At 36.6% G+C, this 72,089-nt stretch overlaps 1 non-coding gene and 1 pseudogene across 1 annotated transcript, besides 2 other annotated features; one reads left to right on the forward strand and one right to left on the reverse strand.

Moving 5' to 3' along the window:
- The first annotated feature begins 1,378 nt into the window (after positions 1-1,378).
- Positions 1,379-1,462, forward strand: MIR4719 (microRNA 4719). The gene has a single exon (NR_039870.1). It is a non-coding gene; the product is annotated as a microRNA 4719 (primary transcript).
- An 8,787-nt stretch (positions 1,463-10,249) lies between these two features.
- LOC100128497 (mitotic spindle assembly checkpoint protein MAD2A-like) lies at positions 10,250-60,528 on the reverse strand (annotated as a pseudogene).
- Positions 13,473-13,642: an enhancer, noted in NCBI's record as "experimental_44798 CRE fragment used in MPRA reporter constructs". NCBI's record gives its function as "activates a minimal promoter by MPRAs in K562 erythroleukemia cells, with activity observed for both the introgressed and non-introgressed 16:76915012 variant alleles {active_cell/tissue: K562}" and the evidence as "EXISTENCE:reporter gene assay evidence [ECO:0000049][PMID:34662402]".
- Positions 33,302-33,471: an enhancer, noted in NCBI's record as "experimental_44811 CRE fragment used in MPRA reporter constructs". NCBI's record gives its function as "activates a minimal promoter by MPRAs in K562 erythroleukemia cells, with activity observed for both the introgressed and non-introgressed 16:76934841 variant alleles {active_cell/tissue: K562}" and the evidence as "EXISTENCE:reporter gene assay evidence [ECO:0000049][PMID:34662402]".
- Positions 60,529-72,089: the final 11,561 nt, after the last annotated feature.

A 72,089-nucleotide genomic window follows, 5' to 3' on the forward strand; every position in this document is an offset into this window, starting at 1 on the left:
TTTTAAAATTTAAAAAAATCACTTGACGTGTTGGCAAAACAATGAAACTTAAAGGACATGGGCTCTGGTGCCAGATGATCTAAAGTTTGAGTTTGCCCTGGCCCTGAGTTAGCTGTATAAACAGGATATGCTACTTAACTTTGATAGCTTTAGTTTTCATCGTGTGGAAAATGGAGAGGATGCCCATCTCACTGTGTTTTTATGAAGGTTAAATGTGGTTATAGATTTAAAATATGTTGCATGCCTTGCACGATACTGGCTTCCCATCAAGAGTTTTGAGTATATTACAGGTATTTTCCCCTCTTCTTCCCTGCTATCATTCTCAGTTGTCTTTTGGTGGAAGGTAGCAGATTGGATTAAAAGATTGCTTTTTTTTCTTTTCTAGAGTTCAACTAGGCCCTTTAATGTTGGAGGAACCAGGGATATTCTGTGGACATAATTCTGGACAGCAGAACCTAGTTTTCTCCATGCAGAGGAGAATCATGCTGTCCTCAGAGGGTTTATTCTTAAGCAGTTCTCACTGACATGAGAGACAGTGACCCAGTGTGTTGGCATGGAGGGATGGGCAGGAGTGCACCTTGCAGTAGGCAAGTTCTCCTCTAGTACATGGAGCTGCCTCCACGTCACACACTCTGGCAGCAGAAGTTTTGGTGCTGTGAAATCTGTGTTCTCTAGGGATGACTGAAGTTGTCATCCCAAAGAGATTTGAAGGGAATATACTCTCTCTAGATACAAATAACACATATCCTATGTGACAGTCTGTCTTCTTGTTGCTTGATTTTATCCTGATGTTCAGTTGACATTACTGCTTTATATAGAAATGGTTAAGTGACTTTTTTTCTTGTTTACTTTTTTATTTTTTATCACCTGAGCAGACATACATACAAACACACTTACATGTTTATATTATATTATATATTTACAACCCAAGGTTAAAAATGATAGAGCTGCGGTGCTTATAAACAATTTAGTAAACCTGAAATTGTTACTAATACAATTTAAGCAGTTTAGTTAACTTTTTAAAAATTACCAGCACTTGTAAACAAATGTTTCTTAAAAATGTGTAAGAACTAATACTCCTGCATACAAATTTTAGTTGATTTCTCTCCTTAGTTTTAATGGAATAATAATGTTTTATTGTCATTATCTGATGGACATGATTACTGCAGATATTTTATCATGTTGGCATTATGATTTAGTAGAATTTTACCGTTTAATTCTTAAATATACACAGAAACACTGCTCAGAGTCCTCTGGGCAATAATATCTGGTACAGATGCATGAGGGAAAAAGAGCAAAGCTATTACTGTTAGGAGTGTCTGGTCACTTAAATCTTTCACACATCAGTGGAAGAATAGATTTCTTAGTGCTGAAAAGCACAATGATGACTTGTATGTTATAGATTTGTGATTACATTAAAACTTAAAATTTCACAAATCTATAATATGCAGGTCATCACTGTGAAAACTATACGTTTGCAAAAGCCTTAAATTATATAAATCTTTATGCATTTAGTAAAACGTTATTTCCTTTTATGTTGAACTTTGTCATGACCTGTTCTAGAATATTACATGGTATTGACTTTTGAAATGGCAGCAAAGGAACAAGTTTCTTAAATATCTATTTGATTGATTTACATTCATGCAGATGCATTAAGTCTTTCACTGGTTGATGTTCTTCTTTCCAAGTGGATTACAATCAGATTGAAGACCAACTTTCCAGATTCTGCCAAATCCCACTTCTCACTCACATTTCCAAGATTGTCTCAGGAACATTCTTCAACAAACATGACAACATCAAGTCTTTCAAGTAGTGATTTTTCTTTTTATGAATGTAGGCATTACTCTGTGAAAATGAATTACATTAATGATAAAATGCAAGAAACTAACAGCAAAACATCTGATATAAGACAAGATAAAATGTGACACATTTATTGAATATTAAATAGTTACTTAGGTTTAAATATTTAAAACTATGTAGATATATGGCAATCTCAAATACATCCAGAATATGAAGGGGAAATTGAGTTTAATGCATATACCTATATTTTCTTAATATTTCTGTAAATGTAACACTAGCTATTTTGTGTAGAGTTGTAGCCAAGTCAAGAAACCAGTCTTAGTCTATAATGGTTTGAGACCTTGACGAGTAAATTAATACCTTTTGGTTTTATTGATGACAATACTGATGTCTGGGATAGGAACTTTGAAAGTCATTTCTTCTAAGTAGCAAAGCTGCTTGTTGAATTGCATTTTCCATTATCTTTGCTGAGGGGTTCCATAGTCACCTCTGCATCAACATCTCCATTCAACTTGTCATTTTCCCTTCAGTCCTTAGGCTGATTCTAATTTCTATTGATTAATAAGTGGCATTACATCTTGCCTGTTCAGCCAGTCTCAGCCTCATGTCCTCCTCACATTCCATATCCATTCTTTTTCTCCACTTTCTACATTTGACTGATTGCCAAGACCTATACATTTTAATTCTATAATAACTGCCCAATCTATTTCTTCTCCACTACTGCTGCAACTACTTGAGTTTGAGTCTCCATCGCTTCTTATTTGGATTACTCTAATGAATATATAACAGATCTCCCCACCTCCAGTCCTGTTTTCCTCCAACTTTTCTTCATAGGGTTGTTACCATATTCTTGGAAAATAAAAATCAAGTCGAGTTACCCATCTTCCACTGCTGCCCACTTCTTGTTAAAGGCCTTGACTGGCTTCTCTTAGATTAAAAAAAAATCAAGATAAGAATTGAACTGAACACTGAGAACACATGGACACAGGGAGGGGAACAACACATATTGGAGCCTGTTGGAGGCACCAGGGGAGGAAGAGCATCAGGATAAATAGCTAATGCATGCGGAGTGTAATACCTAGGTGATGGGTTGATAGGTGCAGCAAACCACCGTGGCACAGGTTTACCTATGAAACAAACCTGCATGTCCTGCACATGTATCCCACAACATAAAATTAAATTAAAATTCGTATTAGAATTGAACTATTAAATTTTGACTGAAAGAGAAAAGGGTAGATGCATCTCATTTTCTTCACCTACAAAATGCTATGATCTAATTTGATTAAGGACTCATCAGTCTCCCCAAATTCTACCATCATAGATGAAATTCCTGTGCCTGCTTTTCCTGGCACCAGTGTATCCTGTGCCTCTACCACCATATACTGTCTATCTCTTAGACACCCAGCTTATAATAGAGAAGACAGAAACCAAAAGAATTGTTGATTCTTAGGATAACTTGGGGCATGCCTAAGTATGCCCTAAGAGCATACTTTCAACACTGAGTCGAGAAGAATTACTGAGTCTTAGGATAATTTTATGAAACAAATAATGCCCAGGGATATCATGCTCTTGCTTAAAGTCCTTGACTGGCTTCTCTTAGATTAAACAAAAAATCAAGATAAAATAAGAATTGAACTGAACAAGGAGAACACATTGACACAGGGAGGGGAGCAACACACATTGGAGCCTGTTGGGGGTGCAAGGGGAGGAAAAACATCAGGATAAATAGCTAATGCATGCGGGGTGTAATACCTAGGTGATCTGGGATAGGCTAGTTGATAATATCTTCTGAGATAGGATGGCCCTATCTTAAGACAGAGTGCAAAATAATTATTGAGTCTTAGGGTAATTTTGTGAAGCTAATAATGCCCAGGGACACCATAGGATGTCCTGTCTCAAGGATGAGTCCAGAGCATCCACGAAGGTTTTATATATGACCTCTGAGCAAGTTAGAACATTGCCAGTGTCTTTTCCATTCAGCCATATCACATCATAACAGCTCAAATGTGGCAATACATGATTGGCGTTATAAAAGAGGTGATAAGAAGGCTTTTGATGCTTGTCTTTTGAAAGTATTTATATTCTTGACATTTCAGATTTTCTTGACATTTCAGACTGTACATACAACACTATCAAGTCAAGCGAGGTTCTCTATCCATTCCAACTTGTGTGTCCATGTGATTCAAATCAACTCAAATCTCTGCTTGCACAGCACATAGCAGATAAGAATCTACAATTTAAGGGGTTACCTTGCATTTAAGGAAAGGAAAAAGACAGAAAAACCTGTTCAGCTAGACAGAAGGCAATATTGACATCAGACTGGAGCCATTAGCACTTTGATAATGAAAATTCTGACATAATCATGTTCAATATGTTGTCAGCATATCTTCTCATTTTTAAAAGATAGTCATCAAAGTGAATAAATTTCTTAAGAATTCATAGGGAGTAAACATAAACTATGCAGATGCTCCATGTAGGTCAGAGTTTCTCAACCTTGGCACTGTTGACCTTTGGGGTAGGATAGCTCTTTATTGTAAGGGGACTGTCCCATGCATTGTAGAATGTTGAGCAAAATCCCTGGCCTCTAGCACCTTCCCCCAGTCCAACAGCTCAAATTGTCTCCAGCTATTGCCCAATGTTCCCTTGGAGTGGGGTGGCAAAATTGCTCCTCATTGAGAACTAATGCAAATGAAAGACATGGTCATTTTTAGATTCATGACACATTATTGGGTTATTTTTCAGTGGTGAAGAAGAAATGCATGTTGATTCTTTTCCTATAGCATTAGTGTTCTTTATATGTCTATGGAAAAAAGAGACAAAGAAATAATTTATAAAGAGTGGTATTCTGAACTTCGTGAATAAATGCTTTTTATTGTATCTTTTAGGAGGAATATTTCAATAGCAAGGTTTTTCCCCCCTCTATGTTCTGCCTTTCATGGTAATCAAAGGAAAGTATAATATAAAGATATTAACTGAATATCAAGGGCTAACGATATAAAAGTATAAATAGAAATAGAAAATGAATTTTCCCCGAGGCAAAGAGAGATGAGAGACAGAGGACAAAGCAGGACAGAAAAAACAGATCTCTTCTGCTCTATTTTATTAATTCATTTAATTAAGCAATTATACTTCTTGCTATGGACCAGGACATTTTTACTTTATTTTTTGTTGTTATATCATGTAATCTTCATAATTCAATTAACTAGGTGCTATTAATATTTCTATTTTGCAGTCGTGGAAACTGAGGCATACCGAGGTTAAATGACTTGGCACAAAAGCACACAGCTAGTAATTGACAGGGCCAGGTCATGCCTGATGCTACTTTCAGCTCCTGTATTTAAACCCCCTACTCCAGTCCATTTGTGCTTCCTGTCTGCTTAAGTAGGACTCTCTGGGATGCAGGCTATAAAACAGCTTTGCTGCACGAATTTGAAATGGGTTCTTGGTGTCTGTTCTTATAGCACTGGGAAGGAAGTAAGACCAGGAAAGGGAGAAAGTGAGCTGTGATGCATTTGCAATAAAAACCTCAGCTAATCCTATTAGGAGATCTACAGTGGGGAATGGGAGGGTTCTGAGTTTTCCCACCTTGAGTTTGGGGATGAATCTATCAAATCATAGACTAGTTGCTGAATGCATGCTGTTTCCAGAAGGGGATGCTACGTTAAACATGGCAGTACTTTTCAGCCAAGGGCTGTGCTCAGTTGAGAGCCATCAACTGGGAGGTCAGGTTCAATGAAACTGTGCTCTCCAACTTTGCCCTGGTCAGTGAATGAATAGAAAGGCATAACATTTGTACAGTGTACTGGGGAAATAGAAACAGCTGGTGGTTGCCAGGAAAAAAATGACCATGACTTCTAACCACTGTAGGTCCTACCTGGTCTTACAAAGACTGTAGTGAATCAAAGCAGTGCCGTGCTATCACCATTATCCACATACGGCCATGTCAGGGCAGATTTGTCGGGGGGCACTGCAGTAAGGAACTCTCTGTGCCTAGGTCCCTGGATAAGGCACCTCCTTCTTCTGATTGAAAGTTTCCATCCACAGCTTAGAAGCTGGATCCCGGCTGCAAAGTTCCCAGAAATCTCTTTTCCTTTTATAGGTTCCATTCCTCATTTGTATTTGTCAGTCCAGGCGGCTGGGGCAGTGGCCTGAAGGACCTTGGCAAAAATATCAATCACCGACCTAGATTTCCACTGCAAGAATGTGAGGGAAATCAGTCAGAATTGGCAATATCTCACAATTTCACTGATTTTTCCCCAGAGTTAGTTTGAACCAAGTGCTGCTGGACGGTGCTGCCCCTCTTTAGTGTGGACTTGGTGACCCAAGATGTGTCTATCATGTGTCCCTGTGATCTTCAACACATGGCTCCTAGGTTTTCCCAGGGATGAATTTCAATCCACAGTCATCTCCAGAAGTGTGGTTGCTTCTGTAGAAGAAATAGGTCCTTTTTGTGGCTGAATTTGGTACCTTTTATTTCTTGAAGCAAAACTACACTCTCCAGTTTCCCTCTGGCAGTTCTGAGTTCAGATCCTCTTTGACCGTCACCATGGACTCGGTGCTGCGTGACTTCGGCTGCAGTATCTTTACCCATGAGAAGAATGAGAGAGCCCTCCACAGAGGCCAGTGTAGGAGTCCTGGTAGGCACCAGGGTTAGGACCACAGATGGTCTCTATAAATGTGGAGTATCAAGGCTTGGGCCAGGCCTGCTGCTGAGGCATGGAGGCAGCCAAGTTTGTAAATCATTCACTTGTTTGAAAACCATTTGTTGACAAGACTGCTCTTTCCCCATTAAATTTTTTTCGGCACCCTTGTGAAAAATCCGTGGCCGCGTAGTATTCCATGGTGTATATGTGCCACATTTTCTTTATCCACTCTATCATTGATGGGCATTTGGGTTGGTTCCAAGTCTTTGCTATCGTGAACAGTTCATGTCCTTTGCAGGGACATGGATGACACTGGAAACCATCATTCTCAGCAAACTAACACAAGAACAGAAAAGCAAACATGGCATGTTCTCACTCCTGAGTGGGAGTTGAACAATGAGAACGCATGGACACAGGGAAGGGAACATCACACACCGGGGCTTGTTGGGCGGTGGTAAGACACACAGTGCTCATCACAGCATGAAGAAAAAGCAGTAGAGAAGGCAGCTGAGACCAGATATCAACAAAGGCAGCTCTTCTGGACTCCCGTGTAACTCAGATAATAGAGACCATAAGCCGCTGTCTGTATTTGGGCACTAGAAAGTCTTACCAACCTTGTGCTGGGGCTTCGGGATTCAGCACCATGTCACCAAGCACCTTGATCAGAATTCTTACATGGCTCGTGGTAAAACCACAAAGGAAATAAGAATTCAGCTGAAATGTAGTTTAATATATTTGCTGAGAATCCTTTCCTCAAAAGTAACTTTTATGGCAATGCCTGTGTGTGTGTGTGTGTGTGTGTGTGTCTACTCATCTAGACAAGTACATTTTAATGTCAATTATTAATAGTTCTTCTGTTTATTTTACTGACTTTCTCTAAATGGGGAAGAAAGTTCACTTAATTTACAGCTCAGTTTCCACCATATTGTTGAAACAAAGAAAGTCCCACTTTTTAAAAGTTTGGTTTTAGGTTTGTATGGTTAGGCTCAAGAAAAAAAATAGAATGAGCGTTAAAACCATGTTATAATGATTTTAGCTAAAATTACAGTATATTAATTAAAGAAACATAGTTTCTATATTGCTTTTCTGAATAAAAGTACATGAAATTGCCTATTGGCACTTGAAGTTGATTTCCTGTACTGGCAAATATCTAGTTACCAAATGATACAGTACAGAATAAGAATGGGTCATATTGATTAGCTTAGACCAAAGATTGTGAAAGTGGCTGGGGCTTATTGTGTTTTCTTAATTCACTCATTCATCTATTCAACACAAATGGTCATCCTATTATGTGCAAGACATTGTGTCAAATGTGGTAGGAGATAAAGACATAAAAATGAAAGGTCAAATTCATTTTTTGAAAGTTTATACATAAACATTAGTCTTAAGCTAATACAAAGATACTACTATACGATCTCATGCTATGAATACTGTTCACCTGTAGGGTTCTTTATTTAAGTGTTCTTCCAGTTATGTGCAATAATTACCTGCAGATAATCCAGTTGGAGAAACTTGATACTTTAACACGGGACCAGATAATCTCAATTAAATAGGTAGTAGAATGTGAAAAAAAGAAATTTTGACTATTTTTTGATGACCCTTAAAACATTAATATCATGTGTGCATGAAAAACAGATTGACAAATATCATGTACTAGTTTAACATATGATATTAATATCATAAGGGTTAAAAACAATCATGCTCACTGAGTAAATACGTTAATATATTTCATATAAAATTGAGTATACTTTTAAATTCTCCACTATTTCAAATTATATCTAAAGAAAATAAAGAATAACAAAAATGTTTGTAAATATTTTTTCAATGCCAGCATTCCAGCATTTGGGATGGTAGCTTTTATTAAGATCTTAATGTGTCAATCTCAAAAAAATGCAAACACATGCAGGTTTCAGTGGAAAAGTTAAAGTTAAATTAAAAACAAATTACCTTTTTTTACCTACAGAAGTGAGTTGTAAGCATTTGTAAGGAAAGCACACATTGCTGAAAGGAAGGAAATGCAGCAGAAGATGAAAACTAGATTGGCTCAACGTTTTGCTTGGGAGTGGATGTTTTTGTAAAATATGCAGAAGCCCAGATTGGTTTGTCTAAGTTATTTCTGGTAGCATTTAATCTTGTCAAGTTTCCTTTGGAAAGTTTAACAGTTGACATCTACAGCAGGAAGAGTGACAGAAATTGTATTTTTTTTTTTTTACTGCTGATGATATTCTTTTCTTTTCTCTGTATTTCATTAATTTGTTAGAGATTTTTATTTTATGTAAAAAGAACCATGTTGAGCCTTTTAGAAAAAGGATGTAAGAATATTGTTTGTTCCTAATCGCAATATGCTTTTAATAGAGTAATATCAACTGGTCCATCTGTCTATGGAGAAGAACAAGAGAAATCGCTTTAGTGTGTAATTTGTTTCTTTGGCACATGTTATCAACAGTGACTGTATCACAACTATCCAGTAGGCACACAATTAGTTTCTTTTGATTTTTGTTATACTTCAGCTCATTTAGCAATTAACTTAGCATTTTCCCTGGGCAACAGAGTATCACTTGAACATCTTAGTTTATGTGAACATGTGAACATATAACTGCCTCATTGAAAAGGGGCAATTCAAAAGCCATATTTAAACATTGCTAACTGTCCACATATTGGAGAAAATATGCATTTGTTTAATTGGAGCATCAGACATATCTGCCTGTAGCAGTATGGTGTTGCCCAGGATTCCTCACAGCTTCATTAGTGATGGAGTAATTTGCAAAACAACATATTTAATTGCAAAGCACTTGAAACTTTGTAGTCTGCATTTAATTCAACCTAATTCTACACTTGGTCTATAATGATAGATGAGAGAGTAATACACTGATATTTTAAAATGACCCACATATTAAAGTTTATATAAGGAAGACAAGTTTTGAAATTTACATGCTGTCACATAATGACAGCACTCTCAAATTCCCAGAACCCTAGAAGAATGCTTAGAGAGAAAAGCTTTGGAAAGTACCATTAGAATTAATACAAGATCTATTCTAATAGACACTGTATGAAGTGCTTTGTATATGTTAACATGTAGTTCCCAGGACTTCCCTGAAAAAGCATTTTATTCCCACATTAAAGATGGAAAAAAAAAGTCTAGAAGATCAGTAACTAAATTCAGATTATAAAACAAGAAATTAGAAGATTAGAATTTCAACCTGAATGTCTCACTCAGCTTTTCCCCTTTCCATGTTGTCCTATTTGTTTAGAATAAATGTGACATGTCTTTATATTTTTAAAAGGCCTTTAAAATCCATATAGTATCTAGGTCCTATATTTTTAAGGTTTCTTTTTTTTTTTTTTTTTTTTTTTTTTACTAAATACTATAGATCTCTCAGAATTCCTTCTGTAACCGAATAGTTATCAGATTACTATCAACCTGCAAGTCTGTGACTCCTGTATACCACTGGGAGCCATTAGGTGCTAGATGTGCTATTTTTCATTCATTCTTTGAGTTAGTGTTTAGAGTCCACCATGTGCTACACATTGCATCAGGTCTTGAGACACAAAGTCCCTGGTCTCATATGGTTAACCAGTTTTATTTAAAAACTTTTTTTTTAAACATACAGAAACTTTAACTTCATTTCCTCATTTTTACTTAAAGCTTAATTTTATAAAACACACAAACACACAAAAATGTGAAGAGTTCTGTATCACAAGAAATTAAATGGTATAAATAATCCACTGCTTCATAGATTCAAGTTACACAAATTGAAATCTAATAATTGAAAATTTATTCAACATGGAAACTATACAATGAAATAAATGACAAAATTACCTACCAGAGCATTTCACAGCTTGTGAATTATTAGTTTTAGGATCTAAACAAAGATTGAGTATTCAGACTTCTGTTGTATTTTATATTTATATATTGCTCTACCTGTATGGAGTAAAGCTACTTAGTAAAAATGTCTGATTTACGAAAACATTTAGCTTTATAGCAAAAGTTTTTTCAGCTACAGTTACCGTCAGCAAAGGAAGTAACATTACAGTGCTGACAAAAATCTACCGGTTCTTTTTCAACAATGTGCAATCAATTCATTACATTAACTCCAAGGTAGGTCAAACAAGTACCAAAGAACAGAACAATTACACACAGTTTAGTAAAGTACAATGTTGGTTTTTCCCATCTAAAAATTAACCAGTGAAATAAGACATCAACTATGGTTGAGTTGGTTTCAGGAAAATCATTTGAAAATTACAGGTATATTATTTTCTTCATCTCATCCTCAGTCATTGACAGGAACTTTGTAAGCCACCGTGCTATTTACTTTGTGGACTAGGTAGTAAATGCAGAAAGACAGACTTCCTCAGAATTGGTCACTCCTCTTCCCATTTTTTCAGGTACAACCAAATCTTTGTATAAATCAGTAGATCAAAAGAAAAAGGTCATTCCTCTTCCCATTTTTCAAGTACAACCAAATCTCTATAAATCAGTAGATCAAAAGAACAACTTCCAACAGTGGCAGAAATGTCACTGTAGCTGTGATCTGATTACTAAACAGATTTCATCCTGGATAGTTTTCTGCGACTATTCTCTGGGCCCAAGATGATCTTTTGCAGTCTTATCACACTTAGGGTCAAACTGCCATCTTTGAAGGACCTCATCACTTTCAGTTGTTGAGATGACTCCAATCAGTTTCTGACCTGAACGTTTGTATAGCCAATGCTTTAGTTGTTCCACCGTGTTATTTAGGTGTTTCATGAGCTCAAGATTAGTGGTTACAAGCAAGGTGAGCCCATATTTCCACACTGGAGTAAATGTTCCAGATGGATATATGCCATGCTGAAATAAAATGCTGTTGATGCCAAATGAGAAGAACTTGACCACGATTTTGGCACTCCTGCACAAGGTGATATCCTTCTCCCAGGAAAGCTTTAGTGCATGGGCAGGCCCATGGACCAGGATACATGCCTTTACCTGGCAGACAATGTTCACAGGTCCCACTGCAGCTGTTGACCAATTGTTTCAAAAATTACCAGGTTAATAATTATTTAACAATTATTAAATTTGAATTTTATTTCTCACCTTGCATTACAGTCAGTCATGGAATGATAAAATAACAATAGTTATTATGCTACAAAAAAAGAAAAAAACTGGCCTAGACAGAAATCAGGTAAATACTTTTAGAATCTTGGATTGGTGGTAGGCTTCCTAAATAAGTCCCTAAATATGTCCATGAAGGAGAAGAGTGTGTTTTGACTTCATACAGACTAAATTATCTATATATTTAAAAGACCATAAAATTACATAATGTGTGCAAAGCTAGGAAAGATATTTATAACTTATGCTACACAAATGATTAATATTCTGAAATTATAAAGGGTTCTTAAATTTTTAAAAAGATAGAAAATAGGACAAAGGACACAAAGAAATATTTCAAAAAATAAATTTAGAATGTCAAACCCATGCAAACATGTCTTGCTTGAACAGCAAGCCAGGACATGGGAATGAAATTGGTGTGAGACGGTTTTGCGCTCCTTAGACTCACAGTACAGAAACGGGTAACATCCAGCAATGCTGGTGTGTCATCAATCTCAGCCCAGTCCCACTGCCTTAATTTGGTGTTGCAGTTGACATTATTTGGATCCACAGTGCAGAGTCCACCTTGTTGCCAAGGTATTGCTTACAGTCCCTGGAAACCTTGATCCTATTTTGTTCTGCAGAATAAATTCTCAAAGGGGAAGAAATTGAGTGGCAGGGTCTGTTTTCCTCTTTGCTAATCATCCCCCAACACTCGCTTTCATGTGTTCCTTTCTGGAACCTAGATGTTAACAGATATATAGGAAAGGGGAGGTACATAATGATACGTGTACTTACACATTTGAATAGTTCAGAGAACTCTTCTCCCCCTTTCTCACCGATACCTGAATTTTCTGGTTATAAGAAGCTAATGGCAAACAACAGCATGCAAGTAAACATTGTTTAAGGTTATCAGTCATAAGCTACCTTGAACACTGAATTCTATTAACTTTTAAAAGATACTTTTATATGTATTCTACCCAACAGAAATCTTTACTATTAGTTATCTTCATCAGGATCATACAACTGTTACAATGTCAATACTGTCGAGGGTATTTTGAAGTACTTTGCCTTTTTTGCTGTGAAAAGCACACTTCTACTTATCACAGTTTGGGGATGCATGATTTGAAGAACTATTCATTATATTATGATCATTTCAGCCAGAGGGGGAAAAGCTTTCTGTCAATTTATCTGCTACCTAAATGTTCAAAGTTGTAATTAATTAGGAGGCAAGAATGTAGAGAAAATGCATTTCAAAGATAAATCTAGTCGCTGAGAAGTTCATCATATCTTATAATTTTCCCATCTCTATAGCAACTGTCAAATACATGTCTGCCTACAAATTTAGAAACAGAAGAAATTATAGAAGGGCGTAAAAAAAATCTGGCACAGGAAGGGGAACATCACACATTGGGGCCTGTTGTGGGGTCGGGGGAGGGGGGAGGGATAGCATTAGGAGATATGCCCAATGTAAATGACGAGTTAATGGGTGCAACACACCAACATGGCGCATGTATACATATGTAACAACCCTGCACGTTGTGCACATGCACCCTAGAACTTAAAGTATAATTTAAAAAAGAAAAAAATAAAAATAAAAATAAAAGTTGATTATTTCAACTTTCAAAAAAAAAAAAAAAAATCTGGCAGCAAGCCAAAAAGGATATCTGACATTTGCATATTTGTTGTCAAAAATCTACCATACGATTGGGCTCGAGTGTTGAAAAGCATTGAGCTCTTGAATGTTTGTTCTACTTTATTGTTTCCTGAATGATCAGGGAGAGACAGAACAGAGGTAATTCTACCTTTATTTGCCCAAGGCTCATTATAAATTCAAAGTCAGTCATGTAATTATGGTATCTTATATCAAGAAGGCCCAGCCCCAATTGCTCATCCTCCAGTCTTCCTCCTATAATTTAATATAATCATCATATACCCAGGTGCTCAGGAACAAAACCCTGGAAATAATAAAATCTAAATATAACCACTTATCACCATCTTTATTCTAAAGCTGTTTCAAGCTACCGACACATCTTACCCTGATTAGCAGTTACCACAACCCATTGACTGAACTCACCATTTCTCCCTGGCCAACCCCTGCAGAGAAGCAATTGCTAAAGTTGTTTTAAAAGCATGTATTGAGCCGTGCACGGTGGCTCATGCCTGTAATCCCAGCACTTTGGGAGGCCGAGGTGGGCGGATCACAAGGTGAGATCGAGACCATCCTAGCTAACACTGTGAAACCCCGTCTCTACTAAAAAAAAAAAAAAAAAAAAAAAAAAAGCCGGCTGTGGTGGCGGGCGCCTGTAGTCCCAGCTACCCAGGAGGCTGAGGCCGGGGAATGGCATGAACCCAGGAGGCGGAGCTTGCAGTGAACCGAGATAGCGCCACTGCACTCCAGCCTGGGCGACAGAGTGAGACTCCGTCTCAAACAAAACAAAACAAAACAAAAAAAAACCCATATATTGGATCATACCATCCCTGAAACTATCAACCTGAAACTATACAATGAATTTTCATCCCACGATGGCCGCTGTCAGCTTCCCAGAACTCAGTTCTACTCTTCAGTTCTCCCCATCATTCATTATGGTTTAAACACATGGGCCTTCTTAATAGTCCTTAAATTAGCCCAGCTTCTTCTCAACTTAGCACCTTTGCACATGACCAGCTTAATGTCATCATTAAAGTCTCAGCTCAAACATAAAGAGGCTTCTCTCAGGCAGACACAGTGGCTTATGCCTGTAATCCCAACACTTTGGAAGACCAAGACAGGAGGATTACTTGAGCTCAGAAGTTCGAGAGTAGCCTGGGCAGCATAGTGAGACCCCGTCACTACAAAAAATAAAAATAAAAAAATTAAGTGGGCATGGTGGTGTGTGCCTGTAGTCTCAGCTACTCAGGAGGCTGAGGTAAGAGGATTGCTTGAGCCCACGGGGTTGAGACTGCAGTGAGCCATGATCGCACCATTGCATTCTAGCCTGAGCTATGCAGTGAGACACTGTATCGAAAACAAAACAAAAATAAAAGAGAGTAAAAGAAGGAAAGAGACCTCTCTCACAATTCCAGTTAAATAGTTTTCAATAGTCCCTCACCAGTTATTATCACTTTTACTCTCTTTCAGTTTCTTCACAGCACTTATCACTGAAATTACCTTATTTGCTTATTTATTTAACTGTTCATTTCTGGACTCCATCGTGCTAGAATGAAACCTGCATCAGAGCACAGGCCTCTTTCTCCCCCCTGTGGCTGTATTCCACCTCTACCATGTGCCTGGGATATACTAGGTGCTCAAGGCATATTAATAAAATATACTCTTCATTTCACAGATGTGAAATCAGATTCTTAGAGTTTATTAAAAACTTACTAAAGCTTTTCTCCTAATAAATAGGCCTAGAAAAGAAATCCAGATTCCCTAAATTGTATTCCAGTGCTCTTGCGGTCAGGGTAACCAGAATACCTTTTTTGGTTGATTTCATATGGGCATTCATATTTGTTAAATTAGAGAGCTATAGAAACTGCCCAGAAGGACAGTAAGGGAAAGGAAAAAATATGAGCTTAATCAATCATTCCTGAGCTTTTGACTATCAAATTTGATTTGAGTATAAAAGATAATGGATAAAATCTATTATTCCCCACATTTATATACCCTGAAAACAGGGACTCTAAAGAAATAGAAAGTAGAGATTGTACAATTGAGCAGCACTGCTCTATGGAAGAGAGGTCCCTGTTGTTCTGGGCAGTCTATGTAAGTACAAAGAAGAACCTCCCTCCAGTAGTTCTAGATGGTCTGCCCAATTATGAGAAAGAGCCTCACTCAAGTTGCTTGAGCAAGGGGAGGCTCATTCAAATGATGCATTGTTTAGAATTGAGAATGTCAATAGCAGACAAGGTAGTAACTATTGCACAGCTCTTTTAAAAAATAAAGGTTACATATGGAAGGTAGTATTACCTTACTGGACATTATATTCTGTCCAGTACTCCTTTTTCAACTGCACAGCTGCCCATTCATTATCCCATGTAATTCAGGTGGTAATGTCAATCACAATGCTTTTTCTGTCTCCTGGCAAAAGCATGGCCTCTGACCCAGATTTAACTCATTGTGCTATGTCTCCTTTGAGTCTACCGTGATTAGCCTAATGGGGGAGCATGTGACCAAACAGGACCAAATGGAACATTCATGAGATTTTTGACAGATTCTAGGAGACAGTGCCTCTCCATATACTCTCTGGAATCAATGAAAACATGAGCCTGGATGGTGGGACTCATTATCACAGAGAAAAATTCCAAGAATGGAAGCAAGAACGCAAAAGCAGAGCTCAGTGATGCACAGTAAAAGATGAAGGCACTTCTGGATCTCAATGCTCCTAAAGCCGAAACCATCTGCCTTGGAGCAGCTATTTAAATAAGAATTTGCCTTCCTGTGTGTGTCGCCTGATCTGTGCCTCGTTTGGTTTCTATTGCTTGCAATTAAAGAATTTTGACCCTGCACTTGTAATTTATAAATTTGACATTGTATATCAAAAGAAGGTATATTTTGGATATTAAATGTTTATTTGAAATTCTGTACAGTAGGATGTACAGTGACGTATCATTAGTCTTTGACATCTGTTTATAGACAGTTTTATTCAATTCATTGATTATTTTGATTAAGGTGTGTATTCATTCATCAGAAAATCCCTAGCTGAAATAAACTCAGATAAATTAATATCTATGCAATCACTGTATTTATAAGAAATAGGTTCTATCTTATTGACCAATGGAAAAGGTGCACAAAGAAATCATACTAAATATAGGTGGTTCCTGTTCCAAATATTCTCTTCAAGACTGTATTTTTATGGTTACAGGACTCAGGAAAGGTGATCTTCACTTTAATTCTAACAGACAAAGCTCAATTTCATCAGGGAAAATAATTGTAAATCCTGATGATAAATCTCTCATAGGAGTTTGCTGATTCAGTACTTCAAGGCAACTAGTGTTCTGCCCTCAATTTTATTTTTATTGCTTTTGAATGATTAATATACAGGCATTGACTAATAATTTCTTTTGCAGAATTGGATTATGTTATTGATGGATTTAGAAATAGGACTTGAAGATATATTAACATAACTATAGAGTTGAAAACATTAAGCCAGTGGGGCCAAAGAGGGGAAAAGTATACGGAAATCTAAAACTCAACTCAAAATAAAAATTATGTGTGACGACTTTGACAAAATAGTCAAAATGACAAATCCTTATTGGTAGCAGTGCTCATGCATTTATAAAAGTCTCATCCAACTGGAAAAGTAGAAGACATATAAAGTACAAACAGATCCTCTCTTATGGGCTCTCAATTTTCCAAACAAATTGGGTGTAAGGCAAATTATGAGAGTAATGTTGCTTCTAATAAAATATTGATTTTAAACGGATTTTCTGGTACAATTCCAAGGAGAAAGTGTGTACCGTTGAGACCTAAGGAGACTCAAGTACCTTGGGCTCTAAAAGGATTATTAAGCTCTGTAGCCAAATGATATTTTTTAAATAATCCAGATTGCGTTAGAGATTTTCGTAAAGTGAAGATAACATTAGAAGTTGAGGTGACCTACATCTATTTGGAGAAATTCATTAGGATTTTATATGATGGGTTCAGGGGATACAGTTTTTCATTAAAAGGAGTGGGCAGTCAAGAGTATATATTTCCCCAGCATCAGCCAATACACTATAGAAAGGGAAAACAATGTAATTAATAATGGCATTAAGAATCTGTCACAAAGTCTCACCTGTGCCCCTTTAGTTCCAGTAGAGAAGCTATTACAGTAGAGACGCAAGGACACATACTATTTAAAGTATGTACTTGAAGGAATACTCAAACACCACTATAAATTCGCCCAGTGTTTTGTTTTTTAAATCCTCAGTTGTAATAAAGCAGCATGTCTTCAAGAAATAAGGTTATGTCATGGTTAATACATCAGATGGAGGAGTCAAGAATCAGAATTCTAGTTCCTAGTACTCTGCAACTAACTTACTCAAATTTATCTCGGTTTCAACTTATCTTGTCTCTAAAATAAGGTTGATGAAATGATCTTTAATATCCCTTTATGTTCTAAAAGTGACCTGATTATATTATTTGTCTAGACACTGCATGACCATTTAAAAAGCAGAATATGATGGGAAATATTTTGTTCTATAACTTAATTTAAATATACAAACACACAAACCAATAAAAATAATCTAGCAGAAGATAGAAGGATTTAAAACTAAGGGACGTTGGTTATTCCTTCTCTCAGATTTGTTAGATTTAGACTCTGAGGAGAAAACTGTTCTCCCTGTGTCTGTTTTTCCTGGTCTTAATTTTCTTAGCCCATCTGAAGGCTAAAAATGTAATTAAATTGTACAATCCTGACTTGCCAAAATTCCTAAATGAATTGGAAAATGGCTTATATTTGCATGGAACACCGCTGTATATTGTTATAATGCATTATGCATGTTTATTTGTACATAGATGTCTTAAATATTAGCTTTGAGTAAGTTTGCTTTCTCCATCAATTAATTATCACATATCATCTATTTCACAAAATTGTCCTAGTTTGCTAACACATGATGTTTATTTATCTAAGTATTAGTTTGAGGAATGGGGTATTTTCATAGTCTCAAAATGTTTATTAATTACAGAAAAGAGTAGCTATATTATGGAGATACCTGGTGGATACCACCTTAACTAGATGGTCAAAGTTAACATCACCAGTAATGAAGCAAATTGACATCATTCCCTGCTCATAGAATCCACTGAGAAAAAACACAGCATCACTGCTGTGGTGTTCCTGCCTAGAATGCATAACATGAATCCCATCATGAGGAAAACATCAAACACATTTAAATAACTGGCCTGTTAAACCTCCAAATTTCAAAGTCGTGAAAAAGAACAGCTGAGCAATTGTTGCAGATTTGAAAGATAATAGACATGCCAACTAAATGGAAAGCAAGAGCCTGAATTAGATGCTAGGCTGAGAACAAAAATAGTCATAGAGGACATTTTGTTGGAAACTGGTGAAATTTGATTATAGACTGAGAACTAAATTATATTACATCAACATTAAATTTCCTCCTTTAATAAATGTGTTTATTTAACAGCATATGTTTGAACTTAGGAAGCGCATACTGAAGTACTCACAGATAAAAGGGTGCCATAGCTGCAACTTGCTCTATAAATGGCCAAATGACTCGGAAAATAAAGCATGTGTGTGTGTGAAGAGAGAGATTGAAAGAGAAAGGAAGGGGAACAGGGAGAGAGAGAATAAGGCAGATGGAACTACTACTAAAATAGGCTCTATACATATGTATATATAGTGGTGCTTGGAACAGAGCCTAGCATGATGTAAGAGCCAAGAGTTGTCCTTTGTTACGTGTAAAATACATGACACCTGATAGGTTCTCCATGAATAATATAGTATTATAATGAATCCAATTGAAAACCGCTGCCTAATTTTTATTTTTTAACTTTGAAGCCTAAAAAATGCAGCTATGAAGATAGTACTGCATATTTCTACATTATTCCAGTGCATTAATTTAGCATCTATTAAACAGAACATAGGAGCTATAACATACAAGACTGAGTTTGTGCTTAAATAAAAGGTACAATAGGCAATAATTGTTTAGAATGCTTTGCGCTGCTTTTAAAGCTCTTTAAATGTACCCAACCACAGCATACTAATTTTAAATAATCAACTCCTATAGAGTAATTGGGGTATAGTCTTAACTCATTTAATAATACTTACTTAGCTAAGGGCTTCCACATCAAGCTAAGCACACAGATTTTTATGAAGCTATTTTGTAGATACTTGGGCATTTTCTTTTAATACCTCGATATAATTAGTTCAGAAGGCCCAGTAACAGTTTGAGATAATTGTGCATAAATTAATTGCTAAAGGGCACAATTAACTTTTTATTAACATTTGTGACAATAAACATTCAACTTGGTTTCTAATATTTCATAAATTCCATATTTTAATTGTTCCTATATTAAGTTTTATTACTTAATGTCCTTGAATATTTGCCTTGGGGACCAAAGCAAACACTCTCAATGTGGTTAATCCAAAGGAAAAACCTGCATTTGATTAGACACTGGGAGTTGGACAAGCACGGGCTTCAGTCTCCACTGCTGTCAGAGGCAAGGAAGAAGAGTTCCTTGATAGGAAACTTCCCGAGAGGACAAGCCTATAACGAAAGTAGTGTTGTCATAAAATGAGGTTGCTTATCTTTTTAAGGAACCCTGATTTTTCAATTATCAAAATCGAGCATCACCCTGGAATCACCTTACGATTTGACGTGTTCAATCCTGAATTAAACATCAAGGATGTGGTAGGTTGTTCACTCCTCAGGGCTCACAGGGTAGCCTATTCTTGACTTTAAGTAGACCCTCTCCTTACATGTTAAAAAAAAAATACCTAATTCCTCAAAGAGGAATCATCCAATCTTCCTGCCTTGGCAGCGTTAAATCTGGCTCTAAAATACTGGGAACCAAGCATCCTGCTATTTTTGGTAATTTTCAGTAAAACCTCTTCATATTACCCTCATTTCCATCTGATGCTTCAGAGCTTAAAGTCTCTTTTTAGCAGTCTCATTAAATATTTAGATACAAATTCCCTTAATAGGGAGGCATTTATATGATTAACTGATGTAGTAATTGACTATATTTTTGACACTTGGAACCACTCTTCCAGTGGCTTCTCTCCTAAGGTTACTTAAACTTTGTTACTCCAGGGGCACTGAGAGTTACACTGTTATTTTTTATTTTATTTTATTTATTTTTTTAATAGAGGGTCTCTGTTGCCTAGGCTGGAGGGCAGTTGCACAATCACAGCTCGCTGCAGCCTCGACTTCCCTGGCTCAAGCAATCTTCCCACTTCAATGTCCTGAGTAGCTGGGTCTACAGGTGCATGCTCATGCCCGGCTATTTTATTTTATTTTATTTTATTTTGTAGATACAGGGTTTCTTTGTATTGCTCAGGCTGGTCTCAAACTGATGAGCTCAAGTGACCCTCTGACCTCAGTCTCCCAAAGTGCAGAGATTACGGGCATGAGCCACTGTATCTGGCCTGGTAGAGACCTTAAATACAAAAGCTTTCTGGGCTTGTTCTCAGAGGCAGTGTAGAAGGATTCACCAGGAACCTGAGTCCTCCACACACAGCCTGAGATTCTAGGGGGCCTCATAGAGGAGGCTGCTCTGGAAGGAAAGGTGATGGAGGAGCTGGGTGCCTTAGGCTGGGAACAGGGGAAGATAAATGTGGGACCAGGCTAGGTGACTGAAACCCCTGGGAGTACATCAGTAGACACAGTGCAGGATCCACTGCCAGGGCCATCTGGGAAGATGCCCCCAAGGCACTAAATGCACTCTTCCTCAGGCCTGCTGGTTTCCTTACACATGTAAATGAAAAGAGCAAATTTGAAAAAGTAGATTTTATGAAAAAACCTCCATTATATATTTTTAACAGTAAAAGGCAAATTGCAAAGCTTTATATATATTTCATAGTTTATGTACATATGTGTGGGGAGTTTTAAATGCAGGACAAATCTCAGTTCTCAGGGGAGGCATTGGGGTTGGGAGGAGATGATAAAATAGAACTTTTTATGTTTACACTTTTTAATTTTATTGATTTTTATTTATTGCATTCTTCTAAACCATTTCAATACAAATCAAAATGTGAGAACCACATGTGATTCTAAATTTTTAGTAGTTGCCTTTTAAAAAACAGGTGAAATTTAACTTAAATGTATGTTTAACTTACATCAAAATTATCTGTGTAATCAATATAAAATGATTAACTCCATTGTATAGTTTATAGTCAATCACTGTGGACCAGCCACATTTCAAGTGCTCAGTAGTGACATGTGACTACTGGCTACCAGATTGGACAATGTACGTTTATAGCATTTAATTCATTATAAGTATTTATTTTCACAATACAACTAATTTTAATAATAAAAATGTATACTGAACAAACTAACACAGGAACAGAAAACCAAACACTGCCGGTTCTCACTCATAAGTGGGAGCTGAACAATGAGAACACATAGACACAGAGAGGGGAACATCACACACCCAGGGACTGTCGGGGGTTGGGGGGGTGGGCCAGGGGAGGCAGAGCATGAGGACAAATGCCTAATGGATGCAGAGCTTAAAACACAGATGACGGGTTGACAGGTGCAGCAAACCACCATGGCATATGTATACCCATGTAACAAACCTGCACATTCAGCACATGTATCTCAGAACTTAAAGCAAAATAAATATATATGTATACTGAAAATGGCTACGTACAAATGTCTCAACCATCCCATTTCTTTGTATTGATAAGAATATAGCTAAATACCCTAACTATGCCATTTGTTTGTATTGATAAGAATATAGCTGAAGCAGATCACTTTCTCATTAAGTTGTCTCATTAGGCTAATCGAAGCAGGTAGCTTTCTCCTCAAGGCCTAAACCACCTTGATACCAAATAACAGCACCACTTTTAATCTCTTTCCACTTAAGTAAGTGCCTCATCCAATAACTGCACACGATACTCATTAATATTGATAAATATTGAAGAAGGAAATAAATCATAATACCTGTGCTTTGTAAATAGCATGGAACAGTGGGGGGAAAAATGCTCCTATCTCTGGGAAGCATGAGACAAATTGCAGAGTCATTATCAAGCACAGCCCTAGGGGCCTGGGGGAGAAAATCTGCTGGTCCCAGTCTGAGACTGAAAATTTAACATGCGCAGAACCTGGCCAGAAAGTCAAAAAAGTTGACATGACCAAATCATGAGTAACTTGGTTTCTCTCTTCCTGGAGAGACAGTTAATCTCAGTGTTGATAAAAAGGAACTCCTTAGTGTCCTGTAGCCAAAGTTAAACAAGAGAAAATATTACATTCACTTTTGGTGAATGTAGCCACCAGCAGAAAAAGTCACTAAAACTAGGAAACTTGCTTCCATTGAGACTGTTTTTCCAGGTACCCAGAGCTGTCTAGATAGGTTGTTTTGTAATGAACGGCCACTTTCTTCCTAAGAAATACCTTCTTCCATAACAGCTGTGCAAAGCTAAGGAAACAAAGTGGAGATTCATTTCTCAAGTCATCTGTAAGAAGCTGTTTAATTTTATTCACTTGGTTCCAAACTCAAAGCCCTATAGTTATTCTAAAGATCTTATGGGAAAAGAGAATTTCAGTCCTCCATGGGGCCCCCTCCATGGTAAGGGGATCATGGCTGTGGCACTACCTTCCCAGTGAAGCCCATTTGGTTCATATAGCAGGATGGTAGGTGACCCCTTAGAATCACTGTACATAATGACACCCATCTCATAAAACATCAGTGCATGCTCAGGAGACATTCCTGGAAAAAAATTTAAAAAAAAATTTAATGCACACTCTCATACTCACACACATCACATGAAACATACACTCACACATATTCATAACACAAAATTAAGACACATGCAGACCACAAACACAACAGATGCTACACATATGAGTATCCACAAATATTAAATGTTAAATTTAAACTCTATTGCTGTAAGTTGTCCTGAGTCACTTTCGTTTGTAAATTAAAAGATTAGAACTTGTTCAAGATGTAAAACACACTTAAAAATCTGTGTCTAGTTTTGTCTTTAGTTTTCTTTCCAGTTAATATTTTCCATAGTTTCTTAGTTTTGCTATCCTTCTAACCTAATTGCTCTAATTTTTAAGTATGATCAGTGGGAAGAAGAAAAGAATCCATCATTAAAAATAACCTGAACATAATTTTCTAAGTGTTTTCTTTCTAATTTTTGTGGGTACATAGTAGGTGTATATATTTATGGATTACATTAGATATTTTGATACAGGCATGCAACGTGTAATAATCATATCAGGGTAAATGGGATATCCATTACCTGAAGCATTTATCCATTGTATTATAAGCAATACAATACCATCTGAGTGTTTCCTTAAGTAACTGTCTTCTCATCACATATATCATATATATTATATATGTATATCATGTATATAAAGCAACATCATAAATATTAAACAGTATCATATATATGTGACTATAACCATATGTGTATGTAACTATCAATTACATGTCTCTTTATATATGAAGAATGAAACAATTCTTCTAGTCAGCTTGAAATGCTGACAAGCTAGAAGCATTATTTGTCTTTATTTTTGGAGTAAAGGAACCGGCACACCTGTTCTTCACTTGCACATCAACTTTCAAGTGAGTTTGGCAACATTAGCTCTTGTTGCTATGCAAGATATATCTGGTCTTCCTGAAAAGGCTACCTTATTTGAGAACATGACAAGGCTCACAAAAAAGTACAATGCAAACAATATAAGAGCTTCATATGAATGACATGACATTTTTACCCATTGGTGTTTAAACGTCATCTGCATCAGTTTTGAAGGAGTATTATGTATACGTGGTTTGTTCTTTGCATCAATATTTCTCTCTGGATCCTCCAAAGACTTAGCTGAAGCATGTGCTCTTATTTTTCTGACAGAATGATGTGAAAATATCTGTGCCTGTAAGGATAATTTCATCTTGTATATTGGTATTTTGCTTCCTCTAACCAAAACCTTATCAATGTTTATTTTCTTGTTTATGTGTCATTTCTTCTATTCTTGACCAGACTTTCTGTTGTAATACTATAAGAACAGATTCATGTAATCAGTGATAGATACAAGGATTTGGGCCTGTTTTTGGATGACTTGTTGGTAACGGTATAGTTGGATGGTGTTCAGTTGGGAATTTTTCTCTTTTTACCAGAAAGCTATGCTATGTTGATACTTTACATCCACATACAATGTTGATACTTAGATGGCACACTGAGACATATAAAAGACCCAGCTCCAATCATTTGAGATGTATTTGTAAGAAGGTATCAAATATTTTTTAAAATCACTATTGTCATATTTTTCAAACAAATTTACTTTTATACATAAAAGATGCAAAGCAAAATTCAATAAGATTGTTTTATTGAGCATCAAAGACTCCATTTAGGAGGCAGATGATAAAGGAGTCAAGCAAAGAAAGCTCAGTGGGCCCATTCTCAGAAACAACCTAACATGATTTGGATTTTGTTAGTTGTGTCAAGAACAAGGACAGAACCCTTTTACTAGATGAGTGTAAAATTGTAGGAAAATCCAAATTAATCAGATCTAAATTTACAATCATTAAAGGCATTAATATCCTCAGCAATATTAAATAGGCATTGGTTCCTTCCAATGTTTTTCTCCATTTGTATGTTGAGTTAAAAAATATATACATGGAGGAAAAAAGTGTATATAGATATATAGAGAGAGCGCCTATTGATTTGACTCTTTAGGATCGATGAGAGGAGGAAAGAAAAGCTTACGTGGGTTCTAAAAACAAACTGTACCACTGCTTTCTAGTTTTGATTATATACATAGCTGTATGCTATGGTTTGGATCTGTGTCCCTGCCCAAGTCTCGTGTCAAATTGTAATCTCCAGTGTTGGAGGTGGAGCCAGGTAAGAGGTGGTTGGACCGTGGGAGTGAATCCTTCATGAATAGTTTAGCACCATCCCCTCGGTGCTGTTCTTGTGAGAGTTCCCATGAGACCTGGCTGTGGAAAGTGTGCAGCACCTCCTCTGCCCCTCTCTCTTGTTCCTGCTCTGGCTATGTGATGTATGTGCTTTCCCTTCACCTTCCGCAATGACTGTTGAGTTTCCTGAGGCCACTCTAGAAGCCAGGCAGATGCCAGCACCATGCTGCCTGTACAGTCTCTAGAACTGTGAGCCAATTAAACCTCTTTTCTTTATAAATTATCCAGTCTCAGATATTTATAGGAATGCAAGAACAACCTAATGCAATATATACAATATATACATATACAAATGAATGATATGTTGATTTGTGAATTATATGTAATATACATATATAAATTCTGCAACAGATCTTTGTTCATTGAGCATATAACATCCATAGGTTAACCACTGTAGCCAACTTTATAGCCTAGAGAGAGCAAATGATATTTTTTCTGAGCATTATATGCAAATTATTGCTAATATTGACCATATATGATTTAATTTAATTCTTAAAAATACTCTGAGTAAAATGTCATTATTCCTACATTATGATAAAGCTAATGGATTCAAGAGGAGTTAAAACTTCAAGGATGGTAGGGTAAGTAGCTCAGCAAACCTTTCCTCAGTAAAACAATTTTATGGTGAGAATTAATTGTAAAAGTTGTTAAAATTGTCCTAAGGGTATACAGTAAAGAGAGACATGCTTTCAAGGAAGTCTGCTAAGTCTCAGTAAGAACAGTGAGTCTGTGGCATGTGAGTCATGATGTGCTCCCCACCATCTCAACTGTGGTACTGTACTCTGGACAACAGTGGCCAAAAATAAAGCTCGTTCTTCCCGCATCTGCCTTCTGGGGATACAGAACCAGACCTCACCATTGGGAGAGCAGGATCTCAGTGTTTCTCACCTCACTTTAATCCCATGTTGCAGAGTCTCTATTCTAGGTGAGAAAGAGAGGACCAATCTCCCTTCACTTGTCAACCCCCTCACTCCCAGAGGGTGGAAGCTTAACTCTAGGCCCTGCAGGCCAAGAATGCTGGGGCCCCAGTCATCCTCATTTTATCTCACTCCTAGGGCAAATATTCCATTTCCGAAGGGGCAAGCCAGGAAGACCATAAGCTACCATCATCGGGAAAAGCAGTTCCCCACCCCTAGCTCTAGTACAATGACTAGAGGTTCTGTCAAAAGTGAAAGGTAGGCCATAAACCAAGACCTATGCAAGCCTGAGGGGACTGACTTTATTTAGAATCATTCATGGAGAACTTCCTGCCAAAGAACTTTGTCAGAAACAATGGAGATCTTGGTAGAGCACAGTTTATAAAAACGTGGTAACTCCATAATACAATAAAAGTGGCAGAGCAGCTAGAACTTTAAAACACAGAGCCCAGAAAAAAGACATCCAAGATCTTGGGATCACTTCAATTATTGAGCTTGGGAAGAGTATGCACCTGTACTAGACTACACTCAGAAGTAATCAGAACAGGGTGTGGGGAGGTCTTGAAAGCATTCCTTAAGCTACACATAGACTCATCACAGTTCCTGAATAAAGATGAGGCAAAATATGTAAACACTCTTAACTACAATAGCAGCCTCAAAGCTATAGACACATCTAATGATAAAGGTAAAAAATATCTAATTGGCAAAGAATATTTAAGCATGGCATTGGACCAGTATTGGCTTATTCTACCCAGGATAAGCCTAAGTAGCTGGGATGAAGGATGATAACAAGGGAGTAAAACAGTCTCTGCAAGGACATGACAGGTTGCAGACTGTGGGGAAAACAGACTTCCCAGAATTAAGCCAAGTTTGTAAGCCAATAAACAAAAAAAAGAGCAAGCAACAAGAACAACTATTAGGGGTGGAGTAGGGTTGCTATCTGAAGTTACTGCTACATGTTATTTAAAATGTCAAGTTTTCAAGAAAAAAGTATGAGACATGCAAATAAATAGGAAAAAGTGGCCTATATGCAGGAAATAAAGAGGCAATAAAAACAGCCTTTGAAGGGACCCACACTGTCAATGTAGCAAAGACTTCAAAGTAGCTATTATGAATATATGTAAAAAATAAAACCACATTTAAAGAAGGAAAGAACTATGGTTACAATGCCACCAAAATAGAAAATATTATTGAAGTGAAAGCATCATTCTTTGAAAAATAACCAAATACAAATTCTGGCATGAAAAGTACAATTGACATAAAAAATTCACTTGTAATATTCAACTAGTATTCAACAGTAAATTTGTGCTGGCAGAGGACGAACCAGTCAACTTGAAGACAAATTAATAATGTTTCAGCAATTTGAAGTACAGAGAGAAAACAGACAAATGAATGGAGCCTCAGAGAAATGTGGGGATACCATTAAGCATACCAATATATGCATAATGAGAATGCCAGAATGAGAAAAGAAGGGACAGAAAAAAATATTTGAAGAATGAATGGCTGAAAACTTCCCTAATTTGATGAGAAAACACTAATCTGCACATCCAAGAAGCTCCACAAAATCGAAGTAGTATAAACACAAAGTAGTACATTGAAACACATTGTAGTCAGTGATGAAAAGATAAAGAAAATCTTAAACTCATCACAGACAAGGTATACCTAACAAGCTTAACAGCTGATTTCTCATCAGAGACAATGGGGGCCAGAAAGTAGTGGGATGGCCCCTATTGTGGGACTAGATGGAAGGAAGTCGTATTCAAAGTGCTGAAAGTAAAAAGCAAAAACAAAAAAGAAAACCTCCCAACCAAAAGTGTTATTTTGGCAAAACTACCTTTCAAAAAAGACAAAAAACTCTTCCCAGATAAATGAAAGCAGAATGCGTTGCTATCAGACCTGCCTTTCAAGTAATATGTAAGGAACTATGTCAATCTAAAAGGAGGGACACCAGAAAATAATTCTCATCTATACAAAAAATTAAAGATTGCCAGCAAAGGTAACTATAAATGATGGTTTAATTGTATATTTCTTCTTTTTTCATTTAACTTATTTAAAAAGTAATTGCATAAAATAATTTATATATGTTATCTATGTACTGACTATGTGTCGGTATATGTATATGACTATAGTATGACCCTCTAACTTAAAAAAATGTAATATATTTGACAATGACCAAAATGAGACAAGTTGGAGAAAAGCTTCATTGGAATAAGAAAATTACGCAAGAAGATAACTCAAATCCATGAATAAATGAACAGAACTGGAAAAAGTAAATAAGGTTTATAGAACAAACTCTGTGTATATATTATACTCTGTTTTTCCCCTCAGCTCCTTTAAAATGCATCCAATAACTATAACTATAGTAATAACTATCAAAATGTATTGTTGGGTTTGTAACATATATAGATATAATGGCACAGGTAATAGCACAAAAAAAAGAATAGAGCCATCCCTGCAATTAATTTAGTATACATATGAAGTAGATTTTGTTAAAAGATGTATATTGTAAGCCCTAGAACAGCCACTAGTAAAATAACCCCGAATTATTTTTAAACATTTTTAAAATTAAAATGTTATGCTACACAGAAAGGGGAACATCACACACCGGGGCCTGTTGTGGGTCGGGGGAGAGGGGAGGGATAGCGTTAGGAGATATACCTAGTGTAAATGACGACTTAATGGGTGCAGCACACCAACATGGCACGTGTATACATATGTAACAAACCTGCACATTGTACACATGTACCTAGAACTTAAAGTATAATAAATATATATATAAAAAAAACAGTCAACTTGACAATTATGAATGAACAGGGATTTTTCTAAAAATGAGACACGTAGAAAACAAAAAGCAACATTTCAGATATAAATGTAACCATACAATATAACAGTAAAACGCAATAAAAAACAGATTATCATTTTATATTAAATAAAAGCAAGGGTCCTTTTAATTATCACCAACCATATGCTGCCTACAGGAGCCATATTTTATACTCAAAGATACAAATGGCTGAAAGTAGAAAGTTGAAACAAGCTATACCATACCATGCAAATAGCATTCACGAAAGAGCTACGGTTGCTATACCAATATCAGGCAAAGCAAAAAATCTTACTAGAGATCAAAAGGGGCATTTTACAGTAAGTCGCTCCATCAGGAAGATGAAACAGTTATAATTGGTAGAATTAAAGGAATAAATAGATAATTCAACAGTAATAGTTGGAAACTTCAATAACTTTCAATAAGCACTAGAAACAAAATAAATGATAAATTGAAATATATAAAACTATATAGTCTGCAATATATTTATATACTTATTCATATTTGTATAATGTATTTTTGTATATTTATAAAATTATATGTATTAAATGTCCTCTGAAACATTATCAAGAAAATGAAACAGGGAAGTGAAGTGAAGACTACTGGCAGAATGGGAGAAAATGTTTATAAATTATGTATATGAGACATAAAGGATTTTATATGAGGAATATATAATAAGCTATTATAACTCAATAAGAGGCAAAATAATGCAATTACAATAGACAAATCATCTGAATAGACATTTATCCAAAAATGATATATGCATAGTTGATAAGCACATGGTAAAATGCTAAATATCGTCTGTCATTAGGAAAATGCAAATCAAGACTACTAAAAGATTATGAGAGACCACTTCACACCCATTAACACAACTACAGTTAAACAAATCAGACAGTAACAAATATTGTCAAGGGTGTGGAGAAATTGGAGCCCCTCATTCCTTGCTGGTGGAAATGTAAAATTCTGAAACTTCAGAAAACAGTTTGGCAGTCCCTCGAAATGTGAAACTAGCAGTTTCACTCCTAGGTATATACGCAAAAGAATTACAAACATATTCCATACAAAAAATGTCACACAAATGTTCATAGCAGCATTATCTGTAATAACCAAAAAGTGGAGACAGCTTAAATGTCCATTAACTGACGGGTAGATAAGCAACATGAGATCTATCCATACAACACAATATCATTCAGCAAGAAAAGTAAGTACTAACACATGCAACCACATGGATTAACCCTGAAAACATGCTAAGTGAAAGAAGTCAGTCTCAAAGTGTCACATATTATTTGATTCCATTTGTATGAAGTGTCCAGAATAGACAAATCTGTAGATCTATAGATCTAGAAATTCAGTTAGTGATTGTCTGTTGGCTTGGGGTGGAGGGAATGGAATGGGCCTGGTTTTTTGTTTTGTTTTGTTTTGTTTTTTTGGGAAGCGGAGACAAAATATTTTAAGATAGTGGTGATGGTTGTATAACCTTGCGAATATTCCTAAAAAACATCAAATTGCACATTTTGAATGAATGAATTATATAGTAATTGTAAACCAAAAGGGCTATTTGGAAAAAGAAAAAAAAAAAAACAGAGCTAACAGGCTTATAGGTGTAGTAACATAACACACCCTTAGTCATGTTCCCAGTAAGTGGCAAAACTGGAATTTAACTATGATTCTCCAAGTGCAAACTCTATTCTTCTACTGCAGATCTCTCAGGCTGCTTTCTAATTCTAAAATAAAAATGTCTATAGACCAACTTTTTGCAAGGAGGGTTTCAAAGAAGCTGATGTTGCTTCCCTTACACATTGGAGGACTTTTCATTCAAAGCACAGATGCCCTTCAGTGAAGTCTCACACTATTATTTATTGAACAATAGGAAATCATGACAGAGTGACACAGAAGTCATGTGGGCAGTTTTCAAGGTAACTGAAGCTGGTGTCAGCTCTGAAATACCCTGGGATGCAAGCAAATTCTTCTTAGAGATTTCAAGTGTCCCTCCAATAAAGGGCTTGTTTCCATTGCCTCTCTTTCTGGCAAAAACCCTTACCACAGATCAATCCTCAAAATACTCTCCCCAGTCTAACCCATAGCCACAGCCCATGGCAGCCCTGTCAATAAATTGGCATTAAGGATAGCTTTAAGATGCACCAATGTGGCTGGGTGCCATGGCTCACACCTGTAATCCCAGCACTTTTGGGAGGCCGAGGCAGGCAGATCACCTGAGTTCAGGAGTTCAAGACCAGCCTGACCAGCATGGCAAAACCCTGTCTCTACTAAAAATACAAAAATTAGACCAGAGTGGCAATGTGCCCCTGTAATCTCAGCTACTTGGGGAGGCTAAGACAAGAGAATTGCTTGAACCCAGGAGGCAGAGGTTGCAGTGAGCCGAGATCATGCCATTGCACTCCAGCCTGGGTGACAGTGAGACTGTCTCAAAAAAAAAAAAAAAAAAAAAAAATGCACCAATGTAAAGTGGCAGGTTCTCTATTGCCAAACATTATGATATTACAGGGTAAAATCCTAACACAAAAGGACTGCAACTATATTAATAACGACTCAGCCAGAGAGAGGAGGTGATAAGCACAGATTTCCTTTATAGGATCTTTACTTGCAACCCAAAACACAGACTTTGCAGAAGACGAGCAGGCCTGTTTCACCTTTCAATCCAATTCTCACTTTTTCTCCTGCCCGGAATCCTGTGTATATGTGGGGGGTGGTGATGGTGGAATTCTGGCTTTATCGAATGGTCTTAAAATAATGTGCCATAAACATTTCACATTTCTTGAAATAGAAATATATATAAGCAACAAATAAATAGGGTAGCAGAATAGAGAAGGCTTAAACGTCCATGTGGATCCATATCCTTGTTTACATCGCACACTGGTATTCTCTAAGACGCCTGACCTTTCTACTGAAATACCCGCATTTTCCGGAGTGTTCTATGAGATGTGAGTGCAGATAGTTACGCTCTTAGGCTGCATCCTCCTCCTCACTTTGCTTTGTGCAAAATTGAAAATTTCTGTACTAGAGAAATGAATGACATGTCCTTTTAGAAGTCCTTCGTGGAAGAAGTCAACACTTCAAATATGTGGAAGAAAGTCATGTTAATATCTTCAGGATGCTAAATCGCAAGATGGCTACGTGGACCTCTGTGTGGCAATGCTTCTTAAGCACGGGCACCCTGACTGGACATGATTACCTGGACAGAACGCGTGCATTACGTTGTGTTGTTTCCTCAACCTGTGTTTTCTTCAGGCATTATACTTTCAGAACTACAACAACAATTTGGATAAACATCTGTGTTTTAATTAGACAGAATAAAAAAAGAATATTTTAATTAATGCCATGTATAATTTTGTATAATACGTACAATTATATATCTAACAGTATATATAGTTAGCTGTATATGCCTAATGTAATCCAGAAGTAAAATTTCCAACCAGCCTCCTAATTATATGGGCATCAATTATCCTGACAAGCATAAGAAAGCTACCTGAACTCTTCTTTTGAGATTTCTAGATCTCTCTGGCACACTGGGCTGAAATCCTAACATTTTCTTCTTTTTGCACAGTGCTTAAGGCCAGTTTCTCTGGTCTGTTAACTCACTTGTAGAAAGGAAGAGTAAATTGCCCTTGACTGCACAAACAGCCTTGACTTTTTTTTTTTTTCCATGAATACAAATGGAAGATTTTTAAAGCTTGGCAGTTTGCAAAGATATGACTCCTAAGACAAATTAAAGATCAGGAAAACTTTTTTTTTTTTTAAATTTAAAACTTGATTTTGTGGAGAGGTAGCCTGTGTGGTAATTATGATTCTGACACTGTTTGGCAATCTTAGACAACCATATAATCTCCCTAGACACATATTTTTCATTAATTAAAAAAAGTGTGAATTTAATGTAGGAAGGATACACCAGATGACCTCAAATACTTATCCGGTTTCAAAAATTGATGTTTTCATAATTTAATATGCATAGAACTAGCACTCTCCTCCTCTTCCTGCACTTCTAACAGACGCTCCTACCATATGCTCCTCCTGTGCTCTGTGCAGTGATCCATTGTAGCAATTATGTGATTGTATTGGAATTTTGTTTTCTATATTTGTCATTCTAGTAGCTTATTAACTTAAGGCCGAAGTCTGAGTTTGCTGTTTCTTTTTTCAACTTCACGTTCTAAGTTTCAAACATGTAGCTTAGCACAAAGTGATTCTAAATATGAAGTTGTTAAATGAACTGAAGGAATTAATAAATTAGTTGATAGTATCAAGCAATAAAAATTGAGCTACTTGTGGTACTTAATTTGCATTTTAGGAGAAAAAAAAAAGAACTTGTATCAAGCGTGGCCTTACCAACAGCCAGCCACCTGGAGGATACATTCCGAGTGGACTGGTAAATGTTTCCTATCTTAGTATGTGACCTTAGTATGCAAGCTCTGGAATTCCCCAACATATTAATCTAGGTGTTATTAAAAGCTTTTGGTCCTCAAGTGTTCATTGTGAAAATGCAAATATCTGAGTAGAACAGAAAAGAAGGGATTAATTAGATAGTGTTAAAAGCAGAGCTAAAAGTGAGAACAGCAAGGAGAGAAAGAAGCATGTTCTGGATAAAACAAGACAAAGAATAAGACCATTTTCTTCTTTTATTTCTTGTTTGTCTGTCTGACTACTCTATGCCAGACACATATTACAGCCTGGCCAACATGAATCCTAAGGTCTGATGGGGAGTAGAGATGATTAAGCAAGAAATTCTACCATGGAATGATCAGTGCTGGGCTAGGGAAACATAGGGGCTACCACAGAGGAATCAGAGAAGGCTTCCAATGGGGATGACACACTTGCCTAGATCTGAAGATCCAGTAGAAGTTAATGAGATGAAGAGATGAGGAGAAGTGGTCCATTCAGAGACAAAAATGCCTCTGTGTGGAGTGAGGCTCAGCTAAAAATTTAAGATTCATGTTGTAAGGTTTAGAATGTTGCGGGGAGAAGGGTATGGGGAGAGATGATTCTGGAGACTTAAACAGAGGCTGGCACATGTAGGTCTTGTAAACGTGTATAATATGTAAACCACATTAAATAATTCTCTCAGGGTCAAAGAGTATTTCCTTGTAGAGTTTTAGACAGAGGAGTGACAGATCTGGTATAGATTTTTCAAAATTCTCTATAGATTTCATGTAAAGACATTATTTCTCAGAAAGAAGTATATTGGAAGCCAAGAGCTCAAATTAAGAGGCTTTTCCAGATCAAGTAAGAGATAAGAGTGGCCTAGACTAAGTCAAGGACCAGTTTGATAGAGAAAAGAAAATGCGTTTAGCAGATAGAAGGAGCGGGTCTCAATAATTCATGTAATCTGGAGGTAAAGAAGAAAGACGAATTAAGAATGAATTACAGGCTTGGGACGCTCCATAGGTTTTTAATGATACCATTTGTTCAAGTGGGAAACATGAAAGCAAATTCATGTTTCTGAGAAGTGCTGGTAAAGTGCATCTGAAACATGTTTCGTTGAAAAGGAAAAGCTTGTTGTATATTGGAGTTGTGGGCAGGAAAGACAAGTTTAAGTGATGTTAGGATAGTGGTAAATGGAAGTGATGATATTCCTGGAGAAACATGGGCAATTGGTTTGTTAGACACTTTTACTTAACTATAGTTTTTATCAGCAAATCCCTGTGATTGTGATTCTGATGAGACTCCAGTTAAGAAGTACTAGCTGGGGACCAGTCAAAGAGACGGACTTGGAGAGAACCCTGAGGGACACTGGCCTTTAAAAAATGGGCAGTGGAAAGGGGTCCTGTCCCGGAAACTAGGAAGAGCAAGTGGAAGGTCAGGAGGAGATCCATGAGCTGGAGGTGTGGTAAAGTCAATGTTACCCAGCCAGGTCACTTATGGCAAAGACTGAGAAGGTTCTATGCATTTAAGAAACAGAAGGTGGCACAGAGCCATGAATTCAAAGTCATCGGAGACTTTTCTTTCCCGCTGGCACAGCCTGACTCCCACTTTAGAGAAGCAAGGCAATGCATAGGCTTTTTACGCATGATATAATACAGGGGTTGCCAAATTTTCTCTGTAAAGAGCCAGGTAGTCAATATTTTGGGTTCTCTGTTGCCACTATTCAACTCTGTCACTGTGGCACAAATGTAGCCATGGGCAATATGCAAATGAACAGATGTAACTGTGTTCCAATAAAACTTCATTTACAAAAAAACAGGTTGAGTGTGGGATTTGGCCCAGAGGCAATATTTTGTAGACCCCTGACATAATATTTTCTCCAAAATCACAAATTAAAAATAACAAGAATTCTTATAGACCTTTCACCCAGCTCCCATTTATATTAACTTTTTACATAACTGTAAGCACAATGATCAAAACCAACCAAGAAATTAATGCCCATATAACAGTATTAACCAAATTACAATACTTTAATTTTCCAATACTATTAAAGAATACACCTCTACATTTCAAGTTTTTCCACTAGTGTACTTTTTTGTCTTAGGATCCAATCCACAATTGCATATTCAATTAGTTTTTATATCCTCCAATCTGTGACAGTTTTTTCAGTTTTTCCTTTGCTTAGAGCAAGGATGGCAGATGCTGAGATGATGCAGGTGCAAATGCTTTCTCTAAGGTATCCTGGGAGGTGGTGCAAGCTGCTACAGCCTAGTGCAGCACAGGGCTGGCTTTAGCAAAGGTCATTTAAACCTAAATTAAAAAAATTTCAAGGGAGGATAATGCCTTTCTTCTTCAGTCATTGTTAACTTGTCTTTGTGATACCAGGAACGTGTAGCCATCCTACAACATATGAGGGGAAATTGTTAGGAAAAACAGAAGACAGAGTAAAGAAACAGAAGGCTTTGAAGTCTATGAAGATGTCAATAACAGGCTGCATTACCAAGACCTGAAGCCAACTACCCCATCTGAACAACTGTTATGTCAGAAAATAACCTTTGTGTAACAGTAGGCAATATAATCAGAATATTGTCTTATCTGCAAGCAAGATCATTTTGGCAAAGGACATCTATGATAACCTTAATGAAGTTTTGGAGAAGCTGCACAGGCTAGGTGTGCCACTTGTCAATATTTGGTACAGACCAATTAGAAATAATCTGATTAAATGTATCATATGTGCTTTTAAATTCTGCAAGCAAGAGAAATTCAAAATAAATAAAAGCTATCATGAGGTTTTTGAATGCAAAGACATACACAGTCAACATAGGTGAATCCTAGTGAGTAAAACAATTTCTCTTATTTAATTTTATAAAATATTTTAATAAATAGATATGTATAAAATGTGTACTAAACTCTACTTACTTTTAAAGGTTACAACTTCCCTATGTCCTTAGTGGCTCAACATGAGGCTTTTATAAAATAGGAGTGGAGAGGCCACAGGCCAAAACTATTTCTACCTTGTTAAAGTACAAGTGAAATTCCGTCCCTTTATGCTGAACGTCACAGTGTGTCCCAATTTTTTTTCTTTAATCATATTATAATTTATATGCTGCTGCAGCTGCACCCTTGCTCTATAGGGCATGGAGTAGAAGGGAAAGCTGGACCAAGCCTATTGGTGTAAATTAGCGAGAAAGGTTTCCTGGTTTCAGGGAAATCAGAAAGGTATCCTATTTATTCCACAATTCTTGTTTCTTTTTTCTAGACCTTGAACTTTTTTTCATATATATGCATATATTATAACTTGGGGAGATGAGATAGTTTTAGGTATTTTATGAGGAAAACTTCGTAAGCTTTAAAGTGCAAGTTTTTATTTAAGACATTATTTTTGTTTTTGATGAAGGAAACAGTTCAAAACCCAGGAAAATGGAGGAAAATAAGAACTTGTCACTTAGAATCTGATAAATACCAGAAAAGAGAACAAATCTTATTTTAGTCATCTATTCCCTACAAGTGCAAACAGTGAAGTGTCTGATTGTTTTGGAGACAAAAATTGTCAGATGATGCAGGTTCAAGAAAATAAAGTATACAGCATGGTTTTGTCCTATAAAATTAATTGTCATGGAATCATTACAACTAGTTAAATTTGAAGTAACCTAGCATGATATTGAAGAATGTTCTTTCATAAAGATTTTTGGTAGAACTTGTAGTTGTATGTATAAGATGGAGACACTTTAAGTTGGAGTACAACCATCTTACAATTTTCCAGTATACTTTACAGTATATCCTCTAATGGTCATTTAGACTAAACCAAGAAGAAGAAATTAAGAGTGAAAAGAAAAGCAGCTGCTTCTAAGCCTGGTTTCTACAGAGTCTAATGAAACAGAAATGACTCATGATTGTGCCAGATATGTCAGCTATTTGACGTAAGTGTTATTTTAACATCTACATCAATGGTGTTATTAATACTTTTAAAATTGAAATATCAAATGAGGATGGATCACACTCAGTTTGAGCTTAAAAGGTAGCTTCTAAAAGACTTTGAAATTAGAAAAAATGAGTGGTTAGACTTTACATAGCATTTTAAAATCACAAACCATTTTCAAGCATTTGCCTCATCAAGGAAACATTATTAAAAGAAGGAAGCGAAGCCAAATGATGCAGGTGTCTATGTGGTCAAGGTGGGACACAAATGCCATATTCAGAACCTGAGTACTGGCCACTTTCTTCTGCAAAATCCTCATTCCCATGGTAAGGCCATTGCAATATTTAATGTGACCTAAAATTTACTTTTTCCTCTTCTGCAATTTCCCAGAGACAAAAACATGGTTGAAATTATCTTAAATCTAAGAAACAGACTAAGTAATTTATTGTTTGTTTTTTCTTTCTGAACCATGCTTTCCAGTCTGATTTCTAATTATATGTGTGGGAGATTGTAGGGTTTGAAGAATCTAGTGAAAAGTGGGATTCTTAGTAATTTAAGTGGGACAAACCTTATTATCCCCTTCGACAGACTCACAGAGCAGGGAGCTGCATTTGAAAACAACTGTTCTACCCATGTCTTGATTTGGTTTCTTTGCTTAATTATTTACCTGCTACTGTTATTGTGTCTGCTGAACCTATGATAACTTAAAAAAAGGATTCTGGTTACATTGTTACAGCTGGAGGTTTTTGTTAAGAGAAAACCTTCCTGGACAATAAAACAAAACAATAATACAATATGACCAGGAATATAGTGCCTTGAAATTTTCAACTAATCTTATTGTGCTGGGGTTTTCAAAAAATTAATATTTACTTCAGATACCTCAGATAGGTGGGGTTTTCATGAGGTAATTTGTGGTCATTTTTGATGGGAATGGGACAAATATGATGTCTATTTATCCTATTGAAGGTAGTATAATACTAAACACACAAGCATTTTAAATTTCTTGGTGAACTTTATAACCCAGAAGAATTAGGATGTTGAAGAAATGTTATCACTTAATGATTGATATTTTCAATGAACAAAATAACTACAAGATCTGAAGAAAATGGATTCTCTGTCTCATAATCTCTCTAATAATCTAGTAATTTTATTATAGCACCCTACATTATACTTCTCAGAAGTATTATATCCCATTAAAGGATGCATGTGTCAGGAAACCAAAGGTTTCTTATTGACACATACAACTCTATTAACATGGAATTTAGAGATAATTTTCCTCTGTAGTTAGACTCTGTTGAGTATTTTAAAATTCGTGGGAATAATCAACACCCAGAAGAATTACATCTTTGGCAATGAAAAATGCATTGAGAGATTTTTTTAGAGCCTTTGCAAACCACTACTTGAGCTTATTATTTATGAACTCTTTGCTCTTTAAAATTGAGAACAAAGCAATTAACTGTAATTTCACACCTTCAGAAGACTAAGAACACAGTCTGCCATCTATTGTAAATTCCAAAGTGTATTCTTTCACTTAAATTTATAGTTTCCATTTTGTGGAAATTTTCCTCTTACTCCAAAGACTGTTTAAAATGAATCTTGTATTTTGTTCACTGAAAATGGGCAGTGCCGATTTTGTTCTTTAGAAAAATGAGCTTAATAGATCCCATTGTAAAAACAATTGCAGGTCCAGTATTTGAGAACATGATCCATACAGGCCGACTGTGTCAAGAGAGATGAGATGCTCCTTGGTTTGTCACTTGAATGTGGTGCTCAGAATTTGAGAAACATGAATCTGGATAACAACTGGCATCCTAGTTAGTGAGCATGAGCACTTACTACGTACTCAGTGCTTCGTGGATACCCCTCAATCCTCAAAGGGACCATACTATACTCATGCTGCCCACTAACCTAATGTGCTCTCAAACCAGCTGAGACTGGAGAGGTTAACTTTTAGCCTCAAGTCACACAGGTGGGAAGGCACCGATTTGAACCTAGGTAGTCTGACCAAAATTGGAGCACTTTCTTCCATGCTACATTCTACCGAAAATGAATAGCTGTCAAGGACTGTGAAAGGCTAAACAAGATCAATGACATTTTATCAACATACTGAAATTCAACACCTGTTCCACCAAAGGAAAGTAACATGAGGTTCATTCTTGATGTCAACAACAGAAATAACTCACTTGATTTTCACACTTAAGAGAGGCTTAAGGAATTAGAATTTAACTTCTTTACCCTTGTTCATAGGATCTTAATGTTGTCATCTCTTTCTTCTTCCTACTGCTTGGACTAGACCTTGTAACCTCCTCCTAAGCTATTATAGCATCCTACCTCCTTTAACCACCTGAATAACTATATTTTTCAAAGAGCAGTTCTGTTCATTACCACTCTGCTGCTCAAAAACACTTTCAGTGGTGGCTCAGGACTATAGGATGAAACCCATATAACCCTGATTTCTTGTGTCTGTCCCCCAGCTGTGTTTTCAACACTTCCCTTCCTTTTCCCATCAAGAGGTAATTTCTAATTCAACCATTTTCATATAATTCACTTCCTCTCAACCTCAATCCCAGGACTATTCAACAAATACTAAGATCTCACCATGTTTAGTAGCCTGTGGCAGGCACTTTAATAATACAAACTCTTCATAGATCCTGCCCTCAAGAAGCAAATGTTAAGTAGTCAAGTAAGCCATGCATATGCCCACATAAGATAACCCAAAAGAATAACTAGAGCTTTAAAGATTTTATGTAATTCTCATAGAAAGTGTATATTTATCTCAGTTATTTTGACAATATTAACAATTGAAACAGACTAATATACTTGGTATGACAATGGTGGTGAGATTAAAGTTATGATATTGACCTCAAGAGGATAGAAATGCACAGGCCCTTTTCTATTCTGCTTTCGTTTCTGAATTTATCTTATTTTGTTTTTCATTTTCCCCAAATACACTTACTTACTTTTCCACTACTGGCGACCCAATTTTCCCGGTGTATAAGAATGCTTTCTCACTCTCTGCCTATGCAAACTATATTACAGTATTATCATACTAATATATCAAAGCTTAGCATGCAGCCCTCCACTTAAAAAACTTCCATTTGTGATTTCCCATAGCTCTCAATGTCCTCCCTCAGTCTGTATTTCTGTCATTATGTGGTACTTGTATATTACCTTGACAGAGTCTAGATCAGGGTCCTAAAAATCTCTTGCATACTATCACTGGTCTCACTATCTTTTTCTTTTTTAAAATAACTTACCTCTCTTTTCCTTCGTGTGTGTGTGTGTGTGTGTGTTTGTCTGTTTTTGTCTTTTTCCAACTATGTTTCCAATGCCAAGGGCTTCAAATGTTTAATCTATTAAGCCTCAGTTGCCCTGCTTCTAAATCGGCAATGATGTTACCTAAAATATAAGGTTATTGGGGGTACCCAATGGAACACCTGGCTGGGTGCTGTGACTCACACCTATAATCCCAACACTTTGGAAAGTCAAAGAAGGAGAATCACTTGAGCCCAGGAGTTCAAGACCACCCTGGGCAACATAGTGGGACCACATCTTTACAATTTTTTTTTTAATTAACTGGGGGTGGTGGCACATTCCTGTGGTCCCAGCTACTCAGAAGGCTGAAAATGGGAGGATTACTGGAGTCCAAGAGGTAGAGGCAACAGTGAGCCACTACACTGCAGCCTGGGTGCCAGACCAAGACCCTGTCTCAAGAAAACTTTAGTACTTGACAATAGCAACTGAAAAAGTGGTGGGGAAGAAAAAAGAGAAGAAAGGTCCTAGACAGAGAATGAAAAGCAAATATATTCCTGCCCTCAAGGATATCGTAGTATCATAGATCAGGGAAATATATAGACTTCTCCAGCTCCATTTGTCTAATACAGAGTCTTAGATACTGTAATGTAATTACAGGAGCGACAGCCCATCAGGTTTGCCATGCTCTATAGGTTTGAAGCATCTTACAGGCCCTGCCTGCCCTCAAGGAGAAGAGATAATGTAAAGGCATAAACATCCAGGAGTGGGAATCACTGGGGATCACTGTAGGGTCTGCCACACTAATTTATGTGGATAACTTATAAACACACATTTATATCAATTATCTCAGTATTAAATATTAAAATTAAAGGGTTGATTAAGACATGCAGAATGTCCAAAGTCTCCATTTCACTGTGATTATGTACACATAATATTTGAAGTTTGATATCAGAAAAACTCATGACAAGGAACTTTTAAAGATAATGGAAGACAAAGAGAAATGTTTGACAAAACCAAACAGTGAGTTCTGTGGTTATGCTTACATGTTTACCTAGGAATTTTGCATTTAGAAGTCAACATATTCATGAGCCATTTTTTCCTAGTTTTCTTAAGAATAAAATAAAAATTATATGTGGTAAGCAAAAATAGCACAATAGCCTTCTACATAAAATAGAACTGGCTGCTGAAAACTAAATCTTACCCCACAGCCAACATCTGTATTTTGAAGGTCAGGGACTCACATCAGAAGTAAGTTGTGCATTGAATACTTTCAAATGAAGATCCTTACTAACTTGCAAAAAAAAAATACTTAAACATAATTTGGGCTCTCCAGAGAGAGGAGCTATATTTTAAGCTAAAAGAAAATAGCTCTTGGTGAATAGCTTAAAAAGTTAGTTTGTACTTTATTTATTAAACATTTTAAGCCGTTATTGAGAATCTTTTCTAGGTATAGAAATCTTTTCTAACACACAGAAAATTATTTATTATTCTACATGTTAGGGATTGCATGAGCTATCTATTGATGTTTTCTAAAAAATTCCCCCAAATTAGCAGCTTAAAACATTACAAATTAACACAGTTTATAAAAATCAAGAATCCAGTAGCAGTTTAGCTGTTTAGCTGGGTTGTTCTAGTTCTGGCTCTCCCATGAGGTTGCCATCAAGGTGGTGGCCAGAACTGTGGTCATCTGAAGCCTCGATTAGGGTTTGGGGATCTGCTACCAAGGTCATTCATATGGCTTAGCTGGAGTCCTCAGTTCCTCACTATGTAGACCCTACTTATAGGGCTACCCATGTCATGGTAGCTGACTCTCCCCTGAGCAAGTGATCCAGGAGAGAACAAGCAAACAACCAAGATAGAAGGTGCAATGTTTTGTAACTTAATATCAGAAGTGACATACCAGCTGGGCTCGGTGGCTCACACCTATAATCCCAGCACTTTGAGAGGCCGAGGTGGGCAGATCATGAGGTCAGGAGATCGAGGCCATCCTGGCTAACACGGTGAAACCCCATCTGTACTAAAAATACAAAAAATTAGCCGGGCGTGGTGGCGGGTTCCTGTGGTCCCAGCTACTCAGGAGGCTGAGGCAGGAGAATGGCGTGAACCCGGGAGGTGGAGCTTGCAGTGAGCGGAGATCGCACCACTGCACTCCAGCCTGGGTGACAGAGCGAGACTCTGCCTCACAAAAATAATAATAAATAATAAATAGCGAACTACTGTGTGAACAACTACTGCGTGAAGATATGTTAGAACACTCCTGGAAGAACTCAGAAACAAAGAGCCTGAGGGATAGGAAGACATGAAGGAAAAATGGTTAAAAAATAAATAAAACATTTTGAAAGGAGGGCAAACAAATAACTGGAAACATGCTTTTGATGAAAACTCTTATTTATCCACAATATTGACCCATCTTGCATGCCTTTCGCCTCAGTACTCTAGTAAATGCTTTACCTAATTTGAGACATTTCATGGTACAGCTCTTCATATCAACATTCTTGACACATATATGTTGCGCTATATTCATAATATTTTGTTTCTACTTATTTCGTCTTCTTTTCAAAGTATAGAGCTCCAAATTAGAAACCCATTCCATCTCTGCTACATTATCAATTCCTGAATCCTGCTTCTCATACGATTTTATCATCGAGCATGTAATACATTATATCATGATACATTAATAAGTCCAGGATTTATTTTCTAATCCATTGATGTTCAACATAATCATGTTAAAAAATTAAACATGAATCGAGATCTAAACCTGTTTCCACTCCTTAATCTTAGTCCATATCATTTCATAGTCATCACCACATTCTTCAGCATGTCAGTCCTGTCACAATACTTACTTTTCCATGGTCTGAAATCATATTTTTTCAGGATAAAAGGAAATATCTATTTGTTTGTACTAAATAATATAATATTTTATTCAATAATTTGTATTGAATAATGGAAAAATACTAATTAGTGATGAAGAAATATAATTTCCATACCCATCCATGTTTTGTATAAATTTCAAAAACCTTACTATAAATTACAAGGCTCTACATAATCCAAATGACATTCTCCAACTGCAGTTCTCCCTCTCTCTCAGCACACTGGCCCTTGTCCATATTTAGGCTAAGCTTTGGTTATCTCCAGATTTATGCTCATGGTATTTCCTTGCCCTAGAATGATATTGCCCAATTTTCACATGGTGGTTTAGTCATCTCACTGAGTCCTAGTTTAAATACCAACCCACTTGGGGGAATTTCCAGGACCACACTTTCTGAATAGAAGCGCGGTTTATGACTGTAATCCAGCACTTTGGAAGGCTGAGTCGGGAGAATTGCTGGAGGACAGAAGTTTGACCCCAGCCCCTGACCAAGATAGCTAGACCCCATCTCTACAAAAAAGAAAAAGTAGCCAGGCCTGTTGGTGCATGCCTGTGGTCCCAGCTACGTGGGAGGCTGAGGTGGGAGGATCGCTTGAGCTTGGGAGCTCAAGGCTGCAGTGAGCTGTGCTTGCAACACTGCACTGCAGCCTGAGAGACAGAGCAAGACCCTATCAAAAAAACCTCATCAAATATAATTGTACTGTAATATAAATTTTAAATTTGTATTTATTTACTTGTTTATTAACTGACTGCTAGATTTAATTTTGAGCTCAGGGCAGTGGTTATATGTACTTTATTCACTTACTTGTTACCAGAAAAATACAGTGCCTAGAACATGAAAGGCATTCAGAAATATTTTTGAATAAATGAATTCATAAACATCTCATTAATCAAAACCAGTTTTTTACTAAAATCCTTTATAAAATTTCACTCTCCATTCTTACTTTTCCTGAGCAAACATTTAATTTTTATGGAATTTTTGTGTCATCATTCACCCAAATGATCAGCCTGTGCAAAGCACATTTTAGGGAATGAAGTCAAAGCCTTTCCCAGGATGGGACTCATCACATTTGCTTTCAGTGGACATGCAGGGGAAAAACATGTCATCGTGTTATCATCAGGTCTCATACGGCAAATAGCCGCCACATGAAATAAGGCAATTTCCTGAAACTGAAATGCAAAAGAGCACTAAGAAAATGTCTCTTTTAAAGAAATCAGAGTGAAACTGCCAGGTAAACATCTATCTCCATAGACAACTACATGCTGGAGATACTTCTTGTTTTTATTAAATCATATAGGAAAGGCTGTAAAGAATTGCAAGTAGGCTAAAAAGTTGCATAGCTATACAGGAAAAGTGATTAGACGGAAAAAGTGGTCTTGTTTTTCTCTCCTCTCATTTTCACTGTTCACCTTTTTCCGCTTTCCTTTCGTGTGCACTGAGCACAGAATCTCTTCTTACTATTGTCTTCGGTGGATTATGTTTGTGATGATTGCTTGCCTGCACACACATAGCCATTCTTGTGCATTTATAGGAAAAACTAGTGAACTGTGATTATTCTTTTCTTTCTCTCAGGACATTGTAAACTGCTAGGAGAAGCTGAGTGAATATTATCAAATGCCTTAACAAGTAAGTGTGACAATTCTGATTATATAGTCAAAATGCTATTTGAAGCTATTTTATATAATATTCTTCTAAATATAGGAAAGAAATTCAGGTATTCTGGCATCAATAGTCCATAAAAACAGATTCTGGAAAAATAAATAAGTTGATTTGATTCTAGGTCTGACAAACTTAGTTTCAGCCTAAGAATTCTGTTGGTTTTCTTCAGAGAAAAGCAGGAATCAGACTAGATATAACAAGTGATTACACTTATTATGTTTCATAGGTTTAGAGATTGAGCTTTAAATAGTAGATACCCATGGATAAGAATGAGAAAAAATGATAGCATGTAAATACCTAGAAGAACTTTTTATTTTAATCTTATACAAATATATAATACTGGGAAAAAAGTTGGACATAAACGCAGTTGTAAAAAGGACAGTGTATCTAAGAGAACTGTGGTAATTCAAACATTTATTTTGAATCTTAACAACATTGGTTTGTATTTATGCCATACTTGTGTTTAAAAGTAACATTGACATGTTCCTTTATATTATTGATAGACACATTTCTTTATTCCTGTGATGATACAGGGAACTAAATAATCTGGTTTGCTCAAATTGAGCATATTACCAGATCAATTATGCAATCCTCATGTTACAAATGTATGCATCTTGCATTCACTATTTACATAAGCAGGCCCAGGTAGACATACCTATCACACTGATGGTCTCAGATTTTCTTTAATTCTGGCACATGGAATAAGATGGGTAAATACAGTTTTAGACAACCCTACAAGTCACAGTCTGAATGTGATTTATGGGATGTGAATTGCTCTCCTGGAGTGACTAATGCGAAGAGCCAAAGGAATCCAAATTCTCCTCCAGGGGTTTGACTGAAATGCTGGCTCACAGATTCATCTTTTGCTGTTGACCTGATTGATTCCCATGTGTGATGTTTACCCAAGTGGTCTTCAGGGAAGTTTTTAGGGATTTTCTATTGGATGTTTCAAGCTTACATTTTCCTAAACAAGAAAAACAAAAATGTCATCTCTTTCCCCACTGTTGATTGTAAGTATAATTCCTAATTTTGGTGACTTGGTATTCTCCAAAGAAAGTACCCTGGTTCTCATCGTAGCATTACACTGTGGGAAAAACACCAGGTCTGAAGTCAGTAGACTAGAATTCCTATTTTAGCCCCCAACCAGGGTTTCTGTCCGTGGACAAGTCACCTCACTTCTCTAGGTTTCAGTTTTCTTTATCTCTAAACTGGTATAGCTATCATATGCCTAAATAATATTCAAAAAACTATAATATCACTTGAGAGTTCAAGATAAAGATACACGTTACTTACCCTAAGCAACCCTAAAATAACAAGGCAAATAATGATTCATAAACAATGGATATAACATGAAAGGAAGAAATACACAATCAATCCAAAAGAAGTCACAAAAAGAATAAAAAATAAGGAGTTACTAGGTAAGACTTACATAAAACAAAAGCAAGATGGTGGATTTAAACCCAACCACAATAATCACATTACATGTTAACAGTTAAACCATTGAAGACAGAGATTTCCAGATGGGACAAAAATCAACAATACTCCATTTCAGGGTGCCTGCAAGAAGCCCACATTAAATATAAATAATTTAAAAGTATGAAAATATATCAGACAAAGTAGATTTTACAGAACGTATATACCTGGAGACAGAGGGTCATAATGATAAAGCAGTCATAATAAAAAATTCACCAAGAGCACATAATCCTAAACCTTAATTCAAGTAATAGCAGAGCTTTATAATATAAGGAGATAAAACTAATAGAACTACAAGCGAAATAGACAAACCCACATGTTCTAGTCAAATATTTAAATACTCTTTCAAAAATTGATAGAAAAAGTACATAGAAATTCAAGAAGGACATAAAAGACCTGAACATTATTAACCTACTTCACCTAATTGACATTTATAGACCATTACACCAAATATAGCATACTACACATTATTCCGAAATGTACATGTCTATGTAGAACATGCCACGAAATCCATAAAAAATCTCCTAAAACTTTAAGTTTAGCAAAGTTGATCTAAAAAATCAATAAACAAAAAGCACCTTTCTACTTACTAGGCACTAACAATTGATAATAAAAATATTGGTCCAGGCACGGTGGCTCACACCTGTAATCCCAGCACTTTGGGAGGCCGAAGCAGGTGGATTACAAGGTCAGGAGATTGAGACCATACTGGCTAACACGGTGAAACCCCGTCTCTACTAAAAATACAAAAATTAGCTGCGTGTGGTGGCGTGTGCCTGTAATCCCAGCTACTTGGGAGGCTGAGGCAGGAGAATGGCGTGAACCCAGGAGGTGGAGCTTGCAGTGAGCTGAGATGGTGCCACTGTACTCCAGCCTGGGCGACAGTGAGACTGTGTCTCAAAAATAAATAAATAAAAATATTTTAATAACATCAAAATTCACAGTACTTAGGGATAAAACTGATACAGATGTCATTAGTTTTTAGGAAAACATAAAGTAAAATCACTAGATACTACAGTACACCTATTAGAATATGTAGATTTAAAAAGACTTTATGTTAAGCATTGGTGAGGATATTGAGCAACTGAAACTCTCATATTCTGATGGTAGTAATGTAAAATGGTACAGGCACTTTGGAAAACAGGCACCATCGTAAAAAGGTAAATATGCACCTACCAATAACCTAGGCATTCCAATTTTATGTATTTACCCCACCCAAAATAAAAGCATACGTCCATACAAATACTTGTACAGAAATGTTCAAAGTAGTTTTAACTAGAAATAGCCCAGATGTCCATCAACTGGTCAATGAATAAACAAAATTTGGTATGTTCACACAATGGCACTCTACTCAGCCATAGAAGGAATTAACTACTGATGCATGCAATGATATGGAAGAATCTCAAAATAATTGCATTGAGCAAAAGAAGATGGAAACCTTCCCCCACCAAGAAAAGAGTACATACTCCATAATTTCATTTATGAAAAGTTCTAGAAAATGCAAATTATAATTACAGAAATCAGATCAAGATTTACCCAAGGATGGGAGGTATGGGGAGTTAAGGTGGGAAGTTTTACTACGAAGGAATTAAAAGGAGACTAGAAACACGAATGGGAAGATTACATATGTTCATTATTTTGATTGTGGTGATAGTCCCATTGGTATAAATATAATTCAGAGTTATCAGATTGTATACTTGATGTGCATTTTAGTGTATCTCAATTTTACCTCATTAAAGTTGTTTTGAAAACCCTAAGAAATGCAATTATAACCAGGCTTAAAGGAAGTGTATAGCCCTGTATGTATATATTAGGGAAAAGTTAAGCATGTTTCCCCTAAATGTTTAATAAACTACATTTCTGAAATGTGATTAAAAACAGGTTCTGTCCATGTGCACTTCACAGCTCTCCTCTGTTTTAAAATGGAGCAGATAGTTTTTTGTCTACCAAGCACAAAGTCGGAGTCCTTAATGGGAATAACAGAAGGCTGGCCTAGCCAGTAGCTCATCTGATTTTTAAGTACTTTCTATAATCAATAAGATAAGGAATTAGGACTTCAGGCACTTGTCACAGAGTTCAGTTCTTAACTGACTGTTGCCAATGCCATGTAGAAAATAAAGCTAAGATAATGATATTGGAGAGAATTGTTTTGAATTACATCTCATTGAGTCATTTGCTCAGATTCTAGGAACCCAATTATTTGGCCCATCTGACTTTAATATGTATTCCTAATGCTTTTATTATAAATAATGTGTCTTTAACAGCATCAGAAGTAAACTATCAGGAACATCTAGCCATATATATATATATATGTATATATATATATATACATATATATATATATATGTGTGTGTGTGTGTGTGTGTATATATATGTATGTGTGTATACATATATATACACATACATACACATACATATATTTGTACAGCTTCTGACTCTTGCACCATTTACGATAGAGTGCTCCTAAGATCTAGATCAAAGAGATTCTCTTTTCATTTCACCAGTTTTTAAAATTCATAATATTTGGTTGGCTTTACATATGGACAATGTTGTACTGAGATAGGAGGGGGAATTTGACTCCAGAGGCAGACTCGACTCTTGAGGTGTGGGGCTCAGACAGTTTTGTGCAGCTTCTCATGGTGAGGGGTCATGCTAGTTGACTTGGATCTCACATGCCCAAAACAGATATGCCATGGAAGATGACAAAAAAATATGCAGGAAGAAGTTTCACAATTAAATATTAAAAATATTGAATTAAACAAATTTAACTAGTTTTTTTTAGAGTAGCACTTCTTGGAACCTTTACGCAGCAGCTAAGTCATCAAGAGTGGTAGACAACATGCAGCTCTTTCTGAAGCTTATTTAAGCTCCAAACGCTTTTACATAGAGGTACCTATTAGCTGTACACTACAAGACTTCTGTAGTATACAGTTTAGGAATGTTTTATGGCTTATTAGTGATAATCCTGGAAGGTTGTTATAATTAATTAATTAGATCATTTGAACCACTTAAGTTATTTCACTAGAAAATTAAAACCCCAGGGGATTATAACTGACAAAAAAAATAATTCTTGCAAATTAAACATGTCATCTAAAAAAAATGAACAAATATCAATTTAAAAAAACTCTATACAAAGCAAAGGATGACTCTCAGTATGTAAAACTGAAAGAGAACAAGATAATATGAGAGAAAAGATAAGAGAAACAGAAAATGATTTCAAATGGTTCCTATTTCCACTAATAGAATTTCTAGAAAGATAGACTGAAGACAATGAGGATGTAAAGGTAATAAAAATTAACACGGAAAAATTTATTAGGCTGAAAAGAGACATTAATATTCAGATCAAAAGGGCCTACTAAGTATGAAAAAAAAATCCCTGCATTCACACAATCTTGTCATAGTTCAGAGCAAAAGAGAAGATGCTAAAAAAAAGTTGTTAAAGGAAAATGAAGACACCTACAAGGAAATGAGAATCAGTTGCGTCAGACTCACGATTATCAGCGCTGGCTGGCTATTAAAAGACACCAGAATTCATTCTTTAATGTTCTCAAGCAAAATTGTTTTCATCATAGAATGCCATACCCAGCTGACAAAGTGTGATAGACAAAGATATTTTCAGACACACAAGGACTCAGAAAATTGACTTCTCTCTACCCACCCTAAGACACACACACACAAGACAAGGCTATCATAAGAAAGAGTGAAGCTAGTCTGGGGTGTTGCTAAACGGAGATTCCAAGAAGACATCCACCTAAATATAAACAAACAGGAAAGCAGAGGACAGTAAAAAGAGTGAGTTTGAGAACAATGGAATGTACTGTGTTCAATAGATGGCAGGAGCGAAAAATGGAGGGATCAGAGTGCTTTTGCAAATAAGGTATGTATTTGCTTGTCTTCAGAAACAAAAGGTCAATTAGAATTTCTGGAAAAAAATTAGATAAGTAATGATGCAGGGCAGGCAAGCCTCAGAATTGGAGCTTAGCCCTGAGGATTCTTGACTTCACCCAGGAAAGAATTCAAAGGCAAGTCGCTGGTGTTAGACAGCAACATTTATTGAAGCGATGGTGTACAGCAGCAGCAGAGATACCATTCCTTGCAAAGCAGAGTGACTGCATAGGCAGTGTGGCCAGGGTGGCAGCTCAGAGGCAGTTCTTCAGTTGTATTTATACTCACTTTTAATTATATGCAAATTAAGAGATGATTATGCAGAAATTTCTAGGAAAGGGTTGGTAACTTCCGGGTTATTGAGTCATGGAAAGGGGCATGGAAAGGGGCAGTAACTTCGGGTGTTGCCATGACAATGGCAAACTGGCATGGCACACTGGTGGGCATGTCTCATGGCAAGGTGCTTCAACCTTGTCTATGTTTTAGCTAGTCCTCAATTTGGTCCAGTGTCTGAGCTCCACCTCCAGAGTCAAGCCTGCATCTGCAGTCAAATTCCACCTCCTACCTCAGTACAACATTGTCCATATAAAACCAACAAAATATATTAAGAATTTTAAAAACTGGTGAAAAGAGAATCTCTTTGATCTAGATCTTAGGAGCACTCTATTGTAAATGGTGCAAGAGTCAGAAATTGGATTCTTTGAGATGAAAAATAAATACAAACATTTTAGCTTGTCTTAAACAATATTTACATAGTATTAACTGTGTAAATAATATTTGTTGATTTATAATGTCTAGAATCTGCTAATAGACAAAGCACGAAAAGCAAATTAGGGTTACAGAATAAGATACGAATATTGTCAATTTCGAAATATTATCAACCACAAAAGAGGAGAGGAGATGTAGAGGAAAGGATAGGAGTGCTAATTGTTTAATCTTACCTAGTTGGCTGCCCCAAGTATACTAGAAAGCATATTGTTTAGAATGACTGTGTATTATTTAGAATAACTAGAAACAGTGATAAAGATTATATTGGCTGGGGACCTAGAAAGGGGGGAGTTAGTTCTTCTTATAAGTCCTCTGAATTTTTTTGCTTTGTTATTGTATTCATTTGTGAGGGCTGCCACAATAAATGATCACAAGCTGTATGACTTAAAACAAAAGAAATTCATTTTTTCACGGTTCTGGAGGCTGGACTGTAAAATCCTGGTTGGTTAGCAGGTTAGTTCTTTTTTAAAGCTTCTGACAGAGAACCTGTCCCATGCTTCTCCTCTAATTTCTAGTGGTTGCCAGCAAACCTTGGTGTTCCTTGGCTTGTAGCTGCATCACTCCAATCTTTGCCTCTGTCTTCACAATAGCATTCTGTGTGTGAGAGTGTGTGTGTGTGTGTCCCCATATTTCCCTCTTCATATGAAGACATCAGTCATGTCAAATCCAGGACCCAACCTGAGTATCACTTTATCTTAACTAATTATATCTGCAAAGACTCTATTTTCAAACAATGTCACATTCTGAGGTTGTGGGTAGACATGCATTTTTGGGGGAATACTATTCAACCCATGACAGTCATCATATGTGCAAGTATTAGTTGGATAAAAAGATTCATACTTTGAGAATGATTATTTCATCTAAGTTGCCCTCTTGATATATTGTACAAGCATATTTGTTTATTGGAACCCATTCTCCTATTTATTCTAAACAAATGCCGTATATGAGGCTTGGCTGCAGAAGGTTAAGGAAGCAGCCATATGAACATGCTTTTGCCCTTTCTGTTAAAGCTCTTGTACAAAACATTGTCTATGGTGTAGTTTGATCACCCTCATGTAAGGATTTTTGTAATTTAGCACCAGAAAAAGTTTATTTATAAAATGGAACACTTCCTTTTATTGACTAATTAAGAAATATATGATTCATTTTATTTCCCTTTGTCTTCACTGACAGAAAATTTTTCTGCTACACGTAGCAAATTACAGAGAAAATAACTACCTATTTATTGGAGCAAAGTCTCCCTGCAAGCAATTATTTTTGGATAATTTACCTTGCCTGTTAATTAACTAATTGACATTTAATCTAACAAATTCAATCTGTTAGAGAAACAGGAAGCTGAGCAATAGACAAATACAGTAGCTGAAAGGTACCCACAGCAGTGGGAATAAAGATGAGGTGCTACTTTAAGAAGCAGAATTGGTGGGACTTTATAAATGGAGTGAAGGAGAAAGAGAGGGGAATGCTACTCCAAGGTTGAAGGCTGCAGATGTTTGAGAGGGTGGCAGCTTGCCGACCAAGAAAAAGGAACATATTTGGAAGACAAGAAAATGAACCCAGACTTTGCTCTGGACTCCTGGTTTTCTGACCATTGAGAGGAGGGCCAGTGAAGTGTCCACACCACATAAGCAACATTCATTCATAGGTTGATTGACTTAGTCTGTGCATTCATTCAACAAATATTTATGTTCATCACTTCACTTTTCTTGATAAAGAGGAAAATAAAGACAAGTCCCTATTCTCATGTAACATATTCTAATGGAAGAAAAACACAACACATGGTCAGCTAAACATGTCACACAGTGTGAGGTAGTGAGATGAACATGGAAAAGAACTAAAGCAGGGTGAAGAATAAAGAAACGTAGGGATGCTGGTCTAGTTTCTGTCACCAGTGAAGGACTTTCTGAGGGATTAGAGCTGAGCAGATGCGTAAGTGAAGTAGAAAATCTGTGGGCATCTAGAGGGAAGAGCATGTGCAAAGGCCCTAATGCAGGTGCATTGTCTGCCTGGGAGTTGATAGGAGCTGGGCAGATAGAGGGACAGAGATTAAAAAGGAGTCCAGGAGATAGGAAGGGGCCAGCTGTTGTAGGGCCTTGGAGGCCATGGTAAAGGCTTTAGATTTCATTCTTAGTATTTTTTTTTTTTTTTTTGAAATGAGGTCTCGTTCTATTACAGCCTGGAGTGTAGTGGTGCAATCTCGGCTCACTGCAACCTCCACGTCCCAGGTTTAAGCAATTCTGCTGTCTCAGTCTCCCTAGCTCAGCTAATTTTTTGTATTTTTAGTAGAGACAGGGTTTCGCCATGTTGGCCAGGCTAGTCTTAAACTCCTGACCTTAGGTGATTCTCCTACCTTGGCCTCCCAAAGTGCTGGGATTACAGGCGTGAGCCACTACGTCCAGCCTCTTAGTGTTTTCTATTTGACCTTGTGTCCCTTTACAAAAATGGTAGCATTTTGCTGATGATAATTTTCTCCAGATTATGGGCCTTGACATCTGTCTGTTCCCCAGGAATGTTATAGACTACATATTCCTAAGGACTTGTTTTGCTTGTTCCCTGGAATCCCACCCCTACCACCAACCCCAATTAAGTAAGCTATATGTATATGCTTATTTTCGTGTGTCCAAAATTACTCTTGGCAACAGTACTGCATTTAAACCAAAGGTGCAGCTGTTTCTGATGAGCCCCTTTTTCAAGATGCATATTAGATGGAAAGAATCTGTTCCGTAGAAATTTGATTCTGAAATCTCAAATCATAGCTATAACTAAAAAATATTTAGGGTAAATGTTTATTGTTTAGATAATTTATCATAAATCCTGATGGGACCACTTATTGGCTAAAAGATTTTTAACAAGTTAATTATCTCTCTGTATAACACTTTCACCATGTGTCCAGCCAGGGGTGCAACAAATATATGTCCTAGAGATAAAAAAAGGCACAAATTCTGACATGACATGCAGAATAACATCTAACAGATAAACATTAATGATTATTGTTCTTAGGCATGTACTTAAAACCTGAATATTAGTAATACTTTTATTTATATTAAATTTTTAAGTGACATTCTTAAACTTCAGAATCTTGAAGTTTTTACTCTGATTTATATTACTTACTTGGAATAATTTAATTATTATGTCTCAAAGCCATTAACGTGTTGATATCATGTTTAAAGTTCACAACTTTGCATGTAATCTGACTTGAGTGTATTTATAGTAATAATGCTTTCATTTAAGTGTGCTCCAGCACATCTCTGCATCTGCAATGCTATATCACAAATTAGTTTAACAGTAGTTTCATAACATTATCTAATAAGCAATCTAAACCAATTGGAAATATTTCCAGTTGACCCAATGTATCTTATAAAACTCGTTGTAAATTTTGTTGAGATGTTAAGCACCTTCATATACTTAAATAAGTTATGGATAATGGGATTTGGGAATTGGGACAGTTTTTAAAAATATCTATAAGCTTTTTCCCCCCTGCAGGTTTGTTATATACATGAACTTCTGTCATAGGGGTTTGTTGTATACATTATTTCATCACCCAGGTGCTAAGCATAGTACTCGACAGGTATTTTCTCTGATGCTTACCCTTCTTTCACTTTCCACCCTATCGTAGGCCCCAGTATATATTGTTCCCCTCTATGTGTCCATGTGTTCTCATCATTTAACACCCATTTATAAGTGACAACATGTGGTATTTGGTTTTCTGTTCCTGCATTAGTTTGCTAAGGATAATGGTCTCCAGCTCCAGCCATGTTGCTGCAAAGCACATTATCTCATTCTTTTTATGGCTGCATAGTATTCCATGACGTTTATGCACCACGTTTTTTTAATCTAGTCTACCATTGATGGGCATTTAGGTTGATTCCATGTCTTTGCTATTGTGAATAGAGCTGCAATGAACGTACACATGTATGTGTCTTTATGGTAGAATAATTTATATTCCTTTGGGTATATACCCAATAATGAATTTGCTGGGTTGAATAATAATGCTGTTTTTAGTTCTTCCTGGAACCACCACACTGCTTTCCACAATGGCCAAACTAATTTGCACTCCCACCAGCAGTATATAAGCATTCCCCTTTCTCTGCAACCTCACCATCATCTGTTATTTTTAATACCACCCATTCTGACAGGTGTGATATGGTATCTCATTGTGGTTTTGATTTGCATTTCTCTAATAATTAGTAATGTACAGCATTTTTTCCATATGCTTATTGGCTGCATGTATGTCTTTTGAAAAGTGCCTGTTTATGTCTGTTGCCCACTTTTTTATGGGGTCATTTGTTTTTTGCTTGTAAATTTGTTAAAGTTCCTTATAGATTCTGGCTATTAGACCTTTGCCACATGCATAGTTTGAAAATAGTTTCTCCTATAGGTTGTTTGTTTATTCTGTTGGTAGTTTATTTTGCCGTATAGAAGCTCCTAAGTTTAATTCAATCCCATTTGCCCATTCTTGCTTTTGTTGAAGTTGCTTTTGGCACCTTCATCATGAAATCTTTGCTGGTTCCTCTGTCCAGAATGGTATTTCCTAGGTTATCATCTAGGATTTTTATAGTTTGTTTTCACAGTTAAGTCATTTCTGTTTTCACAGTTAAGTAATTTATAGTTTGTTTTCGCAGTTAAGTCGTTTCACAGTTAATTCATCTTGAGTTGATTTTGTATATGGTGTAAGGAAAAGGATCTAATCTGCCTATGGGTAGCCAGTTATCCCAGGACCATTTGTTGAATAGGGAATCATTTCCCCATTGCTTTGTTTTTGCCAGCTTTGTTGAAGATCATATGGTCATAGTTGTATGGCTTTATTTTGGGGCTCTCTATTCTGTTCCATTGGTCTATGTTTCTGTTTTTGTCCCAGTACCATATAGTTTTGGTTACTGTAGCCCTGCAGTATAGTTTAGAGTTGGGTAACATGATGACTCCAGCTTTCTCCTTTTTGCTTAGGATTGCTTTGGCTATTGGGGCTGTTTTTTGGTTCCATATGAATTTTAAAATAGTTTTTTCTAGTTCTGTGAAGAATGTTATTGGTAGTTTGATAGGAATAGCATTGAATCTGTAAATTTCTTAGGTCAGTATGGCCAATTTAATGGTATTATTGCTATCCACGAGCGTGGAATGTTTTTCCATTTGTTTGTGTCATCTCTTTTTTTCTTTGAGCAGTGTTTTGTAATTCTCATCATAGAGATCCTTCACCCTTCTGGTTAGCTGTATTCCTAGGTATTATATTTTTGTGGCAATTGGAATGAGATTGCATTCCTGATTTGGCTCTCAGCTTGGCTGTTGTTGGTGTATAGGAATGCTAGAGATTTTTGCACATTAATTTTGCATTCTGAAACTTTGCTGAAGTTGTTTATTAGCTTAAAGAGCTTTTGGGTTTTCTAGATACAGAATCATATAATCTGCAAATAGGGAGAGTTTGACTTTCTCTCTTCCTGTTGGGAGGCCTTTTATTTCTTTCTCTTGCCTGATTGCTCTGACCTTAACTTCCAATATTATACTGAATAGGAGTGGTGGTAGAGGACACCCTTGTCTTGTGCCAGTTTCAAAGGAGAATGATCCCAGTTTTTGTCCATTCAGTATGATGTTGGCTGTGGGTTTGTAATAGATGGCTCTTAATATTTTGAAGTATGTTCCCTCAATGCCTAGTTTGAGGGTTTTTAACATGAAGGGATTTTAAATTTTAACAAAGGCCTTTCTGTGCCTGTTGAGATAATCACATGTATTTTTGAGGAATTGGGACTATTTTTTTTTTACATTTTTAATACAGTTTTAGTCAATTACACATTCTCCATTCGTTTGGAAAAGTGAAGAAACTTAATATTAGAGTAAATAATTTTGCAACTGTGTTACAAAGAGATTCTAATCACTCAAATTAGGAAGATTCAAACTTGAGTGTGCATCACAGAAGAGCTTGTAAAACCAGTTTGTGGGGCCCTGCTCCCAGGGCTTTTGGTTCTGTGGGTAGGACTGGGAACTGGGAACGTGCATTTTTCAAAAGTTCCTTGGTCATTCTGATGCTACTACCTGGAGACCGCCCTTGGAGAACTAGAGCAGTATATCCTGTTCATACAACTATCATGCATATTTTTTAAAGTTATCTTAATTTGTGCACCTGCTCACCTAAGATGGTCATATATGACATTTCTACTTCTCACTTAATTTAATAACTAACTTTTGAGAACTGTGGGCAAGATGGATACTGTGTTAACACTAGAAGCAATAGTTCTCCGTCGTGAGATACTTTCTAACATTTTTCCAAAGCACTGGGGATACACCAAGCACAAAAAGTCCACATGAAAGCAGTCATCTATCCATAGGCAAATAAAATTCTGTGAGATAAGGCCAAACCACACTCTCACGGAGTCAATTTGGCTTAGGATGTGTCTGCGTGCACACATGTACATAATCCATTGAGTTAATTGATCTAAAGGGAACAATCTGGACCGTTTGGAAATTCCCTGCTTCTTGATGAAGTGGTAAGAACCACAGTTATTCAACTATAAAAGGGAATTTTGGAAAGGTCATAATGAGCTTTATTCACCCTTAGACCCAGGGCACCTAATGGGCTTGCTCTGAAGAGGGCCATTGAGGGAATTTATTTGACTTGGGCAATTTTTTCCTCCAAGTAGAAGCAAATTGACCTATCTTAAAAAAAAAAAAAAATAGCTCATAGACCCAGCAGCACAAGCTAGCTTATGGAAACTCAGATGGCAGACCTAGGAGGATGGATCACTGTTGCTCAACTCCTCAGTAAAAACAAACAAACAAACAAACAAACAAAACACCAGTGTGCTTCCTTCAACACACCTAGATGTCCTTGATGACCCCATTCTCTCTTCACGTAACTAGGCAATGATTAATTATTGCCATAGCTGATTAGGCTTCATGATATATACTTCTCACTGCCGCCACCTCTGTAAATGACCTTGCTTCAACCAGCACATCCGTCTCAGCCCAAGACCAGGTAGCTTCGCACACTCTACGATGCAACACGATAATTGGTTCTCTGTCTTGCAATCAGAGTAGCCTCCCACCACAAACAGAAACACACACTTACACACACACACACACACACACACACACACACACACACACACACACACACGGTGAATGTGAAGGGAAAGGTGAAAAATGGAGATGAAAGATGAAAGTAGAATTTTATAAATGTCTTTGATTTGACCAGTACTAATATATTGCTTCCAAATTGTGTGCTTATGCCTCTATTTCTGCTCAAATCAGGTTTGGAATTTTTGCTTTTTTTTTTTAATCAGGAAATACTCACTCTTCAGGCTCATACACAAACCCCATAAAACTGCCTATCTCATGAATACTTTGTAAGTGTGTGGCAGATAATTGCATGATATGGTATGGAATATTGGAGTGGGTGGTTGACTAAGACTGTGGAAGTCAAATGGAAGTAAAGAACGTGAGGCAGAAACTAGAGTGAGGGCCCTTTAGGGACTAGCATGAGAGAGGGTAGAATGGAGCTCGAGACCCAGGGAGGGTGGAAAGGCAAACAGATGGGCAGGGGCAGTAATGGGAGGTCAAGGAGAATGTCAGTTATGGGAGCAAGATTTGCCCGAAATGCAGATATCAGCTCACTGGAGTGTGACAGTGGGTCACAGAGTGATGGCTCAAGTTAGAGAAGAAGCACCCAGAGTCTGTGTGGCCAAAGTCCCACTGCTCTTCAGATGAAAAGTAAACACAGTCAGCTCATAACACATAGTAGCAAGCAGGGCAAAGGCTAAGTAGAATCAGCTCTCCTTATGAATTTTAAGGGTTTAGGGACCAAGGAGAATTTCATGAAGCTCACTAGATAACATTCAGCCCAGGTTATTAGAGAAAGCTGAGGGTGCCTTGAAAAGAATCATAAATACAGTGGTTAGAAAAAGATAGTAAAGGTAGCCGATCAATAGAGGATATAAAGCCAGATTACCTTGCAACATATAAAGGGATAGTTTTTTTAAAAAAAATTAATAATGGAATATCTCGTATACATATTTGTTGAGGAATGCTTCTAAACCTGGATTTGCTACTCAGTAAAGCACTGAAATGCAATTCCTTCCTATATAAGTTACTTATTTCTACATAACAAAAGACCCTACGTTGTCTTAGTGGCATAAATAACAGTCATTTGTTAATTTCCATGTGGCTGGGAGTCAGCTGGCAGTTCTGCTGATCTGAGCCAGGCTTGCCTGATGAGTTTGCTCATGTGTCTGGTGTCTGTGTTAGCTGCATTGTTGGCTGGAAGCTAGCAGATCTAGGATGGCCTTGGCTGGGATAAAGGAATGCTCCACATTTCTTTGACACCTCTCTATCATGGAGTATTCTCCTGGTGAACCCAGATAAACATACAAGAGCACAGAAATGCACTAACATTTTTCATACTGCTGCTTGCTTTCAAACTGCTTGTGATCCATTGGCTAAAGCAAGTTACGTAAGTCCAGAATAAATGTGGGACAGAATTAGGGAAAGGTTTGCATATGGGGGAATAGAGGCCACTCAGGCGTTCAGTCTATACCACCTAATTTTTCTTTGTTTAATGGTAGAAATTATAGCAATTCTGAAAGGCTTACAATTCACTATATTTAACTATGTGGGAAAAAATACCCTGCTGTATTTCTTTTCTGCTTTTTTTTTTCTATAATTATATGTATTTCCCATTTTCAGTTATCCTACCGTACTCATTTTCACAACTTGCACTATTCTTAAACGCCATTTTTTTAAGCCTGCATAACATTCTGACTTGCTGTTATGGTGTGTTAATTTAAACATTTTCAAATTATGGAAACTTTGTTATATACAAGATTGCTTCCTTAGGCGAGTTGATTTAATTGGAAATTAGTGGGTCAATCATTCTTAAGTTCCTCTGGGCCTGTTAGCAAAGTGCTTTCCAAAATATTTGTTCTACTTTCCATTATCAATTACAAATGCACCATGCTCTCTCCAACCAGGTGTATTACCTTCCTTTATTAAATATTGGCAATAAGAATAATAACTGCAGTTACCTCAGAGGGCCATAGTTGGTACTCACTGAATGAATCCATAGGAAGTCACAGAATGGTGTTAGATATTAGCTAAGCTCTAAATAAATGTTAGTAAAATTATGAATAGTATGTTAATTTGAATGTATTGGATTTTTCATGATTAAGTTTAAATGTTATATCTTCTTTTGTGAATCATCTTTTTATTGTCTCTTCTCCTCTCCTTTTGACTCCTAGCTTATTTTCTGTCATCTGAGTTTTCTTTTGCTTCCCCTACCCGTTTCTATTTCCACATTCTATTTTATATAAAAAAAATTGAATTTAAAGTTTTTATAAACTCTTTACAGAACTGCATTATATGAAGCAAATTAAGTCACTGGTTTCCACGTCCTCCAGTTTCTGCAATAATACTACATAAACAGAGAAAAAACAGGATCCGGAGACAAAGACAAGCCTGGAAATACCTTCAACACTGTTAAATAGGTCCATTTCCTTATGCTTTTTCTCAATAACTGAAATTTCTCCATTTCCCTCCATTTCCCATGATGAAGTTTGCCCAGACCAATTGGATGATGATATCACCTAGGATATCACCAATACTATCAGCTTTCTTCACTCTGTGACTGTGTAGTTCTGTAGGGGGGTTGGGTAGTTTCTCTGGAACTAATAAGAAGCTAGAATTGTTTGCTTCATGAAGAGTGGCATAGAACACTAGAATTACTCTGTGCGTGGAAGATAAATGTCTTCTCCCCTCCCTTTGTTTTATTGGCAACAATTAAGCTGATTTAAAAATAAATCCATGCTTCCTCTGTGTGGACTCCACACTTAAACATTCATAATTGCTCCCCGAACGTAATGGCCTAGATGTTACTTTTAGATAGTTGAAATGCTAAGTCATATATTTTTAAACCATTGAGTCATTGTTAATTAATGTCTATTTGTTTTAATTTTGAAGCTCTGCTGAATTAATCAATAATGGATGTTGAAAGCACAGGCCATAGTGATAAACTTATGTGACTTCTTTTTCCTTTGCAATTTCACAGATAGAAGATTTATTCTTACTGTAGATCTCAGCAATCTCAGTGTGTGATTTTATTTCTCCTTATTAAGTGAGGAACTTTCACCTTTTCACTTAAAGGATGCACATTAGGGCTTTTTCTTGGCATACTCGAACTGCCTGCATCACTACTCTTGCCTTTTGAAGCCATTAGTGAGTAAAGTAAGAGTGACTTGAACAGAAGCACTGTGATACCAGGGTAGTCAACCTGATAACCAGAGGACTGCTAAGTTACCAACTGGCAGGTGGTATGGATATGCCAGGCAAAGAAATGATTTACGTCCCAGGTGGATGGCGCAGGACAGCATGAGATTTCATCACACTACTCAGCATGGCGCACCCTGTAAAATTGATGAATTGTGTATTTCTGGAATTTTCCATTAAATATGTTCAGACTGCAGTTGAGCCCGGGTAACCGAAACTGTGGAAAGTGAAGCCGTGGAAAAGCGAAGACTCCTGTTTTTTTGAGGAGTTGGTAGAGTGAAGATTTAAACAGCTCCATCAAAGGAAAAATGTGATTTAAGAAACTGAAAAGGAAATGTATTTTTTAAATATGTGAGGCCCCTTGGGCACATGTGTAACCCTGCAAGAACGAAATATGCCCTGAAAGAAGTGAAGATCCTTTGAGATTTTTTTAAATCCTTATTACCTATCCACAACAAAATTAGAAAACAAAATTGGAAGTTGACATTTTGAAACTGATTCCAAGTGTTGTTCTGAATGCAGTGAGGGAAGAAACGGGGTAGAGAAAAATTCGGTTTCTGCTACGGACGAATAGTGCTTTGGCCACCCTTGCTGTGGCACTCATCTAGCTAGACAACCGCACCACTGCAGGGTCACAGCTATACCTACAGCTCACTTTGATAACCCTCCACGCACCTCACTACCACCACTGCAGAGAAAGTTCTGAAACTGTGGCACCAACAATACTCTCATGGCCAGCTGGCCAATCCCCCGGAGAGAAAGAACACAGACCTATATACCATGTGGGCTCACTCTGCAGCATGTTAATAGCAAAGCAATCTTATTCCGCAAATACTACATGTGTAGATTTTATCAATTTATTTGCTGGAAAGATTGTGCAAATACCACACTGTCCCATGAGAAAACAGATACCTGATGATTTGAAAAGATGTTTTAACTTTTAAATACAGTGGCATTCATCTAAGGGATTCCATGATTCCCAGGACCACCACTTGAATTTCCAACAACAACTGTCTTCCTCCCCTTCTGCCATAAAGAGAGGCAGAATCTTAATGATGTTGAGAAGGTGTGTCCTCTGCTTGGGTCAGGAAAGATGCTAAAACAAGAAAGGTTAAGTAGGAAAGTAAGAATTTTTTTTTTTTTTTTTTTTTTGTGGCAGAGTTTCGCTCTTGTTGCCCAGGCTGGAGTCCAGTGGTGTGATCTCGGCTCACTGCAACCTCCGCCTGACCTGAAGCCTCTCACTCCCTGAAGGAACCTCTACCATAAAACATGGTGAACCATTGTGAGAGGTTGCCATTCTGAAACAGGAATAGTGTAAAGCCTCAAAATGGAGCTTTGACTAATGTGAGCACTTTACATAAAGATGTTGCAAAAAATGGTGGATATGAGAAATAGTAAAAATATCCCACAGTCAGGTATCACTGAAAGACTGGGAGAACAGATATGCATTGACAGTATGAGCAAAGCAAAGGCCTGCTGTGACTGTAAAACAATGTCAGAATGACCCTTGTACCAAGAAAAACATACTCCTGCATTATTAGTATATGATAATTGAAAAGAAAAACTACAAATGGTCAACATGTAGTCAAGACAGGAAATAGAGAACTGAGCATTAATCAGGAAAAATATTACCATATCAATGATTTCTTTATCTTTTTTAGCAAAGCAAAACTGTCAGTTAAAATTCTCTATGGTAGTCCATTGAAATGGGTGGCAATGTCCTGGCAGATTGTGTTGAGTAGCGGTGGGTAGAAGAAAAAGTGGAAGATGTGAATTCCTGCATACTGGACCTCCCACTTATCCTTCTAAGGTTACCTCCCAGCCCCAAACAATTCATTTTAAAACAATATTCTATGATAAGAAAAATATATGGAATAATCAGCATTGACTATTCATCATAAACAGCCCTAAGAAAAAATCAAGGTAGGAAGCATATCTTGAAGGTCCCTCCATAATGTATTTGTATACTCTTCTTTTTCCCCCATGATTCATAACTGTGAGGATGCTTACAGGCTTCCCAAGTTCACCAATATGTTTCCTATACACCTGCTCACTCCAGAAGCCAGATGTCATGAAGCTGATCTTTACTAATAGCTTTCCATTCAATTGATGCTTACTTGGTAGCTACTTGTGGCAAGGTAATACACTCAACATCATGGAAGGAAAATATAAGTACCAGACACTATGTAATTCACTCTATGAGACCTGTGGCCAACCCTACTACTTTTTACTGCCCTCTGTCGCCTCTACAGGAGGAAGGATATTCTTTACTAATAATCATAACACCTATTTAGTGAGAATCTACTGTGAACTCTCATATACTGTTGTTGACAATGTAAATTGTTTCAATCACTTTGGGAAACTGTTAGAAAGTATCTACTAAAGTTGAATATATCTACAGTCTCTGACCCAGAAATTTCACTCTTAGGGGTGTGTGTATGTGTGTGTACCTGTCTGTGAATCTTGAATAGAATAAATCATAATAAGTAAACCAAAAGCTGTAGAATGAGTAAATAACTTACCACATACTCATTCAATGGAATTGTATCCAGTAGTGAGAATAAATGAACTGCAACTTCTTGCTTGCTATAACAAGGATGAGTCACACAAACATGATATTGAATGAATAAAACCAGATGCTCCCTTCCCCAAAATAAGGCAAACTTGATCTGTGGCATTAGAAGTCAATATACTGGTGGCCAGACGTGGTGGCTCATGCCTATAATCCCAGCACTTTGGGAGGCCAAGGCAGGCAGATCACTTGAGGTCAGGAGTTCAAGAGCAGCCTGGCCAACACGGTAAAACCCCATCTCTACTAAAAAAAAAAAAAAATACAAAAATTAGCCTGGCATGGTGGTGTGCACCTATTGTACCAGCTACTGGGGAGGCTGAGGCATGAGAATCGCTTGAACCCAGGAAGTGGAGGCTGTAGTGAGCCAAGATCGCACCACTGCACTCCAGCCTGGGTGACAGAGTGAGACTCCATCTCAAAAAAAAAAAAAAAAAAAAAAAAAGCAAAAGAAGTTGTCAATATGCTGGTCACCCAGTCTCTATATTGGAAGGAGTCATGTTTCAGGTGTCCTGGTAATGGCTGGGTTTTTTTTTTTTTTTTTTTTTTTTTTTTTTTTTGAGAGTTGGTCACTCTAGATTTGTCAAAATTTACTGAGTTATATACTTAAGATTTTTGCACTTTTCTGCATGTATGTTATACATTGATAACACTAAAAATCAATTTAATTTATCTCATTAACAGAATAATGGAGAAATTAATAAAAGCATCACCATTGATGCAGAAAAATCAATTAGAAAATTCAGCCTTTGTTAATGAAAACTTTCTTAGCAAACTTGGAATAAAAGGGAACTTCATTAATCTGATAGAGAACTTCTGTAAAAATCTTTCAGCAAACCTTGCATTTCATTGTGAAATATTGAAAGCTTTCCCTTGAGATTAGGAGTAACACAAGGAAGCCTGCCATCACCAATTTTCCCTGATATTTTACTGAAAGTCCTAGGTAGCACAATAAGGCAAGCTTAGGAAATGAAGAAATAAAACTGCCATTATTTATAGATGACTTGATAGCAATAGAATGTTCAAAATAAGTCAGATATAAGCTATTTTAATTAATATGTCAGTTTAGCAAATTCAGTTTATGTACACACAATAAAAACAAAAATGTAGAAATTTATAAAATCAAAATATATAGAAGCAGGCATTGGTCTATTATAACGCCATGTAAGACCTCTACATAGAATATTACAAACCACTTTTTTTTTAAATGGTAGTCTTTAAATAAAGCGGTTCTTAAACCTTCTATCAGGACCTTCTAAGTAGCAAACTTTGAAGTCTTTATTTTAATAATGCTAATCAATGCTAACACACTTTTTCCTAATTTCATTCTGAGGCAGAAATGACTCACTGCTGTGTAGTTTCACTTTAGAGTTAAGAAAACATGGTCTAGTTTTTTCCTTTTGAGTCACTGAAATGGCTTTTTAGCTTCTTACAAAACATCAAACTTTCCATTTTAGAAAGAAAAAAGATAATATAATTGGGAACATTCAAAACAATGGTTCTCAAGTCCTGATATAAATGTAAGAATTTCAAAAGGCTTTGTGCTTGAGAATCATCATTGGAGCATTTGAAGGGATTGGAACTCATCTGGTGAGCCATCTGTCTGGTTAGCAATACCCAGTCTTCATTTAGAGTCATCCTTGATCATTGACATGCTCTTGAAACATAACATCTTTTAATCATGCATTTATTCAACATATATTTGATGTGTGCTTGGTCTGTTACAGGGTACTGTATTAAGAAACTAAAGATATGATTATGAATTAGATCAGTGCTAGAATCCCTTCTCTCTGTCCCTCTCTTTAGCCTATTCTATTTCCCTCTCACATATATTTCAATTTCCATAGATATCCTGTTGTCACATGGCAGTATTGTTTAGCCACTGACATCCCTCCTGTGTTTCCACGTTTTGTTTCCAGATCAAATAAGGTGTTGAGATTTTCTTTCCATTAAAGATCTGAGGAAATAAAGATAAGAGATTTACTCCAAAAAGTTAAAATTATGATAGAGCAAGTGCTGTTACATTTTAAGGGGTCACTTGGTGGCTAAATACATAACACAATAATATGCATGATGACTGGTTTCAACAGATCACACATGTATACAAATAGAAGTTTTCTAAGATACGTTTTTTCTTTTACTAAATATTACTTATCATAGGGTAATTTTATTTGACTTGCAATTTCTAATGTAAAACAACAAATGTGAAGGCTCCAGAAAGCAATGAACTGAGGTTCTGTTGTGTACTAAGTTTGAGGTTGTGATATTTAATAATTTTTAGACATATGTCTTATCACACCTGTATACATAAGATGATGCATTTATGCATGGTTCAAAGTACGTATGAGCTTCCCTTAAATTCTCTTCTGATATTGCTATACAAACTTTACAAAGTTTAAAAAAGAAGTAGTTACAGTCCTTAGAAATAATAAAGAAGTCGTTACCATTCTTAGAAATAGTATTTCCTCGGTTTCCTTGGCTTTATATGATACAAAACTTTTCCCCAGCTTTTGTTGTTGTTTGTATGTTTGATTCTATGTAAACTAAGTTCTCCTTATGGCCATTCTGATATCTTGCTGGTGTTTTGTAGGGTTGCTATGACTACAGAACTTGTGGGGGGTTTTGGGATTTAAACAATGAGAACACATGGACACAGAGAGGGGAGCATCACACACCAGGGCCTGTTGGGGGTCGGGGGGCAAGGGGAAGGAGACCATTAGGACAAATATCTAATGCATGTGGAGCTTAAAACCTAGATGACGGGTTGATAGGTGCAGCAAACCGTCACGGAACATGTATACCTATGTAACAAACCTGCACGTTCTGCACATGTGTCCCAGAACTTAAAGTAAAAAAAAAAAAAAAAAAAAAAACTGGGAAGTTGTTTTCTTCAAAATACCTGTTTACGTTTTGCTGCTTTTTCTTTACTTTTAGTGCATACTAAAATTTTCTGTTGATCCTAAAGTAAATATACATAATTTGATTTAATTCATCATTTCTGGCATTTGGAATGTAATAAACTGTGGATAAAATTGTGTCATAATATTAAGAGTTATTAGAATTGTCGAACTTCAAAATCTAGAATGTCATATATTTTAGGGCCTCTGAGGAAAACAGATGACTATTTCACTGTCCCTGAATAAGCTTTTGAATATTAACTACAAATCACCAAGAGTTTTAAAGAGTTGAGAAACTTGCTGATGTTTGTTTCTTTACATTATTCCTAATAACATTATTTTCTTATCTGTGCAAATGGTCTCCAACGATGCTGAAAACAACCCTACATATTTAAAGACATGGTTACATTTTAAAAAGAAACCTAGTGCTCTAAAATTACAGACCAATTTGAAAATAGAATAAAGCCAGTGAGAGGAGACGTAACAAAATCAAGCACTAGGCATACAGTTATTTGCACAACTTGTGTCTAAGTGGCTCCAAAGGAAAAATCCATGACACCGACTGTACGCTAAGGAGCTAGACCTCAGCAGCGAAGTCAGGGGAGTGGTTCTGAACATGCACCGTTGAACTGAGATCTCACAGGTGAGGAACAGGTAAAAAAAGAAGGGAAAGATGTTCCCGGCAGAAGGAATAGTTTGTGTAAAGCTTTTTGGCAGAGACATACTAAGTCAATGATAACTGACAAAATTCCAGGCTTTTTGAAGCAGAGAGAACAGAGGATGTGAAAAACAAAGTGAGGAGGAAAGTATATGTAGGATCCAAAGTCTGATTTTCCTGTGGGCGCTGGCAAAGAGGGTTGTATTCCTTCTGAGACTAATGGCCACATGGAAGGGCTCTAATCATGTAGCTGCTGTGATCATTGCTTGCAAAAAAAAAAAAAAAAAATTCTGAGTCAAAAAAATTATAAGAGTAAAAGAGAAACAATTGGAGAAATTTAAATAGTTAACAAATACTGGTATTACAGTGGTTCCCCCTCATTCCATTTAACATGGTTTCAGTTATTCGCAGTAATAGCATCTGAAAATAGGTGAGTACGGTAAAATAAGATGTTTTCAGAGAAGGAGACCACATTCACATAATTTTTATTACAATATATTGTTATAGTTGTTCTAATGTTACTCTCGTACTGTGACTAATTTACAAATTATACTTTATCATACGTATATATGTCTGGAAAAAAGCCTACATATATAATATAGAACATATATATATAACATATAACATATATATAACATATAACATATATATAATACATAACATATAATATATAATATATAACATATATATATAGAGAGAGAGAGCGAGAGAGAGAACGCATTTGATACTATCTGCCGTTTCAGGCGTCTACTGAATATCTTGTAACATATCACCCATGGATAAGGGGGGACTGCTATATTATTAAGGAATTAGTTTTCGTATTTAAGTTGTGACAATAAAATTGCAGATATGTTTTCTAGAAGATTTTTTCATAAGTATATAGAAATATTTAGAGGTGAAATAATATACACATTGGAATGTTTTAAAAATAATAGAGCAGGCAGTGTGGGGGTACAAATAAATCAAGACTGGCCGTGAATTAATAATTGTTGAAGCTATACTAGAATGCTGATGGAGATGAAGATAAATGAGAAAGATTAAGGGCTTTTCAGGAGATAAGAGTGGCAGACATTGGTGATGGGGGGTATGAAGGTTACCAGGAGATGGAAGCATCAAGGTTGACTCCTGTTTCCAGGCTGCATACCTGAGTGAACAGGGATGTCATTCACTGAGAGAGGAAACACATGCAAGGACAAGGTTTTATGGTAGAGATTAGGAAAAAGGATGGGGCCCAAGAGCATGGTTTTCATTCTAGACCTGTTGAAATTGGAATGTCTTTGAGATGTCAAAGAGAAGATACTGAGTAAATGGCTGAATATATGTATCTGGGGCTCACAGAAAAGGTCTGGACAGCATGTAAGATGGTATTAAGCCACAATGATGGAGTGGATCTAGGGAGAAACTCAAAGAAGCTTATGTCAGTCAAATTATCCATGCCTCTCTGGGCTGAAGACAGCAAAAATGACCGAATATACAAAGAACAGGAAAACCACTATTGAGTCAAATAATTCTGGTCCTTTATAAAAAGTCCACTTTCCAGAGTTATTGAGAATGGACTACGATTAACTCATTTGAGTTTTCTACATTTTCTTTCTCTGATGGTATCAATGATGTAAGAAAATAAGCAAAGAGAAGAATAGAAAACAGCTACTGAATAATTAAAATTTTACATAAATATGCAAAATGGTGAAGTATGTCCAAAAGTTTTTGAGATTGGCTTATGTTAAACAGAAGAAAATAAGTAAAATTAACAATAATAGCAAAATTAAGCTCATTATTTTAATAGTATTCTATGTTTATCAAAGAACTTTTAAAATTAGAGTTTCATTCAAGGCTAATAACCACATTTTTGATAGATAATTCAATACTATTTATATTTCACAGAGACAGAAATCCAGATATAGAGATTTGCAAGATTGGCTCTTTAACGTCATATTCCCAGTTAGATAATGAGCCAGAATTAGAACTAAGAACCTTGTTGTGTCTTGTTTGAGTCTTTTCCCATGATCATTATTTCATACAATTCATCTCTAATGGGTTGAATAATGTCTTCCCCAAATTCACATCTACTTAGAACCTCAGAATGATTTGGAAATAGGGTATTTGCAGACTTCATTAGTTAAGGATTGAGATGAAGTCAACTTGGATTAGGATGGGCTCTGAATCCAACGAGGATTCTTATAAGAGGCAGAAAAGGACGCAGAGAAGCACTAAGAAGGCAATGGGAAGATAGAGGCAGAGACTCAAGTGATATGTCTATAAACAAAGGAACACTAAGGATTACCTACAACCACCAGAAGCTAGGAAGCCCAGAAAGCAACAGCCACTCTTATACCTTGATTTCAGACATCACATCTCCAGAACGGTGAAAAAATACATTTCTGTTGTTTTAAGCCATGCAGTTTGTAGTTCTGTTACAAGAGCCCTAGGAAACCAATGCACCATCTTATATAAGGGAATTTTTATTTACTAATAAAAATTTCTTCATGAAGCCAAATATTTTACTCAAGTGTCTCTTCAAATATGTAATGTAGATTTTTCTGTGGGGAATCTGAAGGTTGTGGGAATTCAGAATCATGGTTAGTGGTTAGATTAAATCATGAGTTTCCATTTTCAGTTGCAAATGATATGAATGTTATGCTTGCTTTTATTTGACATATAGGGATTCCTTCTAAATTTATCTCTAGACTTCAATTTGTTTTCTTATATTCTTATCCAAATGTCCTTCCTTTGTCAAAATTATTATAAAATCACTAGGTACAAGGATCATGTTTGTAAACGTTTAGGTAATTACCTGTTAAATTGAACAATTGAGTTGTCATTCACTGACTTTGCACCAAAACAAACCTCTGAAGTGATTTGTATTGTTCCACTGATCTCTAATTTTTGAGCCTTATATAATAAAATCAGGAAGAAAAACCTTTCTATAGCTAAGAAAAAAATACCTTATTTAAATTTTTAAATGTTTCTTTTTTTTTTTTTTTTTGATATGGAGTCTCGCACTGTCACCCAGGCTGGAGTGCAGTGGCGGGATCTTGGCTTACTGCAACCTCTGCCTCCCGGGTTCAAGCAATTCTCCTGCCTCAGCCTCCTGAGTAGCTGGGATTATAGGTGCCCGCCACCATGCCCGGCTAATTTTTTTTCTTTTTCTTTAGTAGAGATGGAGTTTCACCATGTGGGTCTTGAACTCTTGACCTCTTGATCCGCCCGCCTTGGCTTCCCAAAGTGCTGGGATTATAGGCATGAGCCACTGTGCCCGGTCAAAATTTTTTAAGTATCACAAATCCAGTGCAAATTGCTGTCAAGGTACATTACTTCATGGCTTAAATGTTTTATTTTTCAGATTGAGTTTGCCTTTTTGCTTGTCAATCATGTAGCTACTATACTATGTAGGATGGAATTTGTCCCTAGTAACTTTCTAATCTTTTTATCTAGCTTCACCAAACTCACCCATCCCTTCTTTTTTATTTAAAATAATATCAAGATTTACTTTTTTCTGAAAACCACTTTTAGCAAAAATTGAGGATGTATCTCTCCAGAGACATAATTAAAAATAGATTATGGTCTAACTTCACTATTTCAAATCCGTTCATTTGTATAGCACTTAAATGCCATCCCCTTCCTTCTTGACCACTTCATTGTGCTTGTGGTGGAGAGACTGAAGGAACACACAAATGGACAATGGCCAGAAGATATATAAAATTAGAACTTTGAGCCACAACGTGCCGCACCTACAATCTGCACAACTCCCAACTCTGAGCCATAATCTACAGCAACTACCAACCCACTTTAGGCAATAACCAGTTTAGGAAGGCAAACAACAACCCCATAACACTTGCCCCCAAAAAGCCAGGACTTGATTAATAACTGACAGATTATCTAATTTTTGACCCAGCTTCCCACTTAATGCCAATGGGAGTGCAATGAGAGAATGCACCCTTACCAATCACACAGGATGCCCCACTGTGGTTAGCCGGCTTATAGCTTACCCACGCCAACAGCCTCCCATCAGGACATAGCCAACGCCTTGTCTTTTTTCCATTACAAAAATTTCCTTCACCTGCTTTTGAATCTCTACCAGTTGCAAATAATGGTGGCTGACTCCCTTAGAGCACGCTCTAAATTACTATCCTTTGCTTGTTTTCATTTGGGTAGTGTTCACTGGCAATAAGAACCAGTGATTTCTAGTTGACTGAAACTCATAAAGGAGATTTCAGTATAACTGTACCATAAGCAGAAACATAGATTCTGCTATTGCTGTTTTCAGTGGCTGATTCTTCTCTGTAACTTAGGTTTTACAATATTTCGTCCCGTTTTTCAACATATGTTCTCTGTACTCATAATCCAACTTTGTAAATACCTGTACAGTGGCAACTGGATTCCTCTAATCTGTTATTTAAAACCAGTGTTATTTTCAGGTCATCTCCTATGCTGCTTGCTTGTACAGTCATGCACCACATAATAATGTGTCAGTCAACAGTGGACTGCATATACGATGGGGATCTCATAAGCTTATGACACTGTATTTTGATGTACCCTCAAATACCCTTGTATTGCAGTACACCATGCCTTACAATTGCCTACAGTAGTCAGTACAGCAACATGCTGTACAGGTTTGTAGCCTAGGAGTAGAGGGCTATACCATATACTCTAGGTTTGTAGTAGGCTATCCTCTACATTTGTGTAAGTACACTCTATGATGTTCATACAATG

Source organism: Homo sapiens, chromosome 16, assembly GCF_000001405.40.
Source record: "Homo sapiens chromosome 16, GRCh38.p14 Primary Assembly".
NCBI lineage: Eukaryota > Metazoa > Chordata > Mammalia > Primates > Hominidae > Homo > Homo sapiens.